Here is a 52,668-nt window from a genome sequence, read left to right as displayed (position 1 = left end):
GCGAGAAGGTGGGGAGACGGAAACGGGAAGAAAATGGTGGGGAGGGGAAGAAAACGGTGGAGAGTAAGAGGCTGGGAAAGAAGACGATGGCGAGAGGGAGAGAAGAGAGTGGGAAGAAGATTGTGACAGACGTTGCTGCGACATGGTGGGAGGACACGGGAAGAAAACGGTGTGGGGGAAGAAAACGGGTGGGTAGAAAACGGTTGTGGGAAAGGCGCGGGGAGAAGACGGTGAAGGGAGAAGACGGCGTCGGGAGAAGACAGTGGGAAGAGGAAGAGAGAAGATGGGGCGGGGAGAGAAAAGCGCGGCAGGAAGACGCTGCTGCGAGAAGGTGGGGAGATGGAGGCGGAAGACGACGGTGGAGAATAAGAGGCTGGGAAAGAAGACGATGGGGAGAGGAGAAGAGGGTGGGAAGAGACTGCGGCAGACAGACGCGGCTGCGAAGAGGTGGGAAAACATGGGAAGAAAACCGTGCGGGGTGAGGAAGAAAACGGTTGCAGTAATAGGCCGGGAGAAGACGGTGAGGAGAGGGAGGGGGAGGGGAGGAGAGGGAGCGGCGGGAAGACGCTGCTGCGGGAATAGGCGGGAAGGTGGAGAGGGGAAGCGAGCGGGTGGAGAGCAGGGTGGGGGAGGAAAAGCTGCCGCCACAGGAACTGGTGCTGCGAGGAGGCGGAGAGACTGAGGGGAAGAAAACGGGGGAGAAGAAGGTGCGGGAAGAAGACGGTGGGGAGAGGGCAGCAGAGGGTGCGGGAAGACCGCGGTGGGGAAGAAGGAGGGGAGAAGACGTTGAGGAGAGGGAGAGGGGAGAAAAAGGTGGCAAGAAGACGTTGGGGAAGGGAAAGGTGGGAAAGGAGAAGGGTCGGGAAGGAGAGGGGAGGGAAAGGGCAGAAGGTGGGGAAGAAGACGGTTGGAAAGGGGAGAGGGAGAGGGGAAGAAAAGGGTGGGGAGGGAGAAGGGAAGAGGACAGGATGGGGGGAAGAAGAAGGGAGGGGAAAGTGGCGAAGACGACGTTGGGGAAAGAGACGGAGAGGGGAAAAAGATGAGTGGGAGAGAAGAGGATGAAGCAGGGAACGAGGTGGGGAGAGGGGAAGAAAAAGGCAGAAAGACGGGCTGAGAGAGAAGACAGTGCTGGGAGAAGAGGGGAGGGCGCGGGGAGGGAGAAGGGAAGCGGGGAAAGACGGTGGGAGAAGGTGGTGGGGGAGAAGAAGGCAGTGTGGGAGAAGAGTTGGGGGAAAAAGAAACAATAGTGATACTAACGTTTAAACGTCGTCGTCTTGGAGCTAAAGAATCAAGTGTTGCTTTAGAGTCCCGGCCTAACTTTGTTCAATAAATTCCCACTTCCAAGTATTTTGCGATTGCAGTGTGGGTCATTTTTAGTACTTAGATCCAGAGCAGTGTCTGATTGTTAGTGACGGTGCTATCAAATTGCATGCTGTTCACCAGCTATAAACGAAAAGATCACATTTCCTTGAAGCGCACTTTAATATGTAATTCAAAGACTTTTCCAAGGGGCTCGTTGGGGAAAAAAATAGAGGTGTGTTCCTTTGGCATTGAACATGGAGTCTCTGATTTTAGATTGCATTTGTTTCCCCAAATCTTTAAGAATGTGGCAGAAACATGATTGTGAATAAGGCATTCATTTTGTAGGGCAGTGCATGTTATTTTAACAAAGATAGGGTAAACTGATAAGCCTGTAAGAAAATGTAATTAATTCAATTAATTCACACATACAAATTTAGGTTTCCTTAATACAAAAAACCCAAAAACAATTAAATTGCCTTAGTCAAAACATAACTTCATGCTTAGAGTCAAGAGAATTTGTAAATGCAATCCTGTAATGTTGCGTTATGCCTATATAAAGTACATATTAAACCTAAATGGTGCTTTTTTATTTGGCATTACAGAACTTCATAGAAGTTTGTGTGTATTAACACAGGTGAACTTGACATAAACTAATTGGTTAGTGATAACTATTACTGCTTGTAAAATAAGCAGTTAAATGTAAAGGTATAAATACATTTTATATTACCCTGCATTTTTAAAAAATATTTTCTTCTTTTGTATTCTAGTTTAAAATCCTGAAATACTTACTGATCTTATGTCCCCATGAAAAGGCTTTAGCTAACTATATCGTATTTCCAAGCAAATGTCTGTACCAGAACATCAAGTGCAGAAATTAAGCAAAATCTGTATTTTAGGACAGTTGCAGTGACTCGCACCCGTAATACCAGCACTTTGGGAAGCCAAGGTGGGTGGATGGCTTGAACTCAGGAATCCCAGACAGCATGGGCAACATGGTGAAACCCTGCCTGTAGAAAAATAAACAAAAAATTAGCCGGGCGTGGTGGTGCACGTCTTGTATTTTATTCGATCAAATCGAAGGCTTCATTTTTACTTGGAAAACAAAATGATTTAATGTACTCATACAGAAAATAACCTTATGCCCAAAAGGGGTTCACTTACAGCACACGTTCATTCATACTGTCAGACAGTGGGTTAAATGTATCTGAGCACCGCCTATGAGTCAGGAACACAAGTGAGTATCCGCACTGAATATTACCCAAGCTTTTCCCATCTGTAATATAGAGTAGCATAGATAATTTTATGGACTTCATCTCTTTAATTTGTTGTGGAACACTAACATGACCACCTCGTATATAACTATCAATGCTGCTGTTAAACAGATGTTATCATCTGGATATTTACTAGATTTAAATGACTTACTGCAGATATGTCATCCATATCTAATGTGTACTATACTAACTAATAAATTGAATTACTAAGTCTTACATGGTTTTGGTTTTAAATAAGCTCTTGGAAATCAGGCAGTTTGTGTTTTGTTTCATCTTATTGTACTATGAAGTAAAGTGGATAAAGATTCTGGAAGCACAACTGCACCACCACCCAGTGAAAAGGTCCATCGTTAGTTCCCTCCTTGCAAGCTTTGGGTATTTAACACACCATCAGGCATAGGCAACGTTTGCAACATTAAAACAGGAGGTTGCAATTTTTGAGTCATTCTCAGTCACTGACAGTCTCTATGTGCAAATTTAACAGCATGGCCACCTGTATATATATATAGGACAGTGTTCGGATTGGCTTTTTACAACAAATTATATCCTTTAGCCAAAAAAAAAAAGAATACGCATGGTAATAACTGCAAGTCACCGTGCTTTCTTAAGGAGAGTATCTGAAAAAGATACATGAAAACAAACTACATTTGTCTTTTTAAAAGCATTCTGTGTTATTGTGGAAGCAACATCAAAGAAAAAAATGGTTAGAAAAAATCTGAATCAGCATGAAATAAAATATTTTGAGGGTTATTGAACACTGTTCATTTTCATGAAAATAGGACAAAGTTATTTAGCACAGGTATTTCTGTAATTGTGATACATTAGCAAAATTAGCTGTGTTCTGCAGTGCTCAAACTTGCTCTGTGTGAAATGGCCTACCATTAATACAAGGAAATTTGTTGTGAAACATGTACTGTAGAATGAAGTTCAAAATCTCTCTCTGCTTAAATCACTTAATTTTGTTAAATAAAACTTGGTTTCCGACGTCGTTTTTTTTTTTCCCCAGAAAAGCACAATCTGCTCAATTCTTAACCAAGTGGAAGAGAGAAAATATTCAAGAAATACAAAGCAATTGTGCACGTCACACTATAGTTGAAAAGTGTTCTGATACTGAAGCTATGTCCAATATTTTAAGCTGCTTTTATGCAGAGTGATCACTTGTACATTAATCTCAGAAGATTCTAGATGGAAATTCAAAGGGGCCCAGCCAATTAAATGTGCCTCTCTGAGAGAATCCCAGTGCTACTCACTTTCCCGTTTTCTCATCATTGATCAGATGGTTACAGATGCATGAAAGATACATGACTTTTAAAAACAAGATGTTATTTAAAACATCAGTGTTCAGTGCTTGCATTTGCAAAGAACATAAATATTAGATGATACTGAGAACATTGCTTAATAATCAAAGGTGAAATGTTCTGATTCTGAAATAAATGGAGAGGGTTAGCATGAAATTATTATTATTATTATTATTATTATTATTTTTGAGACAAGAGTCTCACTCTGTTGCCCAGGCTGGAGTGCAGTGGCATGATCTCGGCTCACTGCAAACTCCGCCTTCTGGGTTCATGCCATTCTCCTGCCTCAGCCTCCAGAGTAGCTGGGACTACAGGCGCGCGCCACCGCACCCGGCTTATTTTTTTTATTTTTAGTAGAGACAGGGTTTCACCGTGGTCTCGATCTCCTGACCTTGTGATCTGCCCACCTCAGCCTCCCAAAGTGCTGGGATTATAGATGTGAGCCTCCGTGCCTGGCCAAAATTATTATTTTACTTACATTTGTTACCATATCACTGAATTCAAAAGTAGAATTGCTGAAGTCACTGGAGTTTGATACTTCAGGATTGATGGTTTTGGTTGAATTATTTAAAAAATCAAAACTATAACTATATGGTATAAACAAACATGTTTATTTGTTTCAATATAAGTTAAATATATGTCCATACAGTATTCTTAGGTCAAATAGTCAATTGAATGGTTAACAATACTACTTCCCAGTCAATTGCTTTGTCATTGTTAAGATAAATCTTCAAAGAGTTTGAATGTACTTTAAAATAAGATTTGACTTGTAACTTACATAAGTATGAATTTGATAGCTATAGTTTGATTTGTTGTAAACAAATCTGAATGATTATAGAAAATTATTTCAATATGTCAAATTAGTTCCATGGCACCCGCGGTTATGTAACTGTTAGTACCTGTGGGGAGGGGTCCTTTTTTTCTTAATTCTCAAGCCCATAAGCAATCATTTGACAATACTCAATTCTGATTCCTTTTCTTGGGGCCACATAAAATTTAATCCCTGTCACTATTTCTAGAAAAATCTAGAAAAACTTCCTATCCTGAGAGAGTCTTTTGCCAGACAATATAATAGTTTTTCAGGGATGCAACTGCTTGGATAGATATTTTCAGTTTGGAGTTGTAAAATCATGTTCTATCATCTCAACTATTCCATATACCAGTAGTTTTTTGGGACTGTGACATAACAATTTATTTTTCATTTTATTCACTTGGAAAAAAATAAAGTAATAACTATGCTGTTGACTTAGGAATCAGAGGTATTTGCTGTTTGATACAGAGTGGGAACACTGCAATTCAAGAAAATGATGACATTCTTCTAGACTGAAAAATGCATGTGTCCTTGACCAAATAACAACTCTTTCTTGTACAGATTGCCCGGACACTTAGAAACTGCCTATTCAGAACATGGCATATCATAGAGATGAATTTTTAACAATTTTATTTGCCCATGTTTTCTGATTGTTCTATTTCACTGTGAACTCTCAGTACCAACGATTAATAACATAATTTGGAGGCTGGGGTTTACAACTGATTGATGACACTGGTTACAGATTTCTTTATTCCTTCTCTACTCCATTCTATGCTGCGACAAAAAATAAGACATTTATAAATAGAAACATTTTATTTGCAGTATAGCATACATTCAAATTAGGTGCTTGCATAGACATTTTGACAAATACTGCCATTTTTCTTTTAACACATAGGTCCTTAGTAAGCACTGCTTTGTAACACCAGTTTAAAATAGTTCTTCTTTTCATCTAACCATTTACAACATAAAAGTTTCAAGAATGGCACAAAGAAAAAATTATTTGTCAAAACAATATTATCAGACATAATCAAGAACATTTTTGTAAGATAACTTTGTGAGGTCAACAACAAAACAGATCACAAGTGAAAGAAAATTTCAAATACCGTTTTTTATGATGAATAAATGTCAGACTTAGGCTTCTGATAAAGACAGACTAGGTACCCTAGAATAATTTAAATTAGTTTTTGTATGTAAAATAACATTTTAAAACAAATCAGGTCCAGGCACGGTGGCTCACGTCTATAGTCCCAGCACTTTGGGAGGCCGAGGCGGGTGGATCACTGAGGTCAGGAGGTCGAGACCAGCCTGGCTAATATGGCGAAACCCCGTCTCTACTAAAAATACAAAAATTAGTGGTGGCAATGAGATACCATCTCACACCAGTTAGAATGGCGATCATTAAAAAGTCAGGAAACAACAGGTGCTGGAGAGGATGTGGAGAAATAGGAACACTTTTACACTGTTGGTGGGATTGTAAACTAGTTCAACCATTATGGAAAACAGTATGGCGATTCCTCAAGGATCTAGAACTAGATGTACCATATGATCCAGCCATCCCATTACTGGGTATATACCCAAAGGATTATAAATTATGCTGCTATAAAGACACATGCATGTTTATTGCAGCACTATTCTAATAGCAAAGACTTGGGAATCAACTGATATCCATCCAGTGACAGATTGGATTAGAAAATGTGGCACATATACACCATGGAATACTATGCAGCCATAAAAGGTGAGTTTGTGTCCTTTGTAGGGACATGGATGCAGCTGGAAAACCATCATTCTTGTAGCTATCACAAGAACAGAAAACCAAACACTGCATGTTCACTCATGGGTGGGAACTGAACAATGAGATCACTTGGACTCAGGAAGAGGAACATCACACACCGGGGGCCTATCATGGGAGGGAGGGAGAGTTGCACTGGGAGTTATACCTGATGTAAATGACGAGTTGATGGGTGCAGCACACCAACATGGCACAAGTATACATATGTAACAAACCTGCGTTATGCACATGTACCCTACAACTTAAAGTATAATAATAAAATAAATGAGTAAAAAAAAAATTAGTGGTGGCATGCTCCTGCATTCGGCTATAGGAAGCTGAGGCAGGAGGTCATGATTCAGGCGGAGGTTGCAGTGAGCCGAGATTGTGCCACTGCACTCCAGCCTGGGTGACAGCAAAAAAATCTCCATCACAAAAAAATAAAAAGTTAAATAAATAAATAAATATCGGAGGTAATAATTTAATTTTTTTTAACACTAACTAAATTAATGCACAGCCGAGAATTGTCAGGCTGAGATTTGGAGAGAAACAGCATCTAGAGAAATAAGAGCTGCTTTGCCCTGGAGCCATTTGTTAGTTCAGATGGGATATCTACCAGATTGTGTTAAACCTCTGCTAGTCTTGCAGAGGCCCCGGGTTTGGTCATGGATATTAAAGGCTGGTGGTGCATTAAAGCAGTGAGAAGGAACTAGAATTCACCCAGTCACCACAGCAGGCTGGCTGCTCTCCACCTGAGTGCCCCAAAAGGGTTCCAACTCCAAATTTTTATGAAAGTAATTCAGGACTTGACTGTCCTTATCCTTCTGGCATGAGCCAATAGCAATCATTTGAGAAAGAAAACATTATCTGGGCCTCTAAAGACAGCCAAAACCAGTTGTTCACCCACTATATTTTGTACATTTGCTCAAAGATATGAGGGTCAATGAAGAAAAAAGACACTGTGAGAAGGAATAAACAGATGCCAAGGGAAAAAAAAATGTGTCAAAGCAACTAGAATTACTATATTCAAAGACATGAGGTCAAGCTTGGAAATTTCAAGAAGAAAGTGGAAACTATAAAAGTGACAGATTAGGGTAAAACAACAAAAAAATTCTAAGACTAAAAAATGTGAGGAAGAAAAAAAGGTGACTCAGTAGATGAGTTTAACAGCAAATGAGACAGGTGAGTAAAGAAGCAGTGGATTATAATTGATATCATAAGAAACTAACCAGAAAAATATGCATGTTTATACATACATTCATAAAGATATGGATACAAGAGTTTAAGAGTCACTGAGGATATTTAATAATAAAATCTAATATACACTGAAGAAAAGAAAGGAAAATAAGAATGGGACAGAAAAATATTTAAAGACCCAATTGCTGAGAATTTTCTAAAGTTAATGAAATATAATAACCTGCAATTTCAGAAAGACAAACTCCTGGTAATGAAGCTGCAGAAAACCAAGAAACAAGTAGAAATTAGTAGAGCTTCACTGTGATGTAAGATACTAATCGCTAGTCAAAAAATTCCCTACACAACAAAAATATCTTTTAAAAACAAAGATAGCATTAAAACATGTTCAGATGCGTAAAAACTGACATAATTTTTTTTTATCAGCAGATAGACCCTAAATGAAATTCTAAAGCGTGTTTATTGAGAAAGAAGAAAAAGCGAAATGATCACAATAAATGTTTTCAAGGGTTCAGGGATGAATGGAGAGCAGCAGAAGTGGCAGATATCTTGACAATACACAAATGGACTAAAACAGCAACGCCTTGGGGATATTAAATGCACAGCACAGACCCAATTCACACACAAGTACAAGTACATGTGAGAAGGGATAGCAGGGCTGGGCACGGTGACTCATGCCTGCAATCCCAGCACTTTGGGAGGCCGAGATGGGCAGATCATGAGGTCAGGAATTCAACACCAGCCTGGCCAACATAGTGAAAGCCCGTCTCTACTAAAAATACAAAAATTAGCTGGGCATGGTGGTGGGTGCCTCTAGTCCCAGCTGCTTGGGAGGCTGAGGCAGGAGAATCACTTGAACCCAGGAGGCAGAGGTTGCAGTGAGCCAAGATCAAGCCACTTGCACTCCAGCCTGGGTGACACAGTGAGACTGTTTAAAAAAAAAAAAAAAAAAAGAAGGGATAAGGTCCTTCCTTGCATTTTCCAGAATAATGGTAAAAGTATTAATAACTATTAAATTTTGATAAGTCCACAAATATATTGTAATTTCTAGTAAATTTCTAATAAGAGAGTAAGAGTGTATAAATTCCAAACCAAAGGGAATAAAATGAATGTTTAAGAAAATCTACATTCGTCAAAAGAAGGCAAGAAATACCGAGAAAAGGGAATAAAAAGCAGGCAAGACAAAAAGCACCTGAGAAAGTGGTAGGAGATTGCACAGCGACTACTATTGAGGGTAAATTGTGATTGGGGCGAAATGGCAGATGGGAAATTCTAGACTGTTTAGGATACTTGATCTGGGTATTGAATTTATAGATGTTTATTTCATGATTATTTTGATCTGGGTATTAAATTTATAGATGATTGTTTCATTTAAGCAGTATATTCATATTTTTTGCACATGATTACAGTCTAAAATTTAAATTAAGAATGAAGGTTCACCTTGCTGACTTGGAGGAGTCCATGTTTTTTGTTCTCATTTCCAAGGCATTATGTCATTTCACAAGTTAGGGAAAGCTTAGCGGATGGACGCGGTGGAAATAGCAAGATGTTAGGAAATGCATGTGCTCTGATAATAGGGAAGGACTGAAATTCATGGAAGCCAAATAACATGAGTAGCACAAGGTGGAATACTATACCTCCTAGCAGAAAAAAGAAAATTCTTATTTACATTAAAACAACTAAACATTTCCTTTAAGAACTTAAACCTGTAGTTCCCAAGGGACAAATATTGTGTTTCTATCATTTCTTTCTTTACATTTTTGGATAAATGTGATCCTTGGTAGCCCTTGACGATACAAACAAAATTTGAAAGAGTTGTTAACGGTACATCTCTGCATGATATTTCCAAATTCAGAGGTTAAGGGAAAAAAAATACGATCGTTAATGTAGGTAAGGTTCTTCTAGTCAAACATGGCACAAATTTTAAAAGAGAGATAAATACACAGTTTTATTAATTTAGTAATGGTCTCTGTATTGAGTTTATGGTTAGTTTTCAATTTTTTGTCAACTTGAATCTGTACAGCAAGTATGTAGTCTTGAAAATGGAATAAAAATTACAGTACAAAAGAATAAAGACAAGTTTTCAACATTTTTGGCATCAGGAATTCTTTAAAATCTTAAAAATTATTGGGGGCCACAAAGTCATTTGATTTATCTGCATTATATGTTTAGGTATTTACCGTATTAAAATTGAGTGATATCTTGAAAGAAGTGTATGAGTTGATTCAAAGCAATGATGACAAACTCATTATGTGTTAACATAAGTAACACATTTGCATAAAAAATTGAACAAAATAGAAATTAATGTGAAGAGTGATATTAGTTTTATTAAGCTCCTTAATATCTGATTTAATAGATTATAGCTGGATTATCATATTTAACTCCATATTTAATCTGTTAAAATATGTTATTGAGTTTAAACAAGTGTATGAAAAAAGTCTGGTCTCACAGAGAAAAATAGTTGGAAAGGGAGAAGTATTTTAATAACCTTTTCAGGTAATGGGGGACAATCTTCTTTTGATACTACACTGAAAATTTTAAAAGGGTAGTTTCTTAAAAATTAGCTGTAATGTGGAATCTGGAAACTTAAATATGAAAACTCCTAAAACTCTTAAGATTTTAAAAAGATTAATTTTACTCTAAAATCTGTTGTTCCATCTTATAATTTTTACCCATGCCCAATTTTATAATATCATCCATTAGACATTGTTTCACGGAGTTAAGCAGATCTTTTAAATGTTGGCACATTTCGTTATACAATGTCAAATAAATAACAGCTTTGTTAAATCATGGCCACCCTAACCAGAAAGATCTTTAGGTGTTTGGACAGCAGTCTGGCTCAAGTAGTGGATAAAATTTTTTGAAAATTCTTTTTTTTAATTCAGATTTTAAATTTTATCACTGACATATAGGATATTGTCAGTTTTTTCTGAAGTGAGAAGCTCACTGTTTTTCACTTTTATTCAGTCTTTACCATCCAGTAAATGTCACTTCTATTCTTCAATAAGAAATCTGGAATCCTCTGGAACTACTTTCTATCTCTCATACGCCAAACCAATTTATCAGTAGATAGTGTTGTTGATTCTTTTAAAACATATTGTGAATCCTGCCGGGCGCGGTGGCTCACGCCTGTAATCCCAGTACTTTGTGAGGCCGAGGCGGGCGGATCACGAAGTCAGGAGATCGAGACCATCCTGGCTAACACAGTGAAACCCCATCTCTACTAAAAATAACAAAAAAATTAGCCGGGCGCGGTGGCGGGCGCCTGTAGTGGCAGCTACTGGGGAGGCTGAGGCAGCAGAATGGCGTGAACCCGGGAGGAGGAGCTTGCAGTGAACCGAGATTGCGCCACTGCTCTCCAGCCTGAGCAACAGAGGAAACTCCATCTCAAAACAACAAACAAACAAACAAAAACATATTGTGAATCCGGACATCTCTTACCGGTCTACTGCTGCCACCCCTACCCATCTGTCATCTCAGGTCTCGATTAGTAGCCCGTCCTTCTACATGCTTTTTATTCCTTCTATTGTTCCTTTTGTCTTTCCATGAAGCCACCTAGCTGATTTTTGAAAAATATCATTTAAAATGTCACCCTTTGGCTCTTTGGCTCAAATTCTGTGAACTAGGGCAGAACTAATCTTTTCTTTTTTCAAAAAAAATTTAACTTTTAAGGTCAGGGTACATACGCAGGTTTGTTACGTAGGTACACTTGTGTCATGGGGGTTTGTTGTATAGATTCTTTCATCATCCAGGTATTAAGCCTAGTACCCACTAGTTTTTTTTTTTTTCCTGCTCTTCTCCCTCCTCCCACCTCTCCACCCTTCGAAAGGCCCCAGTGTTTGTCATTCCCCTCTATGTGTCCATATATTCTCATCATTTAGCTCACACTTATAAGCTTGCTAAGGATAATGGCCTCCAGCTCCATCCATGTCCCTGCAAAGGACATGATCTCATTCTTTTTTATGGCTGCATAGGACCCCATGATGTATATATACCACATTTTTTTAATCCAGTCTATCATTGATGGGCATTTGGATTGATTCCATGTCTTTGCTATTGTGACTAGTGCTGGAAAGAACATACACATGCATGTGTCTTATAATTAAATGATTTATATTCCTTTGGGTATATACCCAGTAATGGGATTGCTTCATTGAATGGTATTTCTGTCTTAGGTCTCTGAGGAATCACCACTGTCTTCCACGATGGCTGAATTAATTTACACTCTCACCAACAGTGCGTACGTGTTCCTTTTTCCTCCACAACGTTGCCAGCATCTGTTATTTTTTGACTTTTTAGTAATAGCCATTCTGATTAGTGTGAAGTAGCATCTCATTGTGGTTTTGATTTGCATTTCTCTAATGATCAGTGATGTTTTCCAAAAGAAAACTCATTTTTCTTGCACTGTTGAGCTGATTACCATCAGTTCCAAACCTCTTCCCTTTACCCTGCTTGCTGGCGTTGCCTTGTCTGCGGCACGGTGTGAAACTTCATCTGCAGCATCTGCTAGAGGGACACTGGAGAAAGTTGAGGCTCTTTCTAGTTCTGAGTGCTCCTCTTACCTTGCTCTTGTAGGGGACAGCAGCCAACAGTGGCTAATCACCTCTCTGGGGACAGAGCAGGTCACAGGCAGCACCTAGGGGAGCAGCTTCTCAGTGTTTCGTCAGTGTAGAAACTCAGCAAAATTCTCTGCTATCAAGCAGGCCACATCCTCACCCTCTCCAAGGAGGTCTAGCACTCAGCTCTGGTGTGTGTGTGGGAGATTCTTCCAGATTTGTTTTTTCCTGCAGTGCTTGCCTGAAGTCCTGGAGCGTGCAGTGGCAGCTCCCTGAATTTGCTGTCCCTATTTTGTGTGTGTGTTTGCTTGGCCTTTCACAAGCTTGTCCAATGCACAACCCAGGGCTGGTTTGAATGAGGCCCAACACAAACTTGTAAACTTTCTTAAAACACTATGAGCTTTTTGGCTGGGTGCCAGTGGTTCACGCCTGTAATCACAGCACTTTGGGAGGCTGAGGCAGGCAGATCACCTGAGTTCAGGAGTTCAAGACCAGCCTGGCCAACATGGTGAAAACCCGTCTCTCTCTACTAAAAGTACAAAAATTAGCCAGGTGTGGTGGCACATGCCTGTAATCCCACCTACTCAGGAGGCTGAGGCACAAGAATCGATTGAGTCTGGAGGCAGAGGTTGCAGTCAGCAGATTTCATGCCACTACACTCCAGCCTGGGTGACAGAGTAAGACTCTGTCTCAAAAAACAAAACAAGGCTGGGTAGAGTGGCTCACGCCTGTAATCCCAGAACTTTGGAAGGCCGAGCCGGGCAGATCACGAGGTCAAGAGATCAAAACCATCCTGGCCAACATGGTGAAACCTCGTCTTTACTAAAAAGACAAAAATTAACTGGGCGTGTGACTGTAGTTCCAGCTACTCAGGAGGCTGAGGCAGGAGAATTGCTTAAACCCAGGAAGCGGAGGTTGCAGTGAGTCGAGATGATGCCACTGCACTCTAGTCTGGCAACAGGGCAAGACTCCATCTCAAAAAAAAAAAAAAAAAAAAAGAACAATAAAAACAAGAACAACAAAAACTCAAAACAAACAAAAAAAACACTATGAGGTTTTTCTGTGACTTTTTTTTGTTTTAGCTTATTAGCCATCATTAGTTCATGTATTTTTTGTGTGGCCTGAGACAATTCTTCCAATGTGGCCCAGGGAAGCCAAAAGATTGGACACCCCTGCTTTAAGAGATAATTCCCTGAAATAGTTAACAGCTATTTACTTTCAATTTTCCTTATTCAAATTACTGTGCAGTTTCAGTCTCCTGGTTGGACAGTAACTGACCACAATGTCTCCCAAGGCCCTGCATGATTTAGTTCCTGGCATTGCTCTGAAACTGTCGTCTACCATCCTCCCCTTGTGCACTTTGCTCTGGTCTCACTGATGGACACGTTCTTCCTAGAACATCCTCCTTCTTAGATTTGTCTTACTTTTTACCTAGAATCTTCTTCTTGCTATTCAAATACCTCATTAGCAGAATTTTCCACATATGGTATAAAATAGTGCTTCCAATACAACACTTTCTCTCTAGCCTGCTTCATTTTTCATAAAAGTTCTTGTCACCACATGACATGTTACAGTCATTTATTTCCTGGCTCTCTGACTCTTCTCACTGGAAAGTTATGTCCTTGACAGCATACACAGTCGTTTTGTTCCTGGTTAATCCTTGTGCCTGCACCTCCATATAACCTAGCACATAGTAGACAATTAAACAGCTGAGAGTTAATGAATAAATGAAGTAGTATACTTCCTAGATGAGAAAACTGAGACTCAAAAGTGATAAGTACCAAATCAGTATAACATAAAAAGTTAGGAGTTTAAGCTCTTTGGGGAGAAATGTGGGTTTAAATGTGGGTTTTGCTATGTCCTACTAGTGTAACTTACATATATTTCTTAAATTCTCTGTGCCTCATTTTCCTTATCTGAAAAATGTAGATTAAATGGTAACTAGTTTATACTGTGGCTATATAGAGTAAATAAATTATGTATATAATATGCCTAGTACAGTGCTTGACACACATTAACGATTCCACATATTTAGTTATTTGTACAATTATCTGTAGCTGCAAAACTATAAATGCAGTCTCGTCATCTTTCTGGAGAGATAGCAAGAGAAAGGTTAAGTTTATAAAATGCCTAAACAATAAAAACTATATTATTGAAGTAAAATGCCTAAACAAGGGCTGGTTTTAATATCAACTAATTAGTAGCTGCCTGATAGTAAGAACTAACTCTAAAATCAAGTAGACAAGAAAATGGTTGAGAAGGCTGACCAAATCCTACGCTATACTGCACGTTCAGTAACCGTGTCACAGCAGTGATGCCATATTGCTTTTCTTTGATTGAATCGTGGCATCACAGATGAGAACCAAGGGACTAGATAGATCATAGGTAGATAGGTAACACACACACATGCAAACATTCATACGTATCTACATATGTAGATAGATACATCCATATCCGGATTCATACATGGGTAGAGAGATTTTTTAAAACTGCTGAACCCAAATCCAGTGATCTATGAAAGCGAAGGACAAATACAGTTATATAAAGAGTCTTTCAATGAATTTTCAGCAGATATAGATCTTTTTGTGCTGAAACAGAAGATCACTGTTGCCTTTCTTTTGTAAACACAGGTCTATGACTGGCTAAAGGGATTATATGAAAACTGAGCATTTTCATTCTGTATCTAGTTTTAGAAATTGAGGAAAATGTCTATTGTGAAATCTTAAAGTTTCTGAACTTAGTTTACCTTTGAAAATAGTGTTGTATGCCCCTTGAAGGTAACTGGTATTTTATTTTGGTTAAATATTTTCTAGCAGAACCCTGAATCAAGTCGCTTTGATATTTCCATATCAGCCTCCTGAGTAGCTGGGACCACAGGCATACACCCCCATGCAAGACTAATTTTGATATTTTTTGTAGGGACAGGGTTTCGTCATGTTGGCCAGGCTCATCTCAAATTTCTGACCTCGAGCAATCTGCCCACCTCAGCCTCCATGGATCATGGAGAGCACTTTTCACCATTCTGCATTATTTTGTTTGCTGCCTGGCGTCTCCTCAGGAGCCACCTGGGTTCTGGCCCCAAATGCCCCAGCCCAGCCCAGGGGAACCTGGGAGGTGCTCAATCCATAATCCTGGCTGCTCCCTGGCCAGAAGAGCCCTTGGTGGCTCTGTCAGCCCACCTGGGTGACCCTGGCCTCTGCCCTGGGGAAGCTCCCATCCCTCTGGATTGCCCATCTCCCCTAGGACCCCTACAGCCCCCGAAATGCGTTGACACTGAATCGTTCTGTAAACACCACGGGCCTTGACTCCACATCGCTCTCTAAACATCATGTGGGACCTCTTGCCCTTCTCCTTCATGACCTGTAGGGCAGGGCCAAGAGGAGGAAGCAGCCTCAGAACACACAAAAGACTCCCTGCTCCAAACGGCAGTCATCCCTCCATCAGCACTTCTGGAAGGAAAGGAGGAAGGTTTCCTTCTGCAGAAAGCTCCTTTTTTGCCTTGTTTCTGAAACCTGGGCGGGTCAGCAGAGCCCAGTGCACCTGTGGTGCCTGAGTCACCGTCTGTGCCCAGGATATGCGTCTGACCACAGCCCCCACCCCCAACCCGGGCTCGATGTTCCCTCCAGCTGGAGTCCTGGGCTCCTGACATGGCCTGACCTGTTTGTCCTGCCCTGGCCGAGTATGGGAGGGCCTTATCTTGTATCCCCCTGGGTTCTTAGCCTTGACTTCCTCAATGTTTAGAAGGAGTGAGCACGCCCAGTCCCTCACCGGTGGGGGGGAATTCCTCTGTAAACCCTGTGAGACAGAAACAGACAAAATGCTTTAGTGAGACAGGACACGGGGCGACTCAGGGAGGATCAGAGCCTGAGGGTTCTGGAAGTCTCCAGCCTTTTTCGGGTCCCAGGGAGAGGCAATTGAAAGTGTGAAGGAGCACTCAGGGTTGTGCACCCTGACCTGGACCTTTTCCTTTTTTCGGGTCACCAGGACACGTCCCTACCCCTGAGCTAGGGGTGGCCCAGGTCCTGGTATTAGGTTTTCTCCTAGAAAGGCGATGCTTGCATGGATGGGCAAAATGCTGGCAACCAGGCCTGGTGTCCTCTGGGTGAGGACAGGGTGCCACCAACCCGCTGAGAGGCAGACGGTGCCAGGTCATGGCCATGGGCGCCTGTCTCCTGGCTCTGTAGAGAACAGTCACGGGGCCACTCCCTCCCCATGTTACCTTCTTGCTGTTCTTATATTTTGGCCAGTCTCCAAGCATCTTCAGCCACTTGTCGGTGGTTTTATTTCCTGATCTCTTTGCTATCAAATGAGCCAGGATGGAGTTAGCGGAAGTGTCTGGCCTCTGGCAGCAGCCCATGGATGCTGGGTCCTGGGCTCCAGGAACTGGAAGGAGCCAGGAAAGGACAAACCCTGGGGAACTGAGACCCTCTGATAGAACAGGCATCAGCTGCCTGGACTCCTGATAGCAAGACTCAGCATCTTCAGACCACAAAAAGCTTGGATTATGGTTGTTTCCAATCCTTCAGCTGGGGTCCTGGAACAAGAAGGCAGTGACTTCTGAGCAAGACTGTGGTTCTTAGTTTGGGTTTTGGTTGAACCACCATGGGGCAGAGTCTTGGGTTCAGGTGGAGCAGGAACTGCCATTTCTCCCAGTGACAGTGTCACTCCCAGTCACCACAACTTCGGCCCATAGGCTGCCCCCTCTGCCTTGCCCACCAGCCCTGATTCCCTATCCCTGGGGCAGCCTCACACGCAGCAGGCACAGGCTCTTATCTTCACCTCCAGGGCACTGACAGGAGCCAGCTTTGTCTCACTGTAAGGCAACTCAGACAGAGCTGAGGACATGTATAGGCCAGGAACCATCTCCCTCCCTGAGAGGGCCCCAGCCCCTCCGATCCACCCTAAGTCTCAGCCCGGAGGAAGGCACAGGGAAGGAAGGCAAGGCCTCCCTGCGGAGCTGGGCACATGGTCCCCGTGAGAACCCTGGAAAAGAAGGAGTGCGAGGCTGGCCTGGCGGTGACCACTCGGGGCCTGTGAGAGGCCTCAGGCTGCACAATGGGAATGCGCCTCCTGGGCTGGAGGCGGCACCCTCTGTGGGAGCTGAGAAAGTCCAGTCCTGAGACAGGATGGGTGCCGCCTAGGGTGGGTGGCCAAGCCCTGACTGACAGCAGTGCCTTGGGAGTGACCCCATCACCCACCAATGTCCAGAGAGCCTGGCCTGAGAGCTGCCCAGTGCCCTGAGGACGCACCTGGAGCCCTTCGCACCTGACACTCCCCACAGGCCTTGCAGGGTCTGACCTCCCAGTGTGCACCTGTCTCTCCCTGCAGCCTGGCCGTTGACCCTGGCTGTTCCCCATCTTCCCCCATCCTGCCCAGCCCAGAGACCATGACCCTCTCTCCAGCTACCCTGGCCATCCTGTGACCCTCTTCCTGTCAGCGCCTAGGCATGAGACCCCCAGGTGTCTCACTGGGCTTCCCAGCCTGCTGGAGAGAAGCCTGGGTTGACAAGGGTGACCAAGAGCCCTGCCAACAGTGGGGATGGCCCCACCACCCCGCTTCCAGCCAAAGCTGGCTCTCAGGGCAGTCAGCCTTCATCCTTCAGCCTCCTTCCAGCCACTGCAGCAGCCAGGACATGGGGTGCCCGGCTGTCCTACCTGCACCGACTCGGCCCCCCCTCTACCCTGCACAGTGCTGACTGAGCCAGCGGGAACCAGAGTCTCTGGAGGGCCACGCAGAGCCTTGGGGACTGACCAAGTCCCCCCACTGAGGGGTCCCAGGTGTGCCACTGTTTCCTGCCTGCCCCATCTGTCATCCTCCCAAGGCTATCAGCTCCACCCTGGGCTGGCTTGGTTCAGGTGCGTCCCAGAAGTGGCAGGTCTCATGGGCTCACCCCGCCCCTCTTCCCCAGACTCCTCCTTCTCTCAATCCTGTGAGTCCTGAGGGGCTGACTCCAGGCTGGGCTCCCCTTACCAGGCCCAGATCCCTTCCCAGCACCACTCCCGGGGCCTTCAGCTGCATGCTCTGTTACTCCCCAGCCTCATTGTGAGATGCCAAGGCCAGGCCCTCCCCTTCTTGTTCCCCAGCCTCCCACGGTCACAGCCATTGATGTCCCCATGCACCTCCCTACAGTATGCCTCAGCTGGGTCCCCTGAGCCCTTGGAGACCTGCTACACAATGGCCCTCAGGGCTGGCCAGGGGCCCCCTAGCCTGTGGCCACCACCCCCAGATCTCATCAGGGCAGCCCCCAAGGGGACAGGGCCAGACCCACAGGCTGCCCCCTCTTCTCCTGCTGATGTGGAGACCTAAGTGCTGAGAGCTCAGGGGTCAGACCCAGCCCCCTCTCTGTCCCACCCGCTCTCCCAAGCTCCCTAGATGGGCCTCAAGGCTCTGCCCTAACCCTGACCACGGGCTGGACCTGCAGGAGAGGCAGGGAGGAGTTCTGACCCTGGAGAGGAGGTTGGCCAGAGCCAGGGAGACATGTCCTGCCTCAGAGAATCTTTCTAAAAACAAAACCTGTCCCTGAGGTGAGACCGATGTGTCAGGGGTCAGAGGACTCACCACACAATTCCGAGGCGATCAGTGAATTTCCAGATGTCAACATGCTCATGCTCCATGTCCACTGTTGACCCAGCTCCGTGTCCCTGTGACCCAGAGGGGGCCAGGGAGAGGGGGGCAAGGTGAGGCGCTTGCGGTCCTGAGGGCGTGGACAGCCTGTCCCGGCCCTGTGATCTTAAGGATCCCAGGAGCCTTTGACCAGGCACAGCGAGGGAGGAGAGGCCCCACCTCTCTTGAGGGAGCGGCCCCACCTGTACCTGCTCATACTTTTCAATAATGTCCCCTCACCCATGCACATGTGGGGTATCCTCATCCATCACCATCCCACAAGACCAAGTCATCCAATGGCTCTGCTGTACCCGAGTGCCCAGAAAACACCCAAACCACTCCTGCCACACCCCTAGACACCCTCCGGCCCGAGGAGCCCCATTCTACCACCCCTTCCAGGTGACGGGGGCCAGACCCAGTGACCCCACCCCTTCCTCAGTCTCTGGAGTCCTTGCATCCCACCTGGGGTGGGCTCCTTCCTGAGGACTTGAGCACAGGGCAACCTGGAAAGAGAGGCCCATTGTCCTCAAGTGCTCTCAGGTGGATACACACCTGCCCCAGCAGGGCAAACGGCGTCCACCTGTCGAGTGTCAAGGGCTCACGATGAGCTATTCCGGTCACCTGGGGCAGATGGGGTCAGGACTGGACATCTGTATAAGATCAATCTCCATGAAGATGCCCAGTTTTCTGTAGGAAGCAAGACATCTGGTGACTGCTCCATTCTACTCCGGTTCTCACGCACTCTGGCCGGGGGAGACGCACTCCCCCAGGACCCCATGTGTCCATTGGGTCCCACAAGGATCATCAGTGACCACACCTGAAGTCTGAGTTGGCGAGACCTCCTCCCAGCTTAAGGCACAGAATTGGACTGAGAACCCCCGCCTCCCCACCACCCATAGGGCCTCCATTTTAGTGACTCTTCCAGGGCCAGGCTCTGCCCCACTGAAGTCTGGAACCCCAGGGAGATTTGGAATCCAGGGCAGGGAGGCCACAGAGGTCAGGGCTTGAGTCCAGCACTGCACAGGGCAGGGCTGAGAGCACATCCCAGGCTCACATCTGGGTCCCTGGGCCAGTATCGGCTCCTCTGACCCTAGACAGCTCACTTGTCAAACGGGTGCATTTGGGGACAGCACCCACCCCACAGAGTTGCTGTGAGGATGCAGGAAACAACCGTCTACACAGTCAGTGCAGAATGGGCACCTGGTGAGTGCTCAGGGATGACCCTTCTCGGCACCTGCCCAGAGGACAGCACTGCCCACCAGGTAGCGACTGTCCCACGTCGGCAGGGAGGGAACACAGCAGGTCACACTCACCTGAGTCTGCTGATCCAGCTGTGCCTCTCACTTAGGAAAACCTCCTCTATGCAGAACCAGACACCGCTGTGTGTCTTGTCTCCAAGAGCTCCAGATACAGAGAGGGCAGGCAGGTAGGCGGGAGGGTATGCAGCACCAGTGACATTGTGGAGTCATGGCACCCATTACAGACCCAAGCAGGGCCTGGAGTCAGCATCCTCCCATCCCTGAAGTTTCAACATGCGTGTGTGCAGCGTGTTTGTGCAGGTGAGCGTGCACATGTATGTGAGTACACTAATGTGTGGATGCATGTGTCACTGCTCTGGCCAGGCCTGGCTGCCCAACTCATGTATGCACCCAGATCCTTGTTGCTGTCACCACCCCCACCCTAGGACCCGTAGCTAGCATCAGAACATCTATGTGTCCTCCCCAATCGCAGACCTCCCAATCTGGGGCAGTCCTGGGGATGCAGATGGGGGATGGGTGGCTGACAGTTGAGGGCAGAGGGCAGAGGGCGTGCCCCTTCCTTAGCAGGGGACTCAGCTAGGGTGTAATGTGCTAGGTCTGTGTGGCAGGGCTGGATTCCATACACCACCTCACCTCCTCCTCCTAGTAACCCTCTGGGGTGCCATGACTCCTCCCTGCTATGGATGGAGGAAAGTGATTGATCTGCCGGAGACATAAAACTACATGATCCTTCTTTCCACAATAAACTGGAGGGTCAAAACAGGCAAGAGTAGGTCAAGGTCTTTTAAAAGCCATACCTGAAAGGTTTCCAATAACAGTTGATTTGGTGGTAACTCAGTCACACAAACAACCACAACAAAAGACACAACTATCAGAGATTTTCAGGATCGCCTCAAAAACACCATCTAACATTAGGGAGTTCAAAAAGGCATGAAGTTTCAGAAATCAAATTTTATTTAAACGTCATTTGTATAAACTGGTAATTTAACACTATTAATAAATCCTAGGGCAGAAGACAGATTAGAGACCCCGGGGCACAAGTGCTGAGTTTGGAAGATTTGATGCTGTACCCTTTGAAGCCCCCACCTGGTCCCCACGCCCCTTGCCTGCCTGTTAAGAAGAGCCCGTCCCAGGGAGCAAATCAGGGGCAAATAGCCCAGAAGCCCAGTAGCAGAGAGACCTCCATGCCTGAAGGAGGAGTCCACCTCTGGGAGCAGGAGGAGCTGCTGGAACCCTTCCTCACAGGCTCCTTTTCCTGCTCTCAAGCACCTCCAGCTTGCAGATAGACAGCCCCAGCACCAGCAGAGTGAAAAGGTCCCGATGCAGCAGGGCTGTGACTCTAGTAAATAAAAGAAGCCTCTCTTTAGTGAGATAGAGGAACTCAGGCTGCACGCCCTGGTCTCCGACACCAAGGCTCGCACCATGCCCAGGACTAGGGGCAGCGTGGGAGCTGCTGGCTGGAGCCTTGCTCGCAATCTCCTCTCTGCCACATCTATCTCCAGCTACGCTCTCAGCTCCAGGGTTGAAGCCAGTGGCTATAGCAGGTGGCATGAGGTCTGGCAGTTCCTCGCTTGGCTGGTCCTTGGCTGTACCGGTGCAGGGCCCGGAGGGCTCTGGAGCTACCTCTAGCTGCAGTGCTGCCTCTGAATGGGGCCTTCCCCATGCTGTGGACTCTGGCTCCGTAGCGGGCACTGGAAGTTCCTCTCTCTCTGCACGTGCGGCAAGAACTGAAAAAGGAGAAAGGGTCACTGACCAGCTTTTCTATGTCTGAGCCCCAGAGTTCAATCTCTGCTGACCAGACCCCCACTGACCAGACCCCTGAGCGATGGTGCTCAGAGTCCCCTAGCAATGGCCCTTCTGAGTCCACAAACTCCTCCTTCCCCTCATCAGCACCGACAGGTGACTGAGAGTCTTCTCAGGACTGGACCCCAACTCCAGGACACAGGGAGGGGCAGTTGGTCCCAGGTTCTGGGTGTCGAGCTTCATGCTTGCACCACAAGGTCCTCTGGACCATCTCAAAGGGGGCGGTGATGTGACCTGGCACACCTGGACACACTGTCTGGGCCTATCCCTGAGCCACACAGCCAGAGGAACAGGAGGATGTTTGTCAACCCAGGCACCCCACTCTGCTGGGTCTCCCAGGGTCCTTCCCATGGAGGCCAGATCCAGAGACACAGCACAGAGACCGCAGGGTGACCAGCCCAGAACCCTTGAGACTAGGCCAGGGATGACACGAGGACTGTCCCCAGACAGCCAGAAGACCCTTTGCTAGTTTCTTGGTACTTCATTTCTCACCAGCTACCCTTCCCCTACCAGGAATCCCGCTCACGCAGAGTCAGTGAGGAGAGGAGGATGGTCACAGAATCCATGGAAAGAAAGAAAGCAAAAGTTGGTGGGAGGCCGAGACGGGTGGATCACGAGGTCAGGAGATCGAGACCATCCTGGCTAACACGGTGAAACCCCGTCTCTACTAAAAAAATTTAAAAAACTAGCCGGGCGTGGTGGCGGCACCTGTAGTCCCAGCTACTCGGGAGGCTGAGGCAGGAGAATGGCGTGAACCCGGGAGGCGGAGCTTGCAGTGAGCTGAGATCCGGCCACTGCACTCCAGCCTGGGCGACAGAGCGAGACTCCGTCTCAAAAAAAAAAACAAAACAAAAGTTGGGTGGGGAGAAGAGTTGGGAGTGTAGCGTTGTAAGGGTCCTACACTATGCGGATTATTTGAGGGTTGGCTGTGATTAATTAAAGGTGTGTCTTGTACACAACCTTTACACACACACACACACACAGAGAGTCTTGCTCCATCACTCAGTCTGAAGTGCAGTAGCCCAAACACAGCTCACTACAGCCTTGACTTCCTAGGCTCAAGCAATCCTCCCACCTCAGCCTCCTGAGTAGCTGGCACTGCATGTGTGGGCCCCCATGCCTGACTGCTTTTGAAATGGTTTCTTGTAGAGACGGGATCTTACTGTGTTATCCAGGCTGGTCTGGACCTCCTGGCCCCAAGCAATCCTCCAGTCTCAGCTGGAAGTGTTGGGATTACAGGCATGAGCCACTGCACTCGGCTTACACATGTTTTTAAGAGGCATAAATATGAAGGTCAGTGTTGCCATGAAGTCAGGCAGGGGTTGGCAAACTATGGCCCACAATCCAGATGCAGTCCCCCTCCTGTCGTGGTGAATAAAGGTTTATTGGAGCCACAGTTCCTCCCCTGTGTTCACTTCTTGTCTGTGGCTGCTTTGGGGCTGCAGTGGCAGAGCTGAGTAATTGCTGAGTATGTGCAATAAAGACCACAGGGTCGACGAAGCCCAAGATGCTTACTACCAGGTCCTTTGCAGAAAAATCTTGCTGAGCCCTGGGGGGAGGGCAAGGTGGCAGCGGGGAGGCCACTGGGGAGGCTGGTACAGTAATCCAGGCGAAAAATGATGGGGGCTCAGATTAAAGCGGTCATGACAAATGGATGGAATCAGGATATATTTGGTGGGTAGGACCAACAATACATGGATAAAATGGACAGTATTTAGGTATTTAGAGTTTCAGATTTTCTTTCTGCCAAAGGATCCCTCTCTTAAAAAAAATTACACAAAAGATCAATTAAAAAAACTGACCAAAAAAACATGTCAACAAGATTATTTGTGTGAATGAAGCTGGGTTGAGCCTGGGCACCTTGTCTTTTCAGCACCCCTAAACAGCCCGGCTGTTCCAGAGGCACCCTACAGAGCCCCTTGGGTTCAGACGAGCAGAACTTGAAACCACAGATGGGAAGGAATAGAAATCTGCGCATCTTTCACACAAGCCGTAACGTTCTAAGCCGCATCTTTGCAGCACACTGACGTGGGGCTACTTCACCCACAGCCAGCAAGTGATTGCACCAGTGCTGGGATTTGTGTCCACCCTGTTATAAGAAGGCAGCTGCCTGCGTGAGGCTATGGCGGTGAGGAAACAATGCCACCCGGGTCTCACCATTAGCTGTGTGGACTGGCTGTACCATGGGCCAGACGCATGTCTTGGGCAGACACTTTTTAGATGCCAACTTGCCTGTAGACAAAGATGACGCAGAGGTGGCCTCAGGGAGGGCCTGCGTGATGGGTTGAACTTGTCCCCTGAAATTCCTATGTTGATGTCCTTAGCCCCAGTACCTGAGAATGTGATCTTATTTGGAGATAGCGTCTTATGGAAATAAGTTAAATGAAAAATGAGGTCAGTAGGGGGTGCCCAATTCAATATGACTGATGTCCTTATAAAAGGGCAAATTTGGACACAGAGTCACACATAGAGGGAAGATGAGGTGAAGAGACACAGAGCAAGCCACCTACACGCCAAGAGAGAGGCCTGGAACAGAGCCTTCCTGGACCGCCCTGGAAAGAGACCTACACTGCCGACACCTTGATCTTGCTCTTGGACCTACAGCCTTCAGGACTGTGAGACAGTGAGATTCTGTTGCTGAAGCTGCACAGTCTGTGGTACTTTAAGGGAGCCCTAGCAAACCAACGCAGCCTGGTAGCCCACAGTTGGTGAAAAGATGGAATGAGCAATGGAGACCCAGGCTTCCTGTCTACACCTCCCAAAGTGTGCTACGGGATCCTTTGCTGGGCGTAGGTTTGCAAGATAATTTTGGCAGGGGGCGGGGTGCAGGGTGCATAATTTCAGTGTTCATTATCATGTGTTTATCTTACTGTGTAAATGCTTATAAGAATAGTTAACCAACTTATGGTTTATATGCTACTCAAGATACAGATTTAAATGCTAATAAAAATGGATGCAAATGAAAACACTGTCCTGCTGTGGTCCAGGGAATCTCGATCTTTCTTTCAGAGAGACTTGCAGCCTTAAGCAGGAGCTGCCCTCTCCTTGCTGCCTACTGCACGCCCCTACAACACACACACATGCACACACACATACCTTTGCACACAGCTGGACACAGGTACACTGTGCTTCATGCCCTCATTAAGGAGGCATGGAAGGGAATGTGTGTCTGTAAGGAAATGAAGACGGCTCAAGCCCCTCATTCCCTGGGTGTTTGCACAGGTGTCCTCTCTGCTGACCATTCTTTGGTCTCTTTCTCCTCTTAGTGAAAGGAGAAGCAGAGCCCCAGCGGGTACCCAGCTACTTTGGGCCCAAGCCAAGGTCACAATCTTCCTCGGGAGCCTGGTGAGAGACGGGCACTACTGGTCCTCCCAAACCGAGGGAGCAGCGTTCAGTGGAGCTGTGAGCCCAGGAAGGTCATAGACGGGACGACTCGGTTTATTAGACACAACCAAAATCCAGTGAGGAAGGGCAGTCACCAAAGGTTTTATTCTCCAGGAGGAGGGGCTCTCGGGGGCTGTGAGCAGCTGGCACAAGGACTTTATTGCCCATGTGGTTAGGTGATGACGACCTACAAGTGCACTGGAAACTGGGACCCAGAGTGCCCTGACCTGCTCTCTCTCTTCCCTCTCTCCCTCTCTCCCTTTCTCCCTCTCTTCCTCTCTCCCTTTCTCCCTCTCTGCCTCTCTGGCTTCTCTGTCTCTCTTGTAATCTCTTGCCCCTTTCCCTATCTCTCTTTCTCTCTCTCTGCTCTCTCCATCCTCCTCTCCCTCCCAGCCTCCTCTGTTTCTCCCCCATCTCTCTCTACCCATCTTTCGCTTTCCACCTCTCTCTTCTCTCTCCCCATCTCTCTTCTCTCTTTCTCTCTCCCCCTTCCTCTCCCTCCTCACCCTCATTCGTGCTCCCTGGCACCCATCCTAGGCTGCTGCTAAGGCAATGCCAAGGCTGCTGTCCTGTCACAGTGTCCCCACTTCCAGCATCTACACATGAGAAGATGTTTAACATCATTAGTCATTAGGGAAATGCAAATCAAAACCACAATGAGATATCATTTTGCACTCGTTAGGATGCTGTTATCAAACAAATGGAAAATAGCCAGTGTTGGAGATGTGAAGGAACGGGAACCCTCACGTATTGCTCATGGGAATGTATAATGCAGTGACCTATGGAATGTATAATGTATAATGTGGAAAAGTTTGGCAGTTCCTCAAAAAGTCAACATGAAACTACCATATGACCCAGTAATTCCACTCCTAAGTAGATGTCCAAATCTCCTGACAGCAGGGTTGCAAACAGGTATTTGAACTCAGGAATGGAAAACCAAACATCCAGGCCGGGCGCAGTGGCTCAAGCCTGTAATCCCAGCACTTTGGGAGGCCGAGACGGGCGGATCACGAGGTCAGGAGATTGAGACCATCCTGGCTAACACGGTGAAACTCCGTCTCTACTAAAAAATACAAAAAACTAGCCGGGCGAGGTGGCAGGCGCCTGTAGTCCCAGCTACTCGGGAGGCTGAGGCAGGAGAATGGCGGGAACCCGGGAGGCGGAGCTTGCAGTGAGCTGAGATCCGGCCACAGCACTCCAGCCTGGGCGACAGAGCGAGACTCAGTCTCAAAAAAAAAAAAAAAAAAGGAAAACCAAACATCCTATGTTCTCACTGATATGTGGGAGCTAAGCTATGAGGATGCAGAGGCATAAGAATGATACAGTGGACACTGGGGACTTCAAGGGAAGAGTGGGAGGGGGGCGAGGGATAAAAGACAACAAGTATGGTGCAGTGTATACTGCTCGGGTGATGGGTGCACCAAAAATCTCAGAAATCACCACTAAAGAACTTACTCATGTAACCAAATACCACCTGTGCCCTAATAACTTATCAAAAAATAAAACACAATTAAAAAAAAAAAAGATACTTGTGTCCCAACATCAAGAGCAGCATATTCACAATAGCCAAAAGGTAGAAACAGCCCAATTGTTCATCAACAGATGAATAAATGAGCAACATGTATTATATGTGCACATGGGGATACTATTCAGTTGTTAAAACAAATGGAATACTTATACATCCTACAAATATGGATGAACTTTGAAGATTTGCAACTCAAATATAATGAATAAACAGGGCTGAGCATAGCGGCTTATGCCTGTAATGCCAGGAGTTTGGGAGGCTGAGGTAGGAGGATCACTTGAGTCAGCAGTTTGAGATCAGCCTGGGCAACAAAACAAGACCCCATCTGTACAAAAAAAAATTGCTTAAATGCCGGGCCTCATGGTGTGAGCCTGTATCTCAGCCACTGGCAGGGCTGTGGAGGGAGTCTTGCTTGGGATCAGGAGGTTGAGGCTGCAGTGAGCTAGGATACCACCACTGCAATCCAACATGGGGAAGACAGCAAGATTTCTCTCTAAACATAAAAATTACATAAAATGGCTCAGCACAGTGACTCACTCCTGTAATCCCAGCACTTTGGGAGGCCAAGGCAGGTGGATCACAAGGTCAAGAGATCGAGACCATCCTGGCCAACGTGGTGAAACTCTGTCTCTCGTAAAAAAACAAAAATTAGCTGGGTGTGGTGGCTCATGCCTGTAGTCCTACCTACTCTGGAGGCTCAGGCAGGAGAATCGCTTGAACCCAGGAGGCAGAGGTTGCAGTGAGCTGAGATCATGCCACTGCACTCCAGCCTGGCGACAGAACAAGACTTCGTCTCAAAATAATGAAAACAAAAACAAGTAAGTGTGTGTCTGTGCCCATGCCTTCGAGCACGTGCATGTCAGCGTGCATAGCTGTGTGTTGTGTCTGTCTAAATAGGCACATGTGCATGCGTGTGAGTGTTGGATGCTGGAGCAGTCAGGGTTCAAGTCACTCACAGTCAGCACCTGCTCCTCAATTCCTCATTCCTGGTTCCTACAGGTCCCCCGAAGAAGCATGTAGGGCCCAAGCACTCCCTGCCACCTCTGAACCCCAAGCACAGGCATGAAAGGGTGAGTGTGGCCAACTACAGGGCCCAGGCTTGGAGGACCCTGGAGCCGACTTCTGGTGCACGTGCCACAACCGCCAGCCTGCCCTGGCCTGGCTCCTGGGAAACACTTGCCCTTGGCCAGCTGGAGAGCTGTTGATTTGGGACACAGCCCCACAGCAATCACCACTTTATCCCACCCCCAAATACTTCCTAAGGCCATTTGTTGTTAGGAGACGGGCACAGGCAGCCTGCTCTGATGGCTTCCTAGACACAGTCTCCAGGGACAGGAAGCCCGTCTGGCCCCCTTCCTATGAGGTGGCTGGGGAGGCTGGTGGTGGGCATTGGGGATGAAGGATAAATTGGGGCAGTTTGGGCATGTTGGGGTGATCAGACTCAACGCCAGGCTGTGGAGGCTACAAAGTCCGGCAGAGTCAAAGGAATGAGAAATGACAAGAGAGAAAGTGGGACCTGGGGGCCAACGCTAATATGGAGGCTGCGAAGGCCCCAAGCTCTGGGAGCCCACGCTATTTATTGGTGCTCAAACAAAGAAACAGATGGTGAGGATGTGGGGGTTTAAAAGAAGCAATGTATCCAGTGAATGAGCTACAGCTGTGATGTTGCAGCATTTTTCTTTGAAACGTATGGCTACTTGAGATAATGGGAGTGCTAGAAGTAAGGAGCCAGCAAGTCTAGCAGACATGCAAACCCTACCTCAGCTTCTCTCTCAACACTCAGCTTTTCTCCCAACAGGGCAGAGTAAGCAGCAGGAAGTTTCAGAGCCTTAGGACCACAGGGGCCCCGGCGCCCCTTGGTCAGGATGCTGAGCCCAGAGAGGGCAAGATCTTGACTTGAGGTCACAGAGCAGCAATCCCTGGCAGAACTAGCATTCCTTTTGGAGAAATTCAGAGTTTGTGGTCCCCAGGAGTCGTTCATTTACTCATGCATTCATTCGGCGATTACGTATTGAGCATCTACTATATGCCAGGCCCACTTCTAGCCCAGCATACAGCAGTGGACAAGACAAACCAATCCCCACCTCAAGGAGCTGATGCTCTGGTCACAGAGACAGAAAACAAGTGAAGAAGATCACATCACATGATGCTAAAGGCTAGCAAATAAAATTACACCACATGGAAGGCTGGAGTCACTCTGTCCAAATGGTGGCCACTAGCCCCATGTGGCTATTTGAGTTTCAAGCAATTGGAGTAATTGAAAATGAAGAGTTTAGCAGCTGGGCGCAGTGGCTCATGCCTGTAATCCCAGCACTTTGGGAGGCTGAGGCGGGCGGATCACAAGGTCAGGAGATTGAGACCATCCTGGCTAATATGGTAAAACCCCACCTCTACTAAAAATACAGAAAAATTAGCCAGGCATGGTGGTGGGTGCCTGTAATCCCAGTTACTTGGGAGGCCGAGACAAGAGAATGGCGTGAACACGGGAGGTGGAGCTTGCAGTGAGCCAAGATCACGCCACTGCACTCCAGCCTGGGCAACAGAGTGAGACTCTGTCCAAAAAAAAAAAAAAAAAAATGAGAGAGAAAATAAATGCGATAAAATGTTAATAATGGGTGAATGTAGGTGAAGAGTATGTGGCAGGGTATTTTTAATTCTTGCAAATTTTGTGTAGGTTTGAAGTTATCTCAGAACAGCAAATGTAAGAATGATTCCTGCAGACACACGAGTGATTTCAGCTGTTCACAGGGCTCAGGCAGGAAGCAGATCTCTCACCCCACTCTGATCCGGGTCACTTAGTCCAGTCCCTGAAAGCAGTGGATGGACAACCATGCCACCCTCTTTCTTCAAATACGCCTTGTTTTGTATCCTGCCCTTTTTGTGTAGCATTAGATCATGAACATTTTCCTGTGCTATAAATATCCCCTCAAACATGTCGTTTCTTGTGGCTCCCTAGTGTTCTACCTGTGATTTCCTCGGTTGCTCTGCCTTGGTGGAATTCAGTGATTCTTCTGCCTTTTCACCATTGTAAGTGATGCTTTGTAGGTTCATCTGTGCTGAACCTCTGACCAGTCTCTTCTGAAAGAGTCTAAGGAAGGAGACAGGGACATGGACCACTGGCTTTTGAAGGCATTCCGTGGGTCCTGCCACGGTGCCTTCCAGCATTCCAGAAAGGTGGGCCCAGTGAACAACCCACCAGCACAGGGCCCCGCTCCACGGTGCCCCAGCAAGGCCAGTGTCCCTATACAGCAAAATTAAACCATTTGCCAATTCAAGGCACTCCAGATGGATCTCTCTGTTTTCTTTGATGACTGATGTGTCCATTTTTGTTTCCTTCAGTGCACAAAGACTGCGCATTTTCCCGGGACTGTCAGGGTGGTTTTCTTACCAATGTGTGGTGGTTGTGAGGGTTCAATTGAGTCGATGCCTGCAAAGTGCTGGCCCAGTGCAGGAAAAGCACCCAGTGCTTGCTGGCTGTTTGCCATGCCACTGCCCGGGTCACAGGCTGGGTCTGCTACTCGCTGGCAGTGCCACTGTAGCCAGGCTGCTCACCCCACTGAACCTCAGTTTCCTTCTCTGTGAAAGGGGAGCACTTTCCTCACAGGGCTGTGGCGGAGTGAAGGCAGGTAAAGCACTTAGGAGGGCGCCCTCCCAAGCCTGGGGCACTGCAAATGCTACTGGAATTTGCACAGGAAGGAAATTGACCCTTTGTCTTATTTATTGCCCATAGTTTCCTTCCGGAATCCGAAAGCGAAAACGGAGTGTGGTGTGGCTGGCAGAGCAGACTGCCCAAGGGAGCCAGGAGGACGGGAGGACGGAAGGGGTGGGGGCGGTCTCCTCCAAGGCTGCTGTAATGCTGACCTAGAGAAGACCTCCAGAGTGGGGCATCTCCCACACTCAGCTGGCCCTGCTCCTGCCACCAGGCCTGGCACACATCGGGTGTTCCCTGAGCCACGTCGAGGAAGGAATGTCTAACTCTTGAAAACAGTCTAGAGCCATAAAGGTAGTCCTGGTTGGACCCAGACCAAACCTCAAATTGGTCCCAAGGAAGATTTCACAACTTCCTTTGAGAGATGCCTCTGTGTCGCCCAGCGCGGGTCAGGAAGTCCTTCTTGAGAACTAACCTCAATCCTTCCTGCTCGCCCTCCTCATGCTTAGGAGAGGAGGCAGCAAGGAGGGGAGGACAGATGGGCCTCTCACCTCAGAGCCCAGATGAGGTCCCGAGAAGGTGAGGCTAGGCCCTGACTCAGCCTCAGCCTACACTTTCCATTCCCTTCCTGTGACTCAACAGGGGAGGGGCCCTGGGGCCACTTACCCTCTGTCTTCTCAACCTGCAACTCCCCCCACCGCTTCCTGGATTCCTGTGACGTAGGAATCCCTCTGGTCTGTGTGGAGGAACCCAGAGCAACTTGAGCCAGAAGTGGATGTCCAAGCCGGCATGAGTCACCCCTCAAAATCAGGACCAGTGAGGGCCTGAAGAGGCCACACCGTCTCCGGCAGCCTGGCCACTTCTCACTTCTCTGGGAAAGTGGCCTGGAGCTCGCATGGCATCTGGGCCCAGCCCCTGCCTCTGACCTGCACTGCCCCCTGTGTCACCCGCCTCCAGGGTGACCCTCGTCCTGGCATTCAGACAGCTCCACCCACTGCTTCAAACAAACCTCTTCCACCCTGGTTCAAACATTAACCAGCTGTGTGACTTTTTAGAAGCCCTTCCCGTGTTTAAAAACCAAGCTGGGAGGATGCTGCACCACTGCCATCATGGTTCTCACTGAACCGTCACAGGAGAAACCGCATTTCTTGCGCCATGGCTGTGTGCAGAACAGGCTTCCCACGGTTGAGTCCCCCAGGCCCCCAGAGACACTGCCAGTGAAATGCCATCAGCCTCAAGCATGGTTCTTGGTACCCAGCCCTGGTAAAACCACGTGTCTCAGGCCTTCTGAACCACAGTGCCCAGAGCTCTGGCTGGGTTTTGTCCCAGGGGACAAGACTGGCCAACCCCTGGCTGAGCTGGAAGAATAGCTCCCTCAGCTAGCAGGGACCTGCCCCTGTTGCAATTTGGACTAAGTAAATACTGACAGGAGCAGCCTGCATGCCAGGCCAGGAGGGACAGAGGCAAACTCTGTACTCTCAGAGAGCTTAGAAGCTGGGGTTGGAAAGCATGGGAAAGGGTCAGACACCCAAGAGAAACAAGTGCTGTTGTCCATCAAAAGTAAACTTACTGCATTCTATAAACTAAAAACAAACAAATGTTCTCCTGCATTGCATAGCAAAGGAAAAGACCAAATGACTCTGCCATGCAACAACTTAGATCAATCTCGCAGATAAAGTTGGACGAAAGAATCCAGACGCAAAAGAGCATGCACAGTATGGAATTCAAAAACAGGCAAAAGTCATCTATGGAGACAGAAGTCAGGGTGGTGGTTTCCTGGTGGGGCTGGTGGAGGATGGGGTTATTGATGGGAAGGAGGCACCAGGGAGCTTTCCGGGGTCCTGGAAATGTTCCATGTCTTCATCTGGGGTGTGATGATGGGGTGGACACATTTGTTAAAAGGCATTGAGTTGCACACCAACATTTGTGTGCTTTGCTGAAAATTTTGCCTCCATTTTAAGAAGAAGAGGAGGGAAGAAAAACCCATGGGGAGACCAGCTGGGATCCCTTGCTGCTGACTCGCAGGCATTGCCTTCGTGCCTCATGATTGTCAGGCCATTAAGGCCCCCTGGCAGCCTGGTAGACCTAGAAGTATCTATGCCAATAAGACACAGATTGTTGGCTCCACCCCCAGTTTCTGAGTCAGGAGGTCTAGGGGGGCCCTAGAATTAGCATTTCTAACAAGCTTGCAGGCCATGCTGAAGCTCTGGCCCAGGAACTGTGCTTTAGAAGAGAGAGTAGAATGTGGTACTGGCTACAGCATGTACTATGAGATCCCTCCAAGTTGGGAAGGACCCAGGTAAGTTCACAGAGGAGGTGCCCTTGAAAGATCAGTAAGATCTGAAAATGCCCAGACAAGCAGGAACTGCTGGTTCCAGGGAAGGAAGTTAGTGTGAGGCAAAGCAGAGAGGCTGGGAAGTGCGGCGAACAGCATTCCAGGCCTCAGGAGGGCAGGGCTGGCAGACAGATGTCTGAGTCCATTTTGTGCTGCTATAACAGAATACCTGAGACTGGGTCATTTATAATAATCAGACATTTATGTGGCTCATAGTTCTGGAGGCTGGGAAGCCCAAGGGCATGGTGCCGGCCTGAGCCCAGCATTTGGTGAGGGCCTTCTGGCTGCCTCATCCCATGGTGGAAATCAGGAGGGTGAGAGACCAAACTCACAGTCTCAAGGCCTTTTATAATCAGCATTAATCCATGCGTGACAGTGGGCACCTCATAACCTAAACACCTCCTATTAGGCCCCCGCTCCCAATACCATTGCACTGGGGGCTAAGTGTTGAATACATGCCTTTTGGGGGACACATTCAATCCACAGAAAGAGGACATCGAGGCTTCTGCTTAGGAGGTTTTGTTCTGCAAGATAAAGCTTGAAAATAGGAGGAAGCTCCAGAAAAATGGCCCTCCCCCACCCCCACTGTGGGATTATGTTCCAAAGTCAGAAAGTGAGGCACAAACCACGCGTGGTCATTTACCTGTGACAGCCTGTGATTGGCCTATGAAGGTAGATAGCCTAGCTCAGGGCTAAAGGGCTGGAGCAGATGCTGAGTTCACTGGCTGAGAGCCGGGTAAAGCCATCCGTGTGCATTAAGCACTTATACTGGATGACAAACCTGGACAAAGAGCCCTCCAGCCCTTCCCTATAACAAGCAGGAGCCAGGCAGAAGGGCAGAGGTGCAGCACAGCCGGGTCCAATGTGGGGGGCAATGTGGGGCAGGGCCAGGAAAGGGTCCTGCAGCTGTTGGCAGGCAAGCGGGTAAACAAACCCATTACAGTGGAGGTGTGCTGCTGACCGCCTTTCCTGCAAGCTCATGGGCCGCCTTCACAGCACTTTCCCGGCTGTTTTTTCAGTGTAATCTTACAACTATTCTGTCAAAACACCATGTTAAACACTAGTTGAAAAGTCACTGTGCAGAATTGCCATATAATCTAGTAATTCCACTTTTGGGTACATGCCAAAAAATACGCAAAAAATAATTGAGATCAGGGTCTCCAACAGATATTTGTTCACCCATGTTTATAGCAGCATTCTTTACAACAACCAAAAGGTGGAAGGCACCGAAATGACCATCGCTAAACAAAATGTGGTCTATGCACACAATGAAATATTATTCAGTCTTACAAAGGAACGAAATTCTGGCAGGTGCTACAATACGGAAGAATGTGAGGACGTAATATTCTGGGGAAAAAGCCAGCCACAAAAAGACAAACTCTATATGATTCCACTTATATGAGCTAAGGGAATGGGGAATGAGGAGTTACTGTTCATTGGAGACAGAGTTTCAATTTGAGGAAGACAGAGAAGTTCTTGAGATGGACGATGGTAATGGTTGCACAACAATGTGAATGTGTTTAATGCCACTGAACTGTACACTTCACAATGGTCAAGACGGTAAGTTTTATGTGGACAAAAAGAACATGCTGTGTTTGGCCAGGTGTGGTGGTTCTTTCTCCAGATTGTTGGCTCCACTCCCAGTTTCTGAGTCAGGAGGTCTAGGGGGCCCTGGAATTAGCATTTCTAACAAGACTGCATGCCAAGCTGAAGCTCTGGCCTAGGAACTGTGCTTTAGAAGAGACAGTAGAACGTGGTACTGGCTACAGCATGTACTGTGAGATCCCTCCAAACTGGGAAGGACCCAGGTAAGGATTACATGCCTGTAATCCCAGCACTTTGGGAGGCCAAGACAGGCAGATCACTTGAGGTCAGGAGTTCGAGAGCAGTCTGGCCACTGTGGTGAAACCTCGTCTCTACTAAAAATAAAAAAATTAGCTGGATGTGGTGGCGCACGTCTGTAGTCCCAGCTACTCGGGAGGCTGAGGTGGGAGAATTGCTTCAAACCAGGATGAGGAGATTGCAGTGAGCCGAGATTGCGCCATTGCACTCCAGCCTGGGCGAAGAGTGAGACTGCCTCAGGGAAAAAAAAAAAAAAGAACATGTTATGTTTGTATTTAGGATCTAGGCTTAGCTACGTCTAACAACAGTGGCTTTAACAAGACAGAGGTTCATTTCTCCAGCACATGGTCTAGGGGTGGCAGGGCAGGGCTGCGGTGGCAACTCTGCTCCATGCAGTCATTCAGGGATCCACCCTCCTCTCTCCCATCCCTAGGGTGTTTCTCTCGTCCATGTAGCTCAAGACAGTGCACCATCAAGTCCACATCCTAAACAACAGGGTTAAGAAAAAATGGAAAAGGGCTTACCTCCAGCTTAATAATTTTTTTTTTTTTTTTTTTTTTAGAGACTGGGTCTCACTTTGTCACCTAGGTTGCAGTGCAGTGGCACCATCATAGCTCACTGCAGCCTAGCCTGGGCTCTAGGAATCCTTCCACCTCAGCTTCCTGAGTAGCTGGGACTATAGCCACATGCCACCATGTCCAGCTGAATTTTTGGGGGGGGGGGTATTTTTTGTAGAGATGGGGTCTCGTTATGTTGCCCAGGCAGGCCTTGAACTCCTGGTCTCAAGAGATTCTCCCACCTTGGCCTCCCATAGCTCTGGGATTACAGGCATGAGCCACCGTGAGCAGCCAGCTCCCACCTCCCGTGAAGCACTGTCATTTGGGGCCTCTGTTCTAGAAGGGGGTGCCGTTGCTGCTTGGTGTGTTGTCCATCCCCTCCACAGGATGGCAGCTGCACTTAATCTCTGGTGGCCACCATGGAGGTGCTCTTCTCAGGTTGGCCTTCAAGAGAGAAGCCTCTGCAAGAAGTGCAGTCAGCTGACAGCCTCCAGCTACTTGGGGATCCTCCGCCACATTCAACTCATCCTGCCCAACCTGGGACCCCACTACTGGCCATCTTTGCTCCAGAGACCCCTGGGGCCGGCTGAGGCTCCCCCGCCCAGCTCTTCAATGGCCCCTCTCCTTCACAAGCATTGTGCTTGGTGCGTTCCAGGCTCTCCCTGACTACTCTGCCCCTCGCCCCTTTCTCCTTTACAGCTCCTTCTCCTAACACAGTTCTTGCATTTCTAACTCCAATTTGTTGTCTACTTCCCAGGAGACCTGAACTGACACTTTTGCCCTAGGTCATACCCCCAGCACCCAGACGAGTGCCTACCACATAGTAGGCACTCAACAGAATTTCCAAGTGAGCACAAAAAACACAGTGGGCAGTCAATACGTGTATGTTGAACTCAGCAAATTGCAAAGCAGCTGGGAAACAGCCGTCGCCGACTTCCCTGAGCGTGATGTTCCCGCAGCCGTGTCAGCTGCGGTGCTTTGCCAATGTGAACAGGAGTGGAGAGTTAGACCCAGGCCCACTCCAGCTGCTGGGCCCCTTGCTCAATGCAGCCCCTTCCTGCCACCTGCAGAGTGGGGTCTTCCTGAGCCCACAGAGGGCACAGAAGGAAACATCTGCTCCCGGCCATACAGGCCTCCCTGGCATGGGTACCCTGAGAGTCCCGGTCCCGGGAGCCAGGAATAACAAAGAGGCTGCCAGGGCCAGGACCCTGGGACTCTGGCTGAGGGCAGAGCATGCCTCTTCGGTTTGCTGGGCAGGAGGCTGATTGGGTTAAATGGGTTTTGTTGATGCTGACCCTTTGTTCCTCCATGGCGGCTCCATCTGAGGAGTGTTTTGGAGGCTGTTCATTCTCCCTGCTTCCCCTGCTGCTGCCCTGGAGACAAGGAGAGCAGCCTCCCAGCAGGCTGCTGGTTTGTAAAAGAGTCAGGTGTGGGAGGTTGCATCATGTGCTTCTCTGGACTCATGGTCTGCAAGGACGTATGGCAAGTGTGGCTGTAGGTCGATGAGCTGTGTGTGGCTTAGTAATGGGCAGTGGATGAGCCAGCGGGAGCAGCAGGTGGCCCAGGCCCCAGGGATGAACATGGGGGAGCTGGGTCTGATGTAGGCAGGAAGGAGACGTCAGCAGCAGCAGCCCCAGGGCATCGGGGCACGGGGTACAGGAGTGGGGGCAGAGACAAGCCAGAGATGCCTGGATGATCCATTCTGCCGAAATAACAACCTTGAATCCAGGGCTGGGCCTGGCTGTGACTTGGCCTGGCCAGGGCTGGTGAGCAGCAGGTGTGCTGACTGCAGTTGAGAAGCCATCGGTGTCAGACCAGAGTCCCCAGGCTCTGCACCTGAGGCTGCTGCGAGAGGAGAGCGATAGGGGCTCAGGCATGTCGAGGAGGTAGGTGGGCACGTGGAGGTGGGGTCCAGGAAGGGGACATGAACACAGCAGGTCTTGGAGCTTTCTCCTTCAGGGGCAGGGGCAGGAGGACGGCCACCTGGCTTCACCATGAAGGGCCCGAGAGCACGGCATGGAGGGAGAGGCAGATCTGGAGAGAACACTGGCTGGTCTGCGGAGGGAGGTGGAGGAACGGGTTGAAGAGGGAAGAATTCCTGACACAAACCCCGAAATGACAAAGGGAAAGATTGACAAATCCAATTATACAAACATGAGCAACTTCCAAAGACCAATCACAAAAACAATCACAAAGTCCCCACCAACTCGGCTGAAAGTAAAACAATCAGCCAAGAAGAAATATTTGTCACCTGCAGACCATGGCAGACACAGGATTTTATTTTAAAGCACCCTACAAATCACTAAGAAAAAAAGCCCCAAAGAAATAGCAATCTGGAAAAGGACACAAAGAGGGAACGTGCAGAAGAGGAAGTGACAGCAGCTGCCAAACCCACGGTCCACGAAATCCTGGGTCAAACAGGCAGGAGACGACATGACAAGGTGCTACTCTCTGCCCATCGGGTCAGCACAGATTTAAAAACAAGGACCCGATATTGCCATGGATGTGGGGAAAGAGCCCTGTGGGTGAGGGCATCAACTGGGCAATGCCTGTCAACTTCTAGAATAATCACGTGTGCTTCCCTTTGATCCAAGAATCCCGCTGGGGGGAGTTATTCCTGTAGAAATGTTTGCTCAGGTGTGTGAAGATACCTGCGTGAGACTTTTCATCTCAGCATTGTGTGTGATGCTGATGCCACAGCGTGGTGCCAAGACACCTTCTGGAGAGGACCCGGAAGGCCTGGCCAAGGGTGGGGGCCATGGTGCTGTAGTCCCTGTCCAGAGGATGCCTGGCTGGTGTGGGGCAAGAGGGAGGTGGTCCTGGAGGCAGCGTTGCCTTGATCTAATCACAGGAGCGCACTGGACAGGGGTCCTGTGTGTGTGGGATCGGGGTCCCCCAGGCCTCATCTGCCCCCTCATGCCCGGTGGCATCAAGCAGTTGTCTTAGCCACTCTGACCTCCACATCCTCCTCTGTGAAACGGGGTGTGACAGGACTTCCTCTTGGGCTCCTGAGATCCTGGCATGTGTTGCTCTGTGTCAGGCACAGTTCTAGACCCCCTACCTTCACTGGGCTTAGGTAGCCTCCTACCAAAGGCGGATGAGAAGACACAGAGAGGCTGAGCAATTGCCTGAGGTCACACAGCTGCCCAGTGGCTGCAGAGGACACAGCTGGTGTCCCATCCATCAGTCACCGACCCTCCCCATGCAGGATTTGCCTCTTCACGTCTAAGCCTGGGACACCTGAGCAGGATCCTTGGGCTGCTTCTCCCAGCTGCAAGGATGGGCAGGCTCCACAGCTGGAGGCCTGGAGAGTCCCTGCCCCAGGAGAGGGTCTCAGCCAACAGTGGCTGTGGGGGTGGTGGACAACTACTCCAGCCCCTTGCTTCTTAGTGTGGCAACCTCTGGGGCCTGCTGCACGCTATATCCCAGGGCTCCCCGCAGCACGGAGCCTGGCGCTTCACTGGTAACTGCCTTGATAACACATACTTTACTGACTTCTTCCCTCCCCTGCCTCTTGTGCCCTCCCCTGTGGCTTCCTGCATCTCCCAAACCAAGCACTTGCTCTGGAATCCTTGTCCCTGGGGTCTGACCCTGAGCCCCTGCCCGAGACAGTGGCAAAGCTGGAGTTGTATCAGACAGCTGGGCTCCAGAACTTACCTTTAAAAAAATTTTTTTCCCCAGCTACTCTGGAGGCTGAGGCAGGAGAATGGCGTGAACCCGGGAGGCGCAGCTTGCAGTGAGCCGAGATCGCGCCTCTGCACTCCAGCCTGGGTAATGGAGGGAGACTCCATCTAAAAAAAAAAAAAAAAAAAAAAAGCAGGCAGCCTCGAACTCCTGGGCTCAAGCCATCCTCCTGCTTCAGCCTCTCCAAGCACTGGGATTGCAGGTGTGACTCACCACATAATCTGTATTCAGTGGGGCGCCTGGACTGGTTTTGACCCACTGAACTGGTTTGCAAAACCCCCACCCCGACACAGTCTCTGGACGTTTTCCTACATTGTGACAAGGGGCCGCTGCCAGGGGAGAGTGAGGGACCCTTTACCCTCTGTGACCCTCTGTCCCTGGGTCAGAGCCTGAAATTTATTGCACCCACCCGCCCCAGGGACAAAGTCCTCTGCACAGGGCGGGCAGCCAGCCCCTCAACCAAGGCCTCAGGAAGGTAAAGGAGCCGGGTCCACCCGTGCCCACCACCAGACTTCAGTCCAGGGAACGCGGCCCAGGGCTCCTCTCCGCCCAAACTAGCTCCTCCCAGCACTACCCAGAACCGGGGGCGGGGCGGGGGGCGGGGCGGGGGGGGGGGGGGCGGGTGGTGCAGAGGGGCCCAGCGCCTTGGTCAGCGGCGCCACCTGCTGGTGACCGGCCGGTTCTCTGCAACATTCGGGCTCCAGAACCTACTTAATATTTTTTTTAAATAAAGAGACAACAGGGTCTCACTTCGCTGTCATTCAGGTTGGGGTGCAGGGGTCAGGCAGCCTCGAACTCCTGGGCTCAAGCCATCCTCCTGTCTCAGCTTCCCCAAGCGCTGGGATTGCAGGTATGACCCACAGCAGAATCTGCATTCTTTTTTTTTTTTTTTTTTTTTTGAGACGGAGTCTCTCTCTGCCGCCCAGGCTGGAGTGCAGTGGCGCGATCTCGGCTCACTGCAAGCTCCGCCTCCCGGGTTCACGCCATTCTCCTGCCTCAGCCTCCCGAGTTGCTGGGACTACAGGTGCCCGCTACCACACCCGGCTAAGTTTTTGTATTTTTAGTAGAGACAGGGTTTCACGGTATTAGCCAGGATGGTCTCGATTTCCTGACTTCGTGTATCCACCCACCTCGGCCTCCCAAAGTGCTGGGATTACAGGTGTGAGCCACCGCGCCCGGCCAGAATCTGCATTCTTAACCATACTCTACAGAAGCCCTTCGTTGAGAGGATGCAGTAGGAAGGCCCTCCCTACAGTGCCCAGCACTGCGAGCACCTTCATACAGGAAGCTGTTACTGCTGCTCCTGTCTCCCAAGATCTTATGTGGTCCCAGGCAGCCTGGAGGGCATCCCTCCCTCGGCGAGGACCAAGAGTTCCAAAAGGACACAGACACAAGAGGCCTGGGTCTCTGAGGTCCTCTCTCATCAGCTCTCAAAACCACTTGAGCCAACATCTGTCTCTCACTAGCTTGGCTCTGCCATCTGGTGAACCTGGGAGGTGGAGCTTGCAGTGAGCTGAGATTGTACCTCCGCACTCATGCCTGGGCAATGGAGGGAGACTCTAAGCCAGTGAAAATCCTGCTGGCTTGGGAGAGCAGGAGGCCCAGGTGCTGTAACGCTTGAGCTGTCACTGTCAGTCCCTTGGCCCTTCCTGGGCTGCTGCCCTCCAGGTGGGCACAGGCAACTTCATTTCTTCCTCCTCCGTCTTTTTTTGCAGAGAACAGATTTGAACATGGAATATTTTTAGGAAGAAGAGTTTCTGTTTCAAAAACCTGCCTTCCATGGCTACACAGCAAATCTGAGGAATCTCTTTTGGGCCCTGGGTTTCAAATTTACATTACAAGCAGAAGGTTCACATTGCTGTTGCTAGAGAGTGGGCTCATTCCATGATGGTGGTCACCCACGCTTGCAGCAGATGCTTAAGATCTGAGCACTGGACATACAGGCCCTGGGAAGACAGAGAGACTTCCTGTATGGAGCTTACTGTCTGCGGGAGCCGACCACCTGACCATCCCATGGGGAAACAGACCATCACAGCAGGACAATAGCCTGCAGGAGCGGTGCACAGAACCCTGGCAGCTCATCCTGGGGAAGGTGCTCTAGTCTGGGAAAAGTCTTCTCAGAGAAAGGGGTCTGTTTTACTTTTACTTTTTCATCGTAGGAAGAGTGCACAGTTTAAGTGTTCAGCTTGATGAACTTTTACCCATGGGTGCACTCAGGCTCAGCCCCCAGAGCAAACTGGACAAGACCAAGTTCATGCCCAGCCCCTAAAGGGCTCCTTTGTCCCCTCCCATCCAATACTTCCCCTGAGAAGTAACCATTCTTCTCAGCCCTTGTGCCATAGAGTATTTCGGCTTCTTTTTGAGCTTCCTAGTAATGGAGGTTTGTGGATGGTGCTCTTTTGAGTCCGGCTTCTTCACTCAACAATGACATCTGTGAGATCCTCTCAATTGTTGCATGTGGTCGGAGGTCATTCTTTTTCATTGCTGTATAGTATTTCATTGCATGAATACACTGTCATTTGTTGATGTGTTCTGTTTATGGATATTTGGGTTATGCTAGAGAGTGATAGTTTTTGGCTGAGTGGAAGCTACCTTGCTATGCAGAGGCAGAGAGGATAGGGAGGAACATTTGAGAAGGCAGGAACAGCATACACAAAGGCCTGTGACAGGAGGGAGGCTGCCTGGGGCCCTGAAGGCTGGTGTGGCTGAGGGGCATCCCTTCCTGTACCCTGCTTCTAGGTTGCTGTGTTCTGAGTGCCTGCTGCCTTGGCCTGATGTGTGGCTCTCCACATTCATTCCCACCTCCTCCTTCTGTGCCTTCCTGACCTGCAGGGGCTGGGAAGCTGAAGGCTGCATTTCCAGATCCCTTGCAATGGCTTCCAGGTGTGCGTTAGGATCCACTAGTAAACATGCTCAGGTGAGACCAAGGAGGTTGGGGTGGGGGCATCTTTTTGCAGCTCTGGGCTGTGTTCTGCCACCCAGAAGGGTCACAGGAACGTGGAAGTGTCGAAAGCAGTGTTCCAGTGTCTGGTCTTGAGCTGCCCAGTGGCCCTGATCCCAACTCCCTGCACCCCACGAAGACAGTGGTGCTTCAGTGGCACCCCTGATTCCTACCTCCTAGGCAGCTTGGTTCTGCTGGGCTCTGGGAGCCATGGGGCAGGGGCAACCCAAGACCTCTCCTCCAGCTCATCCAGGGATTTTCTTTTTTTTTTTTTTTTTTTGAGACAGAGTCTCGCTCTGTCGCCCAGGCTGGAGTGCAGTGGCCGGATCTCAGCTCACTGCAAGCTCCGCCTCCCGGGTTCCCGCCATTCTCCTGCCTCAGCCTCCCGAGTAGCTGGGACTACAGGCGCCCACAACCGCGCCCGGCTAATTTTTTGTATTTTTAGTAGAGACGAGGTTTCACCGTGGTCTCGATCTCCTGACCTTGTGATCCGCCCGCCTCGGCCTCCCAAAGTGCTGGGATTACAGGCGTGAGCCACCGCGCCCGGCCATCCAGGGATTTTCTAAGTGCTGGATGCCTGCATCAAATCCTAGCTGCTGAAATACCTGGAGATATCACTCATACCCATTGTGATGGCCACTGTAAAAAAATAATAACAAACGCTGACAAGGATGTGGAGAAATTGCAATGCCTGCATATTGTTGGTGGGAATGTCAACTGGTGCAGCTGTTGAGGAAAACAGGAAGGAGATTCCTCCCCCCCCCCCCCACACAGAATTACCATATGATCCAGGCATCCCACTTCCAGGAACATATCCCAAAGAATAGAGAGCAGGTAGGTCTCAAAGAGATGTGTGCACACCCGTGTTAACAGCAGCCTTATTCCCAATAGCTGAAATGTGGAAGCGGTGTCCCTTCCACGGATGTCCCTCCACGGATGAATGGAGAGGCGCACCGTGGGACATCTGCACAGTGGAATGTTATTCAGCTTTCAAAAGGAAGGAAATTCGGACACATGCCACCACATGGATGGACCTTGAGAACATTATGCTAAGCTAAATAAGCCAGTCACACAAAGACAAATCATGTATGATTCCACGTAGGTGAGGCACTAGAGTAATTAGATCCCTAGAGATAGAAAGTAGAATGGGGGTTGCCAGGGGCTGGGGAAGGGGGAAGGGAAGTCAGTGTTTCACGGGGGCAGTTTCATTTCTACAAGATGAAAGCGTTCTGGAGAGGAACGATGGGGATGGTTGCGCAACAGTGTGAACGTACTTACTGCCACCAAACTAGGCACTTAACAATAGTTAAAATAGTACCTTTTGTTTGTTTGTTTTAAGATGGAGTCTCGCTCTGTCACCCAGGCTGGAGTGCAGTGGCGCGATCTTGGCTCACTGCAAGCTCCGCCTCCTGGGTTCATGCCTTTCTCCCGCCTCAGCCTCTGAGTAGCTGGGACTATAGGCGCCTGCCACCATGCCCCACTAATTTTTTGTATTTTAAGTAGAGATGGGGTTTCACTATGTTAGCTAGGATGGTCTCGATCTCCTGACCTCGTGATCCACCTGCCTCGGCCTCCCAAAGTGCTGGGATTACAGGTGTGAGCCATCACACCTGGCCTAAAATGGTAACTTTTATGTTCTATGCATTTTACCACACGTAAAAAAAAACCCCAGACTAAAAACCAAAAACACCCAGAGAGATTTCTCTGCAGAGCTTTTCCTGTGTGTTATCCGGTCAGCTGATGCCCCATCCGTGAAAGATGGGGACAGAGTCAGACCCATTTTACAATGGAGAAAACCAAGACTCGGCCAGAGGAAGGAGGAACCCAGCAGGTAAGCAGCAGAGGGGCCTGGACTTTGGGTCTTCCTCCTGATCTGTGCTCTTTCCACCATTCCCATCCCCACGCCACCCCGCCCCACCCTAAGGAATGGTCCTTCAAGGAGCCAGCGTTTCCCTCTGCCAGGAGAAGGACGAAGCCCACCCACCCCAGCGGATCCTCAGAAGGGAAGGCTGCTCCTGCCGTCCTTGGGACAGACACTCCCACTCATGTCAGCCTGCATGGGGTCAGGGGTTCAGGCCCAGAGTCAGAGGGGAGGCTGGACTGGTTTCGAGCCACTGGACTGGTTCGAAAAACCCCACACTGCACAACCTCTGGAAGTTTTCCCAGATTGTGAATAGGGGCCAGGCAAGAGTGAGAGACGCTTTCCCCTCCTGTGCCCCTCTGTCCCTCGGTCAGAGCCCTGAAATTCATTGCACCCACCCGCTCCAGGGACAAAGTCCTCTGCCCCTCTGCACAGGGCAGGCAGCCAGCCCCTCGCCCAAGGCCTCAGGAAGGTAAAGAAGCCAGGTCCACCCATGCTCACCACCTGCCTTTGGTCCAGGGTTGGCGGCCCAGGGCTCCACTCCGCCCAAGCTAGCTCCTCCCAGTCCAACAAGGAACCTGGGGTGGAGGGGGGGTGGTGGTGGTGCAGAGGAGCCCAGCGCCTAGGTCAGGGGCGCCACCTGCTGGTGACCACAGGGAAGTGCCAGAGCCTGGTGCTGTGTTGCACGCTAGGCAGCCACTAAGGGGCAGCAAGGGGCGTCACCCAGGAGGGCTGTTAGGCAGGAGGGCTCTCACCCAGCAGGGCTTTCACCCAGGGCTGTCACCCAAGAGATTTGTCACCAGGGCTGTCACCCAGGAGGGCTGTCACCCAGGAGGAGTGGCCGCCCATCCACAGGTGCTGAAGGGCCTTTAGATAAGGCCTCCTTCAAGCTGCCAGGGTGTCCTGTGGCAGCCATCACACAGTGTCACAAACTGGGTTTAACACAACAGAAGTTTATCCTGTTAGGCCAGAGTCCAGGATCGAGGGATCGGCAGGTTCCGCCCCTCCTGGACCCTTCCCTGGCTTCTGCTGGTGGCTGGCAGCCCTCGGTGTTCCTGGGCTCTGGATGCAATCTCTGCCTCCGTCTTCACATAGCCTTCCTTCCCGTATCTCTGTCCAAATGTCCCCTGCCTTATAAAGATACCGGTCATTGGTTAAGGCCTTCCCTAATCCAGGAAGACCTCATCTTCCCTTGATCACATCTGCGAATAGACTGTTCCCAAATCAGGTCATGTTCACAGGTGCTGGGTGGACATGACTTTTGGGGAGGTCCCTGCTGAACTCAGCACAGAGGCTCAGCTCAAACATGGCCCCCTCCACGCAGCCCTGCCCCACCCCCTGCAGCATCCTCTGTCCTCTGAGCCCAGCAGGGCGCTGTGGGCCGCTGGATGGGCCTGCACCACACTGCACCTGGCTTGCTGGTTGTGAAGCATTTTCTCTCTACATCTACCTCACAGCACACAGCTGAGCGGCATCTCCTCGTGGAGGCTGAGCCCTCCCCTCTGGGAGGGGACCCTTGTTTTGATCTGTTTTCAAGGCACTGTCATTGATGTGTGCGCCTAGAATACTCAGAGTGGAGTTGGGTTTTACAGGTTGAAGCCTGGAAAGAACTGTCGGGTTTCTGGGTGTAGCATCTGCTCCGTGACACGATGTACAAGAGGGAAGAATGGAAGAGGCTGTGACCCCAGCTGCTTAGAGAAAGGGCTGCAGTTGCAATGGTCAAAAATGGTAGCCCAGTGAATCCTGTTGTCCATGGTGTCGATTTCTTGGAGACAGGTGCATCCCTGTCAGCCAGCGAGATGAGAGACGATGTTCAAGATTGTTTTGATTCGGCCGTGTGCAGTGGCTCATGCCTGTAATCCCAGCACTTTGGGAGGCCGAGGCAGGTGGATCACCTGAGGTCAGGAGTTTGAGGCCAGCCTGACCAACGTGGAGAAACCCCGTCTCTACTAAAAACACAAAAATAAGCCAGGCATGGTGGTGCATGCCTGTAATTCCAGCTACTTGGGAGGCTGAGGCGGGAGAATCGCTTGAACCTGGGAGGCAGAAGTTGTGGTGAGCTGAGACTGTGCCATTGCACTCCAGCCTGGGCAGCAAAAATAAAAATAAAATAAAAGATTGTTTTGATTCCAGTGCTTATGAAAAACAGGGATGGGTGGGACAGGGCGTGGATTTCTGCCCAAAGCACTTCCTATGTGGGATCAGCAGGGCAAATGGCTGTGGACCAGCATGCAGCCAGCCAAAGGGCAACTGGTGTGCAGAGATGTACTCCTGAGAGTCAAGTGCTTAAAATGCGAATCAAATGTGGGAAGTGCCAAGAAACGTTATATCAGGACATCAATCCAAATTTGGAAATAGAGGAAAGGTGGGCAGTGGGGAGATGACTTATTGTTGAGCCACACTACCCCAGCCAGGAGAGGAGGCCTTGGGGAACCCCTCTTCTTTTTGTCACACACACAAAAAAGTGTATGTTCATAGTAGATGACAATTATGGTGATATTGAACAATCATCATTAAAATGATATCACCTGTATCTATTGATGACATTTCATAGTCTTCATGAAAGCCATTTTAAGTGGCTGCAAAACATTCACTCTACTAGGTTGACCATGACATTTTTGTGTCCCCTATTTCTGGGTGTTCAGGAACTTTCTAGCTTTGGCAATTCAAGGTGATACTCAAGTGCATGTGTCAAGTTTTGCCCACATTTTGGGTTATTTCTTCTGGGTGGATCTTTAGAAGTGGAATTCCTGAGTCAAAAGGAGGGAGGATTTTTAAGTCCCTTGATTAGCGATTTCAAACTGGTGGGCCAGAGCCAATTTGGCTGTTAGCTGAGTTTCATTTGGCCTATTCAATTTTTTAAATGTACATACAGTTTTTTGTTTGTTTTGTTTTTTAGATATGGTGTCTCACTCTGTTGCCCAGACTGGAGTGCGGTGACGTGATCATAGCTCGGTGCAGCCTCAAACTCTTGGGCTCAAGCAATCCTCCTGCCTCAGTCTTCATAGTAGCTGGGACTACAGGCATATGCCACCATGCCTGGCTAAGTTTTTTTTAAATTTGTGTAGAGACAGGGTCTTGTAATATTGCCCACACTGGTCTCAAACTCCTGGCCTAAAGCAATCCTCCTACCGCAGCCTCCCAAAACACTAAGATTGCAGGCATGAGCCACCCAGCCTGTACACACATTTTTAAAAGTAAGATTTCCTGTCAGAATGCAGATTTACAGCTTATCTTGGAAAATCAAAGCTGCCCAATGTACAATTATCAATGTAATCCACTACATTATGAGAATGAAGGGAGAAAGTCAGATGATCATCCTAACGGATGCAGAAAAGGCATTTAACAAAAGCCAGCATCTTTTCATGATAAAAACATCCAACAAACTTGGAACAGAGGAAACTTCTTTAATGCAAAGAAGAACATTTGTGAAAAACCCTCAATGATGAAAGGCTGAAAGCATTTACTCCAACAGAGGAACAGGATGGGATGCCCAATTTTCATCACTTCTGTTCAGCATAGTGCTGGGATTCTAGCCAGATAAATTAGGCAAGAAAAAGAAATAAAAGGCATCATATGAGAAGAGAAGAAATAAAAGTATCTATTCACAGATAACATGATCTTGTATAGAAAGAGATCACTGAAAAACTATCAGCCCTAACAAAGGAATTCAGCAACATTGTGGAGTACAAGGCCAACCCACAAAAATTACTTGTATTTCTATATGCCGGCAATGAGCAATCGAAAAAGAGAGTTAAGAAAACAATTCCACTTACAATAGCATCCTTAAGAATAAAATTCATAGAAATAAATTTAATCAAGGAGATGAAAGACTTATACACTGAAACTTATAATACATTGCTGAAGGAAATTAAAGAAGACCTAAATGCATGGAAACTTAGCTCGTGTTTATGGACTGGAAGACTTAATATTGTTAAGATGCAATACCACCCAAAGCAAAATACAGACTTGATGTGATATCTATCAAAATTCCAATGGCTTTTTTGGTAGAAATGGAAAAGCTGATTCCCAAATTGCTATGGAATTGCAAGGGACTGCAAACAGCCAAAACAATCTTGAAAAGAAAAAAGGACAAAGTTTTGACAGACTCACACTTCCTGATTTCCAAAACTTACTACAAAGCTACAGCAATCAAAAGCCTATGATACTGGCATAAAGACAGACTTATGTAATGGAATATAGACATATAGACAATGGAATGGATTGAGACAATGCAGACATATAGACAATAAAATAGATTAAGAGTCCAGAATTAAGCCCTGAGATATACGGTCTGTTGATTTTTGACAAGAATGCCAACATTGCTCAGTGGGGAAAGGCCAGCCTTTTCAAAGATGGTGCTGGGACTATTGGATATCCATAAAAACGAATGAAGTTGAATCCTTACCTCACACCATTTACAAAAATTAGCTTAAAATTGATTAAAATTGTAAATATAAGAGCAGAAACTATAAAACTCTTAGAAGGAAACATAATGGTAAATCTTCATGACCTTGAATTTAGCAGTGGTTTTCTAGCTATGACAACAAAAGCTCAGGCAACAAAAGAAACAAATAACATGGACTTCACTAAAATTAAAAATCTATATACAGCAAAGAACACTATCAAGAGAGTGAAAAGGCAACCCATAGAATAGGAGAGAATATTTGCAAAGCATATAGCTGATAAATATCTAGTATCCAGGATAGAGGAAGAACTCTCACAACTCAACAACGAAAATCCCAAATAACCCAACTTAAAAATGGGTGAAGGACTTAAATAGACATTTCTCCAAAGAAGATATTCAAGTGGCCAATAAGCACAGGGAAAGTTGTACAACATCATTAATCATTAAGGACACAAAATCAAAACCACAGTGAGATACCTTTTCACACCCACCAGGATGGCTATAATTTTGGGGTGGGGGGAATAACAGGTATTAGTGAAAATGTGGAAAACTTGGAAGCTTTGTACACTCCTGGTGGATATGTAAGCTGGTGCAGTTGCTGTGGAAAACGATGTGGTGGTTCCCCAAAAAGTTTAACATAGAATTACCCTGCATTTCCACTCCTAGGTGTGTATCCCAAAGGAATTGATAACAAACACTTGTACACAAATGTTCTCAGCAGTACATTGTAATTGCTGTAATGGCCGAAAGATGGAAACACCCCAAATGTTCACAGTTGATGAATGGATACACAAAATGTGGTCTATCCATAATGGAATATTATTCAGACATAAAAAGTAAGGAAATACTGATACATGCTATGATGTGGATAAATCTATAAAAACATTATGCTAAGTGAAAGACGCTAGACATAAATTTCATATGGTATGATTCCATTTATGTGGAATGGCCAGAATAGGTAAATCCAGAAAGACAGAAAGAAGATTAATGGCTTTCAAGGAATGAGGGAAGGAGGAAATGGGGGGTGACTGCTTAATATATACGGGTGTCCTTTTAATGTGCTGAACATGTTCTAGAACGGGATACTGCTGATGGTAGCACAACATTGTGAGTGTATTAAGCACCACTGAAGTGTACACTTTATAATACTTAAAATGATGAATTTTATGTTATGTGAGTTTTACCTCAAATTTTTTTCTTCTTTTTTTCTTTCTTTTTTTGTTAGACAGAGTCTTGCTCTCTCTTGCCCAGGCCAGAGTGCAGTGGTGAGATCTCGGCTCACTGCAACCTCCGCCTCCCAGGTTCAAGCAATTCTCCTGTCTCAGCCTCCCAAGTAGCTGGGACTAGAGGCACACACCCATCACGCCCAGCTAATTTTTGTATTTTTGGTAAATAGGGTTTCACCATATTGGTCAGGCTGGTCTCGAACTGCTGATCTCAGGTGATCCACCCAGCTTGGCCTCCCAAAGTGCAGGGATTACAAGCATAAGCCACTGCACCTGGCCAATTTTTTTTCTTTAAAATCAGGCCAGATGCAGTGGCTCAGGCCTGTAATCTCAGCACTGTGAGAGGCTGAGGTAGGAGGACTGCTTGAGACCAGGGGTTTGAGACCAGCCTGTGCAACAAGCAGACCTTATCTCTACAAAAGTTAAAAATTTAGCCAAGTATTGAGGTGCACATCTGTCGCTACTCGAGAGGCTGAGGCTGGAGGATCACTTGTGCCCAGGATGTCAAGGTTGCAGTGAGCTGAGATTGCACCACTGCAATCCAGTCTGGGCGACAGAGCAGGACCCTATCTCAAAAAAAAAAAAAAAAAAAAAAAATCAGAGCTGCCCTTGCCCTTATGCTAATGGGCTCTCCCTCTATTACATCATCTACCTGGTTCATGGGGCACCTGAGTTTGAGACCCCTGCTCTAGATTCATGTTACCAAATCCCCTTCCAGAGAATGTGTAGTCAGTTATACCACCACTCAGGATCGGGGAGAGAAACATTTTCACCAAACCCTGCTCAACACATTGACTGCCCCATTTCAGTGAGGAGGAGAGTGAGGTTCAGAGACGTTAAGTGACTTGCTCCAGGTCACACAGCTCGTCAGGACAGTGTCGGAACTGGAGCCCAGCTTGTTGGATCCTGAGTTCAGTGACCTGTCCTCCTGCCACACGGGTTTCCTACAGCTGGGGAAGCCAAAGCATAGGGCTGCGACCCCTATTCGAGGGCTCACTCTCTGAAACCCATCACATCTCCTCCGAGGCCCTTGGCTGGCACGAATCCCAGCCAGGTAAGAAAAGAGGAGGTGTTCGGGCCCCTGAGCTGGGAGCGGCTGCTGGGTGCCGGCTTCCTCCAGCACCGGTGGAGGGACAGCCGCCAGGGGGCGTCTGCTTAGGAAAATCACAGCCGGTTGCCGGCAGCATGGGCGTGCGGAGCCCATGGAGCCTGTGGGCTGGGCCTGGGTGAGGGCGTGTGCGCAGGGTGTGTGTGTGTGGGTGTGCGTGTGCCTGTGGCCAGGGTGTGTGAGTGTGTGTGGGTTGTGCCCTGTGGGGTGTGTGAGTGTGTGTGGGTTGTGCCTGTGGGGTGTGAGTGTGTGTGGGTTGTGCCTGTGGGGTGTGTGAGTGTGTGGTGTGTATGGTGTGTGTGTGTGTGGAAGGTGTGCCTGTGGGGTGTGTGAGTATGTGTGGGGTGTGTGTGTGGGTGTGTGATGCAAATTGTGCCTGGGGATGTGTGAGTGTGTGGGGCATGGCAAGAGTGTGTGTGTGTGGAGTGCCTGTGGGATGTGTGTGTAGGGTGTGTGTGTGGAGTGTGTGTATGTGGAAGGTGTGCCTGTGGGATGTGTGAGTGTGTGGGGTGTGTGGGTGTGTGTGGGATGTGCCTGTGGGGGTGCCTGGGGTGTGTGTGTGGAGGTGTGCCTGTGGGGTGTGTGTGGGATGTGTGAGCGTGTGTGGGGTGTGCCTGTGGGGGTGTGTGGTGTGTGTGGGGTGTGTGGGGTGTGTGTGTGTGGGTTGTGCCTGTGGGATGTGTGTGTGTGTAGTGTGAGTGTGTGGGGGGTGTGTGTGTGTGTGTGGTGTGCCTGTGGGGTGTGAGTGTGTGGAGGGTGCGCCTGTGGGATGTGTGTGTGTGTATGGGTTGTGCCTGTGGGGGTGTGAGTGTGTGGCAGGTGTGCCTGTGGAGGTGTGGTGTGTGTGGGGTGTGGGGTGTGTAATTGTGTGTGGGTTGTGCCTGTGGGATGTGTGAGTGTGTGGGGTTGTGCCTGTGGGGTGTGAGTGTGGGGGTTGTGCCTTTGGGGCGTGTGGGGTGTGCATGTAGGGTGTGTGAGTGTGAATGTGGGAGAGTGTGTGTGAGCATCAGAGTGTGTGAGAGTGTATGTGCCTGTGTGAATGTGTGTGGGGGTGTGTGTGTGTGTGTGAGTGTGCATATACCTGAGTTCTTTTGGCTAGAATGGGAGGCTTTCTGATGAGGTGATATTTGAGAGATCTGGCTAGCTTAGTCTTGGGGCAGAGGGATGGCGGGGCATTGGAGAAGGGCATTCTGAGCAGAGAAGTAGCAGCTACAAGGAAGGCATAAGCAGGCACTTACCCACGATGTGTTCAGAACCCTGGAAGGCTGGGGTGGAGAGAGAGCAGGGGGACAGGGGAGTCAGCAGATGCAGGGCAGGCAGGGCCTCCAGGCCAACAAAGGCTGGTGAGCTTTATTCTGAGCAATCCCTCTGCATTTCAACAGAGTTAACCCATAAACACCTCCCAGAGACTCCAGGAGCTTAGAGGAAGGACAGACGTCTTCAGGCTTGGGGCAGAGTGGAGGAGAGGAGCCAAGACAGGATGGAGCATGATTGGGCTGGGAGGCAGGAGATGACATTGAGAGAGTGCCTGTGAGCAGGGAGGTTCCCTGAAGACCTTTCTGCCGCTAGGCACCAGCCCCTGGGCACCTGTCCCTGGGTGTTGACATGTTGACCAAAGTGAGATTAGGCTTCACCCTCCTGGCAGCTCCATTATCAAGGCCAGTTTCAGCTCAGTGCCTGTGATGGAACTTTCTGGGATGGTTGGAGATGGTCTGCATCGGTGCTGTCCAGCAGGCAGCCACAAGGCACATGTGCACTGCTGAGCACCTGAAATGTACCTGGTGGGGCTGAGAAGCAAGATTTTAAATTTAAATCTCCACAAGAGACTAGCAGCCACTTGTAGCGTGCGAGCTGCATGAACAGATTAGCCAGGTAGCTCCCATCAGGGCCTTGCCTCACTGACTTCTGCCATGCTCAAAACCAGTTGTTTGGTCTGGGCACACAGAGGCCCCGCTGGTGACTCACCACACCGCTCATCCTGAGTGAGCGGTCAGCAGATCTTTCCCTTCCACCGAGAATATGAGTTTTGGCGTGCACAGGAGTCTTGGTCTTGGCTGCCCAGTTAGTCACGTGGCTGCCCTAAACATCTGCTCCTCTTGTGCCAGGAATGGAAGGAGCAGCTCAAAACCAAGCCCCACGCCACAGCAGATGGGCTCGCCAGAGATTAGCACCTCCCTTTCCACAGGAGCTGAGAATACTCAGGTTGCTCATTTGAACCCATATGGTGAAGTTTCTCTCTCTCTTTCTCTTGCTCTCGCTCTCGCTCTTGCTCTCTCTCTCTCT

General features: G+C 48.5%; 1 protein-coding gene across 1 annotated transcript; it reads right to left on the bottom strand.

Annotated features, from left to right (window-relative positions):
• Positions 1-21,075: 21,075 nt before the first annotated feature.
• On the bottom strand, positions 21,076-50,481 carry LOC101004059. Its single transcript, XM_031661832.1, is given in 6 exon segments — positions 21,076-21,789; positions 31,090-31,361; positions 36,038-36,133; positions 37,056-37,212; positions 44,042-44,221; positions 50,292-50,481. Coding segments are annotated over 6 exon segments (1,509 nt in total). The 3' UTR covers positions 21,076-21,175.
• Between the last annotated feature and the right edge of the window lie 2,187 nt (positions 50,482-52,668).

Source organism: Papio anubis, unplaced genomic scaffold, assembly GCF_008728515.1.
Source record: "Papio anubis isolate 15944 unplaced genomic scaffold, Panubis1.0 scaffold262, whole genome shotgun sequence".
Lineage (NCBI taxonomy): Eukaryota > Metazoa > Chordata > Mammalia > Primates > Cercopithecidae > Papio > Papio anubis.
This window is presented reverse-complemented; position numbering and strand designations above follow the sequence as displayed.